The 72,089-nt window shown below is 39.0% G+C and overlaps 3 protein-coding genes across 3 annotated transcripts; all 3 read left to right on the top strand.

Moving 5' to 3' along the window:
- Nucleotides 1-19,303: 19,303 nt before the first annotated feature.
- Nucleotides 19,304-20,996, top strand: LOC133778938 (uncharacterized). The gene is made up of 3 exons (XM_062218949.1): nt 19,304-19,716; nt 19,879-20,365; nt 20,538-20,996. The coding sequence occupies exons 1-3, from the start codon at nt 19,304-19,306 to the stop codon at nt 20,994-20,996; spliced, it is 1,359 nt and encodes a 452-aa protein (XP_062074933.1).
- Nucleotides 20,997-51,265: 30,269 nt separating this feature from the next.
- LOC133834597 (ubiquitin-conjugating enzyme E2-17 kDa-like) lies at nt 51,266-53,881 on the top strand. The gene is made up of 5 exons (XM_062264262.1): nt 51,266-51,422; nt 51,536-51,615; nt 52,173-52,300; nt 52,931-53,035; nt 53,523-53,881. The coding sequence occupies exons 2-5, from the start codon at nt 51,546-51,548 to the stop codon at nt 53,664-53,666; spliced, it is 447 nt and encodes a 148-aa protein (XP_062120246.1). The 5' UTR covers nt 51,266-51,422; nt 51,536-51,545; the 3' UTR covers nt 53,667-53,881.
- A 2,060-nt stretch (nt 53,882-55,941) lies between these two features.
- On the top strand, nt 55,942-60,171 carry LOC133834596 (ubiquitin-conjugating enzyme E2 10). Its single transcript, XM_062264261.1, has 5 exons — nt 55,942-56,103; nt 56,201-56,280; nt 58,586-58,713; nt 59,184-59,288; nt 59,729-60,171. Exons 2-5 carry the CDS (start codon nt 56,211-56,213, stop codon nt 59,870-59,872), a joined length of 447 nt encoding a protein of 148 aa, XP_062120245.1. The 5' UTR covers nt 55,942-56,103; nt 56,201-56,210; the 3' UTR covers nt 59,873-60,171.
- The last annotated feature ends 11,918 nt before the right edge of the window (nt 60,172-72,089 follow it).

Raw genomic sequence — 72,089 nt, 5'->3', positions numbered from 1 at the left:
CTAGCTTCATGTATTTGACGGCTCGGTCCAGGAACTTCTGCAAGGTGTTGATAGGGTTCCTGTGTATACTATCCCACAAGAGACTACGATAGATTATTCCTGCCGAGATGGCAACGAACTTCCCTTCATCTCCCACCATGGACGCTCAGTTTGCCTCTCTCATGTATCTTTGAATGTAGTCTTTCAGGGATTCATCTTTCCCTTGCTTGATGTCAGCTAATTGATTGGCATAAACTGGTTGAATCTGCCTGGCATTAACGACCTTGTAGAATTCCTTCCTAAACTACTCCCGGGAAGTGATGGCTCTAGGTTTGAATTTCTAATACCATTCTTGAGCTGAGTCAGAGAGAGTGGTAGGGAATACCATGCACCTATAATCATGCTCCACATCGAGTAACTCCATCTGATCCTCAAACTTCCCAATGTGTCGTACTAAGTCCTCCTTCCCAGTGTATGTAGGAAGTTTTGAGGTCTTGTATTTCAGTGGTGGTTGGGCACCTGGGATCTCGGCACTAAAAGGACTCCCACTTCTATGAGCCAACTCGATCTCTGAAGGTTTCTTTGTTAGACCCTAAATATCCATAACGAGTGCATCTATTTAAGCATGCACTACTGGTGGGATCACTGCTCCAGGTGGGGTAGATGTCCCTGGTACCCCCTCCTGAGCACTGGTCCTCCTGTTGATGACCTCCCTCAAATCCTAAGGTTGCACATCTTTCCCCAGCCTATCGGACACAGTATTGGTGTTATTCATCGGTTCCTTTCCCTTGCAAGATTGAGGGTGTAGGGGTGGTAGGTCCACCTTGCCCCTGTCGGTGTGACCCTGCCCCCGAGCCTATCCTCCTACAAGACTTTGAGACTTTGAGCGGCCATTTCCATTCTTGTCATGCCTCTCAGATGTTTGACCCTCATCTCCTACATTGTTTCGTCTGTCCCCTTGGGAGGAGGCCTTCGGGTTGGTAATACTCCTACTCCGAGATGAAGTGTTATTCTTCTTAGTCATGGAGGAGGCAATCTTGGATTGTGTCTCTTCATCCTGTCTCTGGGAAAGTGGTTATGAGAGTGTCCTTGGGGTCCTACTCCTCCCCTGGGACTCTCTGTTATTGTTGTCTCGCATTCCTGCTCCTTTGGCCTGAGCCTCCCTCACTGCCTGAGCAGCAGCTTCAGCGTTATCTCATGCTAACTGAGTAGTCGCCTCCAAGGCCATAGCAGCCTCCTGGTGCCTCCGGTCAGCTTCCTGCTCCCTCTGGATCATCCTCTGGACTTGTTCATCTATCTCCCATCGTTGTCATTCCATAGTCGCCCACTGGAGGGAAATTTCTGCAGCAAAGGCCTCTGACCTTGCCAGAAACTGCGCCATCTCCTCCTAGTGAGCATCCTATGGATCTTCTGCATCAGGTTGGTCTCCAACCTCTACCTAAGGTTCGTTAACGGGATCGATGGGATCCTGAGTGTTGGAATCCTTGGGAGTCATCTTCTTGCCTGGTTGGATTTTGGAGGCATCGTAAAAATGATGAAAGTGTGTTTCTTGATTTTGTACTCTCAATGAAAGCACCAAAATGTTGACCTATGAAATTGGCCAACGGTCGTATGTACAGTATACGACACCTTTTGAACAAAATAAATAAAATAAACGACAGAGTACGATTATCTTAAGTAAACACACATAAATTTTATAATGGTTCAGCCCTGTTCTAATGAACAATATTAACCTAATCCACTTAGCTTTTAGTATTGAATCACTCGAAAATTACACTGATGAACAAAAGTATTCACTCATTTCTTATTTGCCCAGAGTTTCTCCCCAAATTTTCTTCAGATCTCAAAAATTCCAGAAAAACTGATCCTTTGAAATGAAGCCCTGGGTCCTTTATTTATAGTACCCAGGGGCTATTACACGATCAGTAATACTGGGATCGTGGTTTGGTACACGATTATCAGGTAGTGGAGATACGTGTCCACCTCCCCGTGATTATGAGATTGTGGGTTTCTCGTTGTTTCTCTAGATCGTGGTAGATAATGCACGGTTGAAACCTCTGAGAAAATGTTAAGTCTTGGTAGGTCTATGAGACCTGGGTGCTAGGCCCGATGACCCTCTAGGAGCTGGACCTGTTAATCCTCTGGGTGCTAGACCTGCGATCTTCTAGGTGCTGGACCTGTTTGATCTCAGTTTGAATGAGTGCGAGTATTTCTCAATGAATTGTACTTGGGGGTTTAGGTCGACCACCCTATGAAGAATAGGGTGGGCCCACCACCCAGGTGGTTCTTGAGCATGTCAGGGCGACCACCCTAGGGGTTGGGGTCAGGCCGACTACCCCTAGGGGTCCTTGGGCATACTGGGGCCGACCACCCCTGGGGTAGGGGTCAAGCCGACCACTCCTAGGGGCTCTTGGACACACTAAGGCCGACCACCCCTAGGGCTCTTGAGCCTGCTTAGGTCGACCACCGCTAGGGGTAGGGGTCAGGCCGACCACCACTTGAGGGTTTAGGCTTGGTCGACTTCCCTATAGGTCTTGGACGTATCTTTTTTGCCCATCGGTCTTTTCTTAATACTTTGTCGTTTTTCCTTGATTTATGATGTCACGTGTCGCATTCTCATTTGCCATGTCATCCTCATATTTTTTAGGGATAACAATATGAAGATCGTTGATTTTACCAAAAGATTCAAGGACACTTGATAGGCTACGAGAGGTAATCTCTATTCCTTTTATGTGTTATTTAATATATCTATATATGTATGATCCTGACTCATATTAAAGATTTTTTAGAATCCCTTTTCTACACAATTATGTTGCGTATTTATATTTTTCCTTATTTAATACCAACAATTGGTACCATTGCAGTCTACATATATGTGTGGGTTTCTTGCATTTTTTTTATATGTATGGTAATATGTATATTGAATGGATGTATATATTTTTTGAATGTATGGTTGAATGATGGATCGTTAATTATATGATGCTATTAGGTTAGGATTTTATTTTTCTTAGATCTTGTGTAAGCCATATAAGGCATAAAAATTTTTGTAATTTTATTTTTGAAATGGTATTGTAAAATTTTTTATTACATAAGAAGAGAGAAAGGAGAAAGAGACCTGAGCCACCAGTCACAAGCCAGCGGCCCAAGCCCCAGCTTGCGCGCCCCTATGCCAGGTGCTACTGCACCCATGCATAAGGCGCCATTGCGCCTACCCCTGGCTGTATGTGCCCCTGATCCCGAGCCCCACCGCTTGCGTCTGCAATAGCAACCCGAGCCCCTTGGGCTTGCTCTTCCATGCATCGACCATGGTTGTTGCACCATTCTTGGTGTACAACCACAAGATCCCATTTTTGTGCTAAAATATCTTTTATTTAAGTAATTTTACATTGTTTGAATTTAAAATGATAATTATCTTATTTTATTTTTATTATTAAAATAAAATATCATTTAGTTGGTTAAGATCTTATCTTAAGTTTAAATAATTATTTGAATTTGATTCATTTTAATTATTTAAATTCAACTAAATTAAAAAGATGACAAAAATTGTTATTTAATTAAAAGTTAGTTTTAATTAAATAAATTAATTAGAAAATTAGTTTCTAGTTAATTATTTGGGCCTAATAAATTCCTAAGAATTATAAACAATGGCCAATATGAGATAAGCAGTCTTGGAGTCTTGCAAACTACTGAAGGTCATTTTATAACTTTATTTCTATTTTTTCAAAGGGTCGTAAATTTAGAAATACCCAATAGTACTCGGTTCATCATTTATTGTATTTATTTAAATAAATATTCATTAATGTTTTATTGATAACATGATCATGTATTAGTCTATTACATATCATTTATGAAACCCCACACAATTTTGATTAATCATGCATATTTTAAAAACATGATTATCTAAGATTTTCCTAAGTGTTTATATGAATTATTTTGGTGAAATCAATTGCAAGTAAACTGCTAAGTCTTAAATTAGTTAAAACTTGATAAATCACACCATAATAAAGACAATAATTTATGTAGGCCTTTAAGATAACTAACTTTATGTAAAAAAAAAATTTAGTAAAGTTAACTTAATGTAATGGGTAATTATTTAGATCACATTAATTGTGGAAATAAGATATTTTATAATTATATGTATTTTGTAATTAATTACATTCATAGGATTATTAATGAACTAGTAATTAGTTTAGAATTAATTGATTAGTTTAATAAACACATTTATTCTAAAATAGTAAGTGGGAGAAGGTTAATATCTCAATGGGCCTATGGTCTCCATTATTAGTACAACACCATGAAATATGAATAGAGCCTCGAGGAGGCTTTGTTTTCGTCCCCCTAAGGAAGGTTTCTAGACATGTTAATATAAAGGTTGCCATCTTACGAAGATAGGAAAGAGTGGTGTATTTTAGGCTTGACCGACCCTAAGGCAACACTCTCTAAGTTAAGTCATGAATTCTGAAATAATGGGTTACACTTACAAATATACAGTTAAGCTTTTGTAGTGTGTAATTGTATGTTGACCAAACTAGCGGTACTTTATTTTTAAAAGAGAACATTTGAGTTATTTTAAGTTTTAAATAATAAAGTTAAGATTGTCTTATAGACAATCTGAATTTAATTTGACCAACCCTAAGGCGGCACTTTATTTGTTGGGTGGTTGTATCGTGGAATATTAAATGTTAAGATTATGTGTTTTAATTTTTGCATTCACACATCATATTTGCTTTCCATATTATTGATATTTTTAAAATTATAATATTCTTGTATTTTGTTTCTTTCAATTAAAATTTATCAAAATGATTGCAATGTTGTGATTGAACTTAATGATGAAAATATAGTATTTTGGAGACATGATGTTGAAATATTATTACTAAGAGAGAATTCAATGGAAGCTGTTAAAATACCACCCATGTAAGAACAATCATTAGAGGCTTTAGTGAATGATTAATTTGAGTATGTCAAGTGGTTAGGGATAAACCACATGGCAATGTATTATGTACTCCAAACAATGAATAATGAAACCAAAAGTACTCTTGAATGCCTTAAATTTGCATACGATATATGGGAGGCCATCCATGAAACTTATGGAAATATATATGATAAGTGGTTTTATGATAATGAAATCCTATCAATCAAGTATGAAACAATCGCTGAAATTATGAAGAATAAGAAAGGTAAATATGATTTATTCATTCTTATAACTAAGTGGAAAATGATCTGTCATCCTGGATACTATACTCAGGGTCCACTAACAATGTCTATTATTATATGTAGATAGTTGAATATTATGATTCAAGGAAGGTTGCTAGTGAAGTTCATGAAGACGAAGATGGAGAGAGCGCTTAATTCAAGAAAGCATTGAAGACAGTCTGTTTATGTTTCAGTATTTTAAAAGAAAAATATTTTTTGTTTGCAACAAATGATTTTAGTTTATTTCGTTTAGTATTTTAATTTGTTTTAATTGCATGTATTGACTTTAGAATATTTATATATAATGTGATTATTCTTAATGTTTCTTTAGACATGCAATTAAACGTTCAGGCTGTAAACAATTTCACTAAATGAACATCCGCTAAATAACTCGAAATTATTTAAAGTGGCTAAACCTAAAGGTACAAAAGACAAAAGGCTTCAAATGAGGATGACACATATCTTTGACATCTTAGACTAGGTCATATTGGTCTAGACAGAATAAACTGGTTAACAAAAGATGGACCATTGAAAGAACTAATTGTTGGAACTCTTCCGGTTGTGAATCTTGTCTAGAAGGGAAAATTATCAAACGTCATTTCTCAACAAAATGCAATAGAGCTAAATAGCCATTAGAACTTGTACACAACGATGTTTGTGGTCCAATCAATGTACATGCTAGAGGAGGTTATGAGTATTTTGTCACTTTCATTGACGACTATTCAAGATATGGTCTTACTTACCTAATGCTTAGGAAGTCAGAATCCTTTCGTAAGTTTCAAGACTTCAAAGCTAAGGTTGAGAAGTAGTTAGGTAAGACTCTTAAAACACTTCGATCAAATTGAGGTGGTGATTATTCGGATTTAGAATTCAAAGATTTCATGCTAGAGCATGGTATTCTTTCCCAACTCACAACACCTGGAACGCCACAGAAAAATGGTGTTTCACAAAGAAGAAACAAGACCTTGCTGGACATGATCAGGTCTATGTTAAGCTACTCTTCACTTCCTCTCTCATTCTGGGGATAAGCACTTCAAACAATGACTTACTTTTTTAATGTAGTCCCATCTAAGACCATAACCAAAATGCCACTGCAACTGTGGAATGGTAACAAACCTAGTTTGCGCCATTTCCGCATTTGGGGTTGTCTTGCTCATGTTCTTAGACCTAAATCAGGGAAACTTGATCTGTGGTCTATGTTCCAGAGACAAGAGGTGGTTACTTCTATAGTCCCAAGGACCAAAAGGTATTTGTTTCCACAAATGCGATCTTCCTTAAATACGACTATATGAATAACTATAAACCTTAGAGCAAGGTAGTTTTGGGAACTCACAGCTGATAATATTCCATCACCTTCATCATCATCATTAAATGATAAACGACAAACAGAGGTAACTACGATTCCTGGAAAGGAAATCACAGTGCAACGTCATAGTGGGAGGATTGTGAGACAACTTGTTCGCTATGAACATGAGGCACATGTCCTTGTTTCTAATACAGACAAGGATGACCTGTTGACCTTCAAAGAAGCAATGGATGATACTAAAAAGAGGAAATGGGAAGAAGCCATGAACCAAGAAATGAAATCCAAGTATTCCAATTATGTCTGGGAACTTATAGACTCAATTGAAGATGTCGAGCCCATTGGGTGTAAATGGATATACAAGAAGAAAATAGGTGTAGATGGAAAAGTGGAGAATTTCAAAGCAGGGCCAGTAGCCAAAGGTTACACTAAGAGAGAAGGTGATGATTATGAAGAAACATTTTCTCCTGTGACCATGCTGAAATCCATTCGCATCCTCTTATCCATAGCTGTCACGTATGATTATGAGATATGACAGATAGACGTCAAGACGACCTTCCTTAATAGATATTTTGATGAAAGTATCTATATGGTACAACCAGAAGAGTTCATCAAGAATGGGGAAGATCAAAAGGTGTGTAAGTTGCTGAAATCCATTTATGGATTAAAGTAAGCATCTACATCTTGGAATATCACCTTTGATGAAACAATTAAAATATATGGCTTCGAACAGAATGTCTACGAAGCATGTGTTTATAACTATATCAAAGGAAAAGTGGTGGTTTTCCTAGTTCTTGATGTGGATGACATTCTCCTCATTGGTAACAATGTAGAGACACTGTCAAACGTAAAGAAGTGGTTAGCCAAAAAGTTCCAATGAAGGATTTGGGTGAGGCGAGCTATGTTTTGGGAATCCAAATCCTAAGGGATAAGAAGAACAAGCTCTTGGCACTTTCACAGGCTAATTATATAGATAAGGTGCTTGAAAGGTTCTCTATGGATAATTCCAAGAAAGGTCAGTCACCGACCAAACATGAAATTACTCTTTCCAAAGAGAAATGTCAAAAGACACCCCAGGAAGAAGAGGATATGAAAAAGTATCCCTATGCTTCAGCAGTTGGGAGTATAATGTATGATATGTTGTGTACTATGCACGACATATGCTATGTAGTGGGGATAGCAAGTCGTTATCAGTCAAATCCTGGTTTGGAACACTAGATTGCAGTAAAGCACATTCTCAATTATTTTAGGAGAATGAGAGATTATATGCTTGTATTAAAGGGGTGAGATAAACCATATTGGATACACTGATTCTGATTTCCAATCAGACAAAGGCAGTCGTAAGTCGATGTATGGGTCTGTGTTCACTCTTGGTGGAGGAGCTGTAGTCTGGAGAAGTATTAAACAATCTAGTATTGCATATTCAGCCATGAAAGCTGAGTATATAACGACTTGTGAAGCAGCTAAGGAAGCGATTTGGCTTAGGAAGTTCTACACTGATTTGGAAGTAATTCCAGATATGGAGAAGCCATTAATCATGTACTGTGACAACAATGGAGCACTAGCTAACTCTAAGGAACCCAAAAGCCACAAGAGAGGAAATCATATAGAAATGAAATACCATCTGGTTAGAAAGATTGTGCACTGAGGTGATGTGACTGCTATGAAGATAGCGTCGGAACAAACCCTGGTAGACCCGTTTATCAAGGCACTTCCTACAAAGTCGTTTATGGGTCATATACTCAACATGGGATTAAGGGAGATGCCTCACTTGCTTTGAGGACAAGTGGGATATTGTTAGGGTTTATGCCCTAAAAGTATGTAGAAATTTTTTTTATTAATTTAAATAAAAGTACGTTTTTATTATATTTGAATGTTATAATTATTATTTGAATAATTTTTATAAATATCAAGAAAATTTCATATTCATTTATGAGGATTTGATCTTGTGTTAGTATGAGAGAATTAAGATCATATACAATGAATAAAATAGCCAGTAACGTATTAAAGTAATGAATCTTTAGTGACTTCTTACTAGTATGGTTTACTAAGCATATGGGATGCAAGTAGTCTAGATTCAAATTACTGATGTGGATAAACATCTTGGTAAATGTGTTGTATATAATAGTGATTATATATGACATGATCAATTTGAATTAACTATCTTTATAAACTTACCATTTGCCATAAAGATTTAATTTTTATCATAATAGATGATCATTTGTAGATTAGTCTAAATCCCGAGTAGTCATGCAATCTTGTTTATGTTTATTGGATCTTTTGATTCATTCGTTAATGTCTCTTAATATGATGAGGCTAGTGACTTTGTTTTGGAGATTCAATATCATGAATGGCTGGAAACATGATTTTACAATAATGGAATCCATGCTTTCCTAACAGATCGAATATTGGTTCCCTTAAGAGTTAATTCTGGAACTGAATAATTATTGAGCTCAAATCTATAATTTAATCATAGATTAATTATTCGCTAGTGAATTAGTGGTATTTAAAGAACAAGAGGTAATTAGAAGAGTAAAACGGTAATTTTGACTAGCTCTAATTAATGAACCAATAAATGAATGACATAACTACATTTATTGATTATATCAATGGACTACAAGAGAAAACTCTGTAAATATAATTCTATAAATACTTAGAGTGTAATTTCATATTTATAGTGTCGTAATCATGGCATTAATAAATAAGATTATTGAATTAAAGAGTTTCATTAATAATCTAGTTTATTGGAGCTTCGTATTATAGGTCCATGGTCCATGGGTCGCCTCTGTCCTGCATTGTCAAGTGTAAGGATGTCACAAGGAAGATTTATAGAGAGAATGACTAAATATCAAATGAATTAATTTTCCAGGGCAAGGAAATAATTATGTGATAAATATGGACAATTGATTAATTGTGAATTAATTAATTATTTAACTATATAATTTTTATTTTGAAAAAAAATTATATTAAAATAAATATTAATCATGTTTGGATTAATATTTGGGAGAGTTTAAATATTATCTTATTGTAATAAGATATTTATAATAATATATTTATTTATTTAAAACTGATATCTTTAAGATAAAGTTAATTTTTAATTAACTGATATTTATTTTGCGATAAATATATTATCTTGAATATTAATTAAACAAACAAATGAGAAAATCAAGGATAGCCACATAGTGACGCCACTTTAAGGATTTCCATATCTTTGGGATTTGATTTTTAAATTTCAAGTTAAATTTTTATATTATTTTTCTTTTTAAATATGAATTAAATTAAATAATTAAAATAGGTTATAACTGATCAGTTTTATTTAAATAAAATAAAGATTAATTAAATTAGTTAATTATCTTTATAAATCTGAAAATAAACGATACTTTTCAAAAAGTTTAATTAAGCAGTTGTTATTAGACTCTCTTTAAGAAAAAAAATGATAGAATTTCCTAAACTTGAAATTCTAGAAATTTCTATAGCATCACTCTTCTCATACCTCTCTAGAGATCTCATGTGATAAGTATCTCTTGAGAGCCTAAAATGAACATGTGAATTCTACGTGCCCACACACGCTCTTGTGTGTTAGATGAACGGCTTGGAAGGCTAAGGTGTGAGATTTCATAAGGATAGGAAGATCGTTGATTTTACGAAAAGATTCAAGGACACTTGATAGACTACGAGAGGTAATTTCTATTCCTTTTATGTGTTATTTAATATATCTATATATGTATGATCTTGACTGGTGTTAATGATTTTTTAAAATCTTTTTTTCTACACAATTCTGTTGCGTATTTATATTTTTCCTTATTTAATACCAACACACCCATACTCAAAGTGACAAAAATATTGAAAGACCAACTCTACCGAGTGCATTAACTTTATATACACTATTAAATTTATATTAAAAAAATGTATGAAATAAACAAGCATAAACATAATAAAAATTTATAATATCAAGATAATCGAGATAATATAGTTATTTATAAAACAACAATGTAGGTAGGAATATTTTTTTTAATGAAACATTAATTTAATTTATAAAAATATTAAATATTTTTTAAAATGCCATGAAAATATTATTTTTTTCTCATGTCATATTTGTTATTGTCATAAATTAAATGTCAAAATATTTTAAGAATGATTCACCAGTTATTTTGCATTTTTTATGTATTTTAAAAGAAATAAAAATAATATTTAGGAACTTAAATGATACGATTTGAAAATATTGGGATCTAACTGATACAAAATCAACTTTTGGGACATAAGTGTTACAAAATGTAAAGAACGAGGTAGGGGTGTTCGTGGTGCGGTTTTTCGCTAATTTTTTTAACCAAACCGCACTAAAAAAATGCGGTGTGGTTTGGGCTGTTTATACCCATCGTCAATTTTTTTTATGATTATTAGAATAAAATTTTCAACAAACAATCTAATGAAGTTTTATACAACAAACTTATAAATTTTCAACAACATCATAAAAACATAACAAACTAATAATGTTGCAGCAAATAATAATAACACAATAAACTAAAAAAGCTTTTAGAAAGATAATAAAATACAACAAACTAATAAAGTTTAGACAAACAATAATATATGATATAACAACTCCAACTTTCAGCTCCATCTTTTTAGCAACCTATTCAAGGTCCACAATTTCAGATGTACTTGTTGAGTTATCTACAAAATGAAGAGAAAATATACATTAGATAGTAATGATTTGAAGAAAAAAAATTTACAAGTTAACAATAGTAAATATATTTACCTGAATCAAAACATTGATATGCTTCTATCTCCTCTAATATTGAACTCAAATCTAATGGCATAGAAGAAGATCTCAACCAATTCTGACAAGATATCACAGCTTGTACCATGGTAGGACTCAAAGAACTTCTAAAGGAATCAAGCACCCTCCCTCCAGTGCTAAAAGCAGATTCAGAAGCTACTGTTGAAACTTGAATGGCAAGAACATCACGAGCCATCTCTGCCAAGATAGGATATTGTGATGAATTCATTTTCCACCATACCAAGATATCAAAGTCCTTGTTTTTTCTATCCTCATTGCGTTCTATAAAGTACCTATCAAGCTCATTTTTCGTATCTCAAGCATCATCTTCATCATACTCTTTATCAAAATCATTTTCAAACATGTTAACATAATCATCATCATCTGAATCCACCATTGAGACTTTTTCTTGAATGGATGACCCACTTTGATTATTACTAACTTTTGGATTTTTCAATTTGAGTTCATTGGAATAATGGCTAACTAGCTTTGACAGACAACTTTTCACAGACATAATGATAGTTTTAACTTCATCCTCACTACATAGTTTCTTCAAACAACATGTTACAAATTTTAGCTTGTACCTAGGATCAAGAACAACAGCCACATAAAGAAGCAGATTTTGTTTTTCAATATTACCCCAATACTTGTCAAATTTGATCTTCACCCTAGTAGCCATATCCTTCAACATTGATTTTTCACTTGAACACTATTTCATTAGCTTCCCACGTATTAAACACACTTCGTGAAAATATGAATTAGAAGTAACAAACAAAAAAGCAGTAAATTTTAGGGTGGCTTTATAAAATACTTTCAAAAACCTCAAAAAGTCACACAATTGTCCAAATATTTAGAATTTGATGGCCCACTAATTTCCTCCCATTCCTATCTTCGTCACTAAAATACTGCATATAAAAACCATCTTCTTCTTCTAACAATTTGAAAACATCAACATACTTTAATGCACGATCCAACATCATAAAGGTAGAGTTCCACCTTGTTGGCACATCCAAGCAAACAAGAGCCTTCTCCTCTTTAGAAGTATTTTTCACACAACTTTGAAATCTTGCCAACCTAGAGGGAGAAGCTCTAACATACCTAGCTACATTATGAACAGCTACAATAGATTCATCCAAATCTTTCAATCCGTCACCCACAATTTAATTAAGAATATGAGCCGAACACCTCATATGCAAAAATTCTCCATCACAAACAACACTCTTCCAAATTTGCAATTTTTCTTAATGTGAATAATAGCTACATTATTAGAGGATGCATTATCAACTGTGATTGCAAACACCCTACCAATATCCCAATCTTTTAAACATGTCTTAATTGCTTTGGCTATTGTCTCTCCTTTGTGATTAGCAGTTTGACAAATTTAAAATCCACTTTTGCATTTTCCACTCATGATCTATAAAGTGTGATGTCAACACCATATAACAAACATTTTGAAGGGAAGTCCATGTGTCAGTGGTTAAGGAAACTCTTTGTGACTTTTTAACAAAGTAATCCCTCAATTTTTTCTTCTCATCATTATACAACTTCATAATATCCCTAGCAATTGTAATGCATGAAGGAGGAACAAACTTAGGGCATGCAACACTATAAAATAACTTAAAACCTTCTTGCTCCACAAACCTAAAAGATAATTCATCAATGATAATCATTTTTGTACACAAAAGCCTACAAGAAGATTGACTGAATCCCACAACCACCAAATTACTACCTCCCACCCTTTCAGACCCATTACAAATTTTCTTTTGAAAACACAAAGTCTTTTGCTTTTTATCCTCCAATCTAAATGGATATTTTGGACATTGATTCATCAAATGACTCCTAAGGGTACTAGTTCCATATTTTCTATGACCACCAGCATAACCTTGTCACAGTAATTACAGATAGCTCTAGGATCATTTGGGTCATTTTCATTTACAGTAAAATGGTCCTAAACATCAGAGGTTTGCCTAGCAGTTTTCTTAGAATTGGACTTAGTAGGCAAATGAGGTTTAGAAGCATTACTAGAATCAGGAGTATGGGACTGATTTTCTCTTGTGTGGGTGATTGGAGTACCAACATATTGTGAACTTTGTTCCATCTAAAAAAACAAAATAGAATATAACATTTAAATTTCAAATAAACCTAATCCAATTTAATTACATATAGAATTCACTAATATTGGTACATAAATCATGAGGTTCTTATTTATAATTAAATTTCAAATAAATCTAATCCAATTTAATTACATATAGAATTCACTAATATTGGTACATAAATCATGAGGTTCTTATTTAATTATATATACTAGAAAATGACCAAAATGATCATAGAGCTATCTAATTTAGCAACAAATGTTAAAAAAAATAATTAGTAGAATTTAATTGTCTATTATGAGGAACTACATTGTATGAAATATGCTTAAAAAATTATATAACAAAGAATATAAAAAGAAAAAACCAAAAACTAAAACATATCCGTTGTCATCTATGTATAAACTAACTTTATACCCCACTTTTATATCTATATATATATATATTTATGTACATTTATTAATCTTGCCTTCATCACTACAATTTTAAACCAATTATTCATGTTTTGTTCCTTCACTGCATAGACCTCATAAATAAAATACAAATTTTTTATTATTAATTAGGTACAACAAAACTATGTATATTAATCTAAAAATAAAAAATATTAAAGTTTATTACGAAGTTATTTTATTTTCTTTATTCTATCTAAATATTTATTATTATTTATGATTTTAAACATTACCTACCCGAAATTTGAATATTTCAATTATGCCTCTATAGACAATTTTTATATTCATCCTTCATCATCTAATATTAATGATTTTCAACAAAAGAATCTACTGATCTAGTTAGATTTGATGAATATATATAGAACATTTTCCTGATAAAGACATATGTACAATATTAATTTATTCTCCAAAATTTACCACTAAGAAAAATGTTGTTTTGACCTCAAATTGAAGAGTACAAAAGTTGTCAACCCAAACAATACTATTATTAATTTCGTCCCAAAGTAGTTCTTCAATATATCAATCATTATTTATTTCCAAGTATCTACATATACATTTATATATATAACCAATTTCAAACTTACTTATTGTATCTTTCTTCAAACAAGAATGGAGAAATGCATGAAATAAGTATAACATGTGGCTGAGACTCACCTGAAGAATGGGGATTGTTGCCTCTCACGAATAGTCATTGCCTCCAACAAATGGGTTGTAAGAGTTGTGATGACTGCCTTCAAGTAGATGACTCCTTTTGACACAAACAGGGAGAATAAGAGTGAGAGTACGAGCTGTGAAGATCAATGATGAAGATGGAGAATGTGATAGAGCAATAGCATAGTTGTGTCTTGTGTGTGTGATTGTGTGAGAGAGATTGTCGGCTAAAAGTTTGAGGGAGAAAGAGAGATATGTGATAAACATGTTTGCCATAATCAAAGCCTAATCAAACATTATTGGGTTGGGCTTTGTATTCATTGTGGGCTACATAGCCTACATTAAATTTGAATTAAATTGTAAAATTAAAAAGGATAGAAATTTTTTGATATATTTATGGTAAAACTAAAAAAAATATATTTAATATATATAATTTTAACAATGTGATGTGGTGCAGTTTGAACCGCAATTATAAAATTTTAAACCGCACACCACACCACACCGCACGGTTTGGGAAAAATACAACCCACACCACACCATGAAAAGATTAAAACCACATGGTTTGGTGTGGGTTGGTGCGGTGTGGGCCGTTTGTGCGGGTTGGGCGGTTTGATGAACACCCCTAGAACGAGGATTGCAACTAAAAAAACTCATTCCAAAAATATGATTTAGCCGGTAAACATTTTATTTGTCTTGAAAATGTAACTAACACTTCCATTTTTAGAAACATAGGATAAAATAAAATTTATTTTTGATATTGAATAGTCAAGAATATTGAGTTGGTAGACCAACCTGAGAAGATTTTTCTTAAGTTTGCTAAGACTAATTGGGTTTTATATTTCCTTGCTTGCTTTATTTTCGGTATGCTTTCGTTTTTGTTATTCATTATGTTTTCCTTATTTAATTTTATGTTTCTTAGAAGCAATATCATATCTTTTTGCATGAGCTCATTCTCTAGGTGTTTTTTTTTCATGCTTTTTATGTATATACATTTGTACAATGAGGATATTGGGGTTGGTGAGCATATTCATGCATGTTCATTAAGTTTTATCATATTCATATTTTCATGGTCAAATTTTTCAAAAAATACTTAATTATTCTTGCAAAATGTTATTTTTGAGTCAAATTTTGTTATCTTTATTACCAAAAAAAATTCTATACTTATATAATGCACATTCCAAACTTTGTGGTAAGATGGTTGTTATCACATATTTGCTTTGGAAGTTGTTTGCTTTAGAGATAATTCTTTTTCCATAGACAAATATTCTGAAAGAGCCTATGTTGTTATTTTTCTTATGTAAAAAAATAAAATAAAAAACAAAACAAAAAGAAAGTAAAGAACACAAGAGCAACACCTCTACAATAGTACAATTTATGTTGTCTATTGTTTCAAAATTAAAAAATTTATTTACATGTTGTATCCATTTTTTACTCTTATAATAAATAAAAAGATTGTCTATTTGTTTTCTTAATAAATCCCAGAAAACTTGTTCGAGGTATTCTTATGGCGGTTTGTCCAAATAGTTTATTACCTATCTTTTTTCAATGATTATTTAAATGTTTGTCTTAAAAATGACGTATCTATTTGAGGTGCTCATTGATTTATTTTCAACTCCATGAGTGAAATCATTTTACCTTAAATATTTTATGTTGAGGTTAATGGAGTTGAGACGTTTACTTGGTTAAACTTTTGAAAACTTTTATGTATTATGCTATATAGTAAGAAGGTTTTTGTTTGGTGCACATACTCACAACTGTAGATTTATTCAAAGTAATTTTTTATAATCCTTATTGTCTTATTATTAACATTTTGTACTTAGATATTTTTAAGAATTTTTTACCTAAAAATATTTAGTTGACAATATTATTCTTTCGCTTAAATATTTAGCAATAAGTGTTAGGATTAGTGAAAATACAAAATTCAAGTGTTCATACATAAGCTAGGTGCAAAACACTAAATGGTTTCATATGGTGAAGATGTCAAATTTGAGTTTTTGTTGTAGGCATTTAAAATTGTTTTTCGGTCCAAAGTGATACATTGAGGTATCTAAGGATACCCAAAAAGTTTGAGAGCATTTGGAGGTGTTTAAGGTCAATTTTGACCTGCCTAGGTGGCATTGCGCCACCTTGGAGGCGTTACATCGCCTAAAATCTTAGGGTTTTGGAAATGCCGAATAGACGATGCATTGCCTATAGATAGGCGACGCGTCGCTTGACGTGTCCGTATAGACAAGTGTTTTAAGCTCCAAATGATGTGTTTAAAAGTTTTAATCCTATTGGTTAGACTTTATGATGGTGCCTACACTATAAAATGGTTCTTTTAGAGTTTTGATTGACTTGATCACTCTCTCTAACCTCTCTCTCTCTAGCTCTCAAGATCATAAGTTTTCTCTAAGAAATTCATAAAGAAAGTGCTTGTCTGTGTGAATTTTAAGAATTGTTCAATCTCACTTCCCTTTCCTACTAGAGAAAGCCTTAAGCATCCATTAAGAGCTAGGAAATATAGAATTTAGACATGGATACTCCTCGTGTATGAGCCTTGTTTTTTATTTTTATCAAAGAAGAAGAAGTTTCAAGTGGTATTCTAATTAGGATTTGAAGCTTGCAAGAAGATCCAAGAGTTTGTTCTATAATTAGGGTTTGCATTTCTCTATCTCAATCTTTTATTGGACTCTAACAAGGATAATTTTGTGTAGATTTTTATTATTGTGGTGGTGTACCCTCACTCTCTCCCAACAATAAGTTGGTTAAAGGTTGTGATTAATGCATATAATTACATATTTCTAAGTATTATTTGGGTGAATGATTAGTATTAAATTATTTATTTTCATGATTATAGATGCAAAAATGATTTAAGTTGATTAAATTATTGTATAATTTTGTAGGTTTAAAACACAAATGATAAAAGCGAGTGTAAAAGAAAAAGGAATTTTTTCATAAATATGGCTTTTTAGCCATTAATGTGCAAAAATATGGTAATTAAACTTTTCTTAATTTGTATGGACAAATTTAATTAAAAAAAATCAGATTATGGGAAAAATTATCCCATATTGGAACTAAAAAATAAACAAAAACACATCATCTAAAGGAAGGGTACTATGGTAATTAAAGTTGCAAATACTCATTTGCTGAAATTTGAGTCGATCAAAAACATCTCCAACATAAATTTTTCTTCAGCAACGACACTCATCTCCAGCAACACCTTTCACCTCTGGCAACAACTTCAAATCCTTGAAGAGATCCTCAAGATCCAATCAAAATCAACAATCAAAATCAATTCCAGCAACAATCGGCAACCTCCAGCTAACTCCGATCGACAAACCTCCAGCAACAATCGACAACCTCTTATCGGTTCTGCTGCACTCTTCGACATCTCTGGCAATGTTCATCTCCGACGACTTGCTTCTCCAACGTCCAAAGCATCCAAGAAACAAAGGTTTGTAAAATCTTCCTCTGTCGATACCTATTTTACTCTAATTTTCTTCAACTTCAAATATATTAAATTCCTAATTCTTCTACATATTCTGGAACCATTAATTTCATAATTATTTCATAGCTATTTTATTGATTATAATGATAATGATGAAGTTCATGGTGTGCATTTTCAAAAAAAAAAAAAACCAATTTATTAACTTGAAATTTGAAAAAAAAAATTATTTAAACCTACTAATATGCTTACATTCATGGACCAAAAATAGACAAAAAACAAGAACTATGAAAATTTTAGATTCTAATTTGTCTTTTCAATAAAAAAAATCATTTAATATTGGTCTGAATTCTAAATGACAAAACATTCAGTAACAACAAAGTAACCAGTTACCTTGAAAAACTGTCCTTTTTTTCAATTAAGTTTTTTAGTATGGTATGTAATTGAAGACTAAGGTAAACCAATTACCTTCACCAGTTACAACCAATTAACTCCTTAAAAATTTGCAAAATTTTACAGGTATGGAAAATACAACTTCTTTGGTTCAATTTGAAGGCAAGTGGAATGAAAAAAACGAGTACGAAAGGTACACAATGACTAGGATATTGATTCCACCAAATTGTTCTCTTGACAACTTGGTGAATTTGATAAAAGATGAGATAAAGGAAACAAGAGCAACTATTGAAGTTTATTATCAAGTAGCCAAAGGAACTCCACCAATGAAGGTTGAAATAGACAATTCAGTGTTGTTCTACATGGAAATAAAGAAAAAAAATTGCTGCAAAAATAACAGACTTACCATTGTGTGTCACTATAGTTCAAGAATCAAGTGATGAAAATAACCTTCTTCAACTAGCAAATCAGAAAGCTGCAACACAAGAAATGGAGGTGGGAACATTATTAATGCAAGCAAACAAAGCTTCCATCAATGAACAAATGTTACTTGAAGAAGGAATGTCAAGCACAACAAATGAGGGCATCAATGTGGCATATATACCTCATCTTGCTGAAGAAGTAGCTGATTTTATAATTGAAGACAATACAAAAAGAAAAAAGAAATTGGAGGAAATCCAAATAGTAATATCTGATTACAGAGTGAACAAAAGAGAGAAAGGACAAATTTACAAGGACAAGAACACAATCAAATCAGCTCTTAGCTACTATGCCATGCTACATAACTTCTAGTTCAAAACAAAAAGATCAGAACTAAGAGAGTACTTGGTTACCTGCGCAGATGACACATGCAGCTGGTTTGTGAGAGCATCTAAATACAGAAATCAAGATTTATTCAAGATACGAAAATGCATTCCAAATCACACTTGCTTTGTTGGAATTGTTATGGAAGACCATAGGCAAGCAAAAAGCGTCATAATTGGGGAATTAATAAAGAATAAGTACAAGTCAATCAAAAGAAATTATACTCCAAATGACATCATGAATGACATGAATGATGACTTTGGAGTAGCCATGGGATACACAAAAGCATGGAGATCAAGAGAAAAAGCTTTGCTTCTAGTAAGAGGGAACCCCGATGATTCATATCAAAAGTTGTCAATGTATCTTTACATGTTGAAGCAAGCAAATCCAAGAACAATAACACACCTACTCACAGACAATGAAGATAGATTCAAATACCTATACATAAATTTATCTAACTCAATCGAATGTTGGAGATACTTGAGGTCTATAATTGTTGTTGATGGAACTTTCTTAAAAAATGCACATGGCGACACCCTATTTTCAGCATCAACGTTATATTCAAACAACAACATTTTTGTCTTGGCTTTTGGAATAGACTCTGAAAATGATAATTCTTGGCTTTGGTTCTTCTCCAAACTGAGAGACACGTATGGAGAACCCAAAGGTATGATAGCTTCAATTATATATTCTGGTTTACATAGAAAAAAGAACTGATTACCCAAACCCAATACACAAATACATGATATTTCTTTTAGTATCTTATAAAAGTAACTAGTTACCTTCACATGATTGGCTATTGTTTCTGACAGACACAAGAGCATAGACAATGCAGTACATATAGTGTACCCAAATGCTTTCCATGGAGCTTGCATGTATCACTTGCTCAATAATTTGAAAAGCAAGTATGGAAACCATGGAGAAGAGCTACAAATGAATTTCATTGCAGCAGCAAAAGCATACACAAAAACAAAATGTGAATACTACATGAGAGGCCTTGATAGACTTGACAGACCCATTAGACCCTATTTAGAGAAAGCCAAGTATGAAACTTGGGCAAGATCATACTCACCAACAAAAAGATACACCATGATGACATCCAACATCGCAGAATCGCTCAACGCTGCACTAAAAGCTGCAAGAAATCTCCTTATTGGTATCTTGGTTGAATGTCTTAGAAGTTTGGTTCAAAAGTGGGTTTGGAACAACTCAAATAATGCAAACGGAACATTCACAAAAGTGTCTACAGCAATAGAAAATGAGTTAAGACATGAAATTGTTTCAAAAATGAAGTATGAGGTATGCAACTAAACTTATTCTTTAATTTGTCAGTGGATGGTAACCTGTTACCTTGCGTAACAGCAAAAAAAAAAAACAATAAACTACACAGAGGGGGAATAGGATACCTTCAACATTAATTGTACATAAATGTTTATTATTTTATTCTAATTCATGACAAAAGTATTTTCAGGTCTTGTCTTTCAACCCAATAGAATATCAAGTTCGTGATGAAAAGGAGACCAATTTTACAGTAAATATATACAATAGAACATGTACTTGTAATAGGTTTCAAGAAGATGAAATTCCTTGTGGGCATGCAGTCGCTATAATTGCAAAGAGAAACTTGGGAGTGTATGATTACTGTGCAAGGTTTTACAAAACAGAAACTTTGAAAGCATTGTATGAAGAAAATGTTCATCCTTTGCCCCATAAAAATGAATGGAATCTCCCACAACACTTAGACATGGTGGTGCTCCCTCCAAAGGCGTCAATTCATGTAGGAAGACCAAGAAAGAAAAGAATAAGATCAAGAGGGGAACTAAAAGTAATAATCACCTGTGGAAAATGTGGCCAACCAGGACATAACAGGAAGACTTGCAGGAATCCACCAATTGACAAGGCAAACAAGCAGAAAAAGCAAAAGTCATAGCTTGATATATTACAGCAAAACAATCCTATCATAGCTTCATTCAATAAATGAGTGACTTTCATATTCATAAATTATCATTGAGTATTATAATAACTCTGTTACAAATTCAAATACATTGAATGATTACACAAAGCATATAAAATTCTTTATAGAATAAATTGTTGGTTTTTTCGTTGTCTGTTAAATATTTATGCAACCAACACCAGAAAAACATGGTTTTTAAAAATTAAACATAACATTCTCAATAAGTGGTTACCAAAGGTAACCAGTTACCACTTTGTATATAACATGATGACCCAGCTGGGTACCTGGTTATTATAGCCCAATTGCTTTGAATATCCCAGTTGCTTTTAAAAAGTTGTATATTTATTATATATAATTATTAAACATGAAATACATAAAAATAAATAAATAAGAAACTAGGTACTTTGCTCTAACATTTGCCACAAAAAATAGCAAAATTATCAAGCACCAAAAGTAACCAGATACCCTTTGTATATAAGATGAAGACCAAACTAAGTACCTGGTTACCATTAAAATATCTCAGTTGTTTTAAAATTAGAATATGTATAAAATATAATTTTAAAACGTGAAATAAAAAAAAAACAAACAAGAAACTGGATACTTTGCCCTAACATTTGTCACAAAAAAAAAAACCAAGAACATCAAACACCAAAGGCAACCAGCTACCCTTTTGTGTATAAGATGTAGACCAAACAAAGTATCTGGTTACCATTAAAATATCCCTGAAAAATTAACTAAATATATACAAATAAATAACACAAAAAAGATCAAAAGATATATAAATTATTCTTAAGTAACCAAGGTCTTACAATAGTAGCAATTTAACATATACAAGAATCCAACTAACTATTGGTCATCATTTCCAAAAGTCAAATATCCTTTCCAAAAGCTCATCTGGTCTAGAGTATAGACAAAATAAAAAAAATCTAATATCCTTTCCTAAAGCTTCCTAAATAACCTATGCATCAGTCTTAAGTAAACCTATGCAGCAGTCTTCCTCCTCTTATGCCTCCTATCCAAAAGTTTTTCACAAAACTCATCGTTAGTCAAATATCCATCTTCTTGTTTCTTCTTCCCATGAAAATACAAGCTAACGGCAATGTCTTGGCGAAGCAACTGAGCAACAAGTTCTTTTGGCATCTCTTTTTCCTTTCCAAGAATTAATTGCTTAGCAAAATAAGTTGTAAAGATTCCACAATCGCTGCAATATTGCAAAAACAAACAAAAACTAAGAACATAAAAACAAAATCACAAACAAACAAGATAAACAAACTTTAAAAAAAATTACCACTTAACTTGTTGAGGAACGCCTTTAGCAATAGTCAATTGCAAAGCATCATTCTCAGCGACGTCATAAGGACTAAGATCAATATTTATATCAGGACGATCATAACAACCAATATTTTCCAATAGAAGAGGAATCATTACAGCAAATGCTTCAATTACAGGTAAACTCAAATTCGCATGCCTTGCCCCCGACATAGAATCATAAATAATGAGCAACCTCATCTTTATGTCAAAATGCAACAAAAGCCAGTGAGAAAGATCCTTCACATTAACAGGAATAAGAACATGATCAAGTAGATTCCAGTGAGTGCTGCAAAACAATGACTCGCCCCTAATAATCTTCAAAGGAACAAACTGTCATCAATGTTAAATGTACCACTGCCTAATTTCATAAACTTCTCAAACATGAACACAATATTTTGGCCAAAACAACTATTAGTAGTAGAGACTCTCCTCTTCAAACCTTTGCATAAATTAACCTTTCTCCTCAAATAATACATCATGACATCAATATGCTACATTTTAACAAATAAATGCTTATAAGACCACTATGAAGAAACTTGTTACCACTTACAACATAACATATTTGAAAAACAAAGGGTAACCAGTTCCAATCAGCTACACAACAAAATATAATGTTTGGGTAACAAGTTACCATCAGCTAAACATCAAAATTATACATTTGGGTAACTAGTAACGCAGAGCATTGCAACGCAAAAAATGACTGTGGTAACTAGTTACCCCAGCTAAACTACTAGATTATACATTTGGGTAACCAGTTACACATATTGTTGAAACACAAAAAATGACTGTGGGAACTAGTTACCCCATCAAAACTCAGTAATATAGAATTGAAGCACATCAATGAATTTTAAAAAAAAATGATAAACACAACATAAGAAGAAAGAAACTCACAGATAAATCAACAAACTGCCCATGATAATACAACAGTAGAACCAAGTCTTCTCGTCAATAAAAATGAAAGTGAAATCGATCGATGACTTAACCTTGTTATCATCATATTTCTTAAACCTAAAAAACAAAAAAACCAAACAATTTTTAGAAAATGAAACAAACAATTTCACACAAAACCAAAATTTAAAAAAAAAAATTGTACATACTTGTTATTGTGCTTGACTTTAGTTTCAATCTAACTATGAAACTCATAAGCTTGTTCTTCAGTGTGATTATGACCAAGATCATTAGAAAAATGACATATATTATCCAATACAGCATTCTTTCTTTTCTGTTTACCTTCATCTTCAGAAGACCCAAACTTTGTCATGAAAAGAGACTTAACCACAACACTCAACTTTGCCTCTCTTTTCTTAGGCAAAATAGCCATAGGATTAGCCACCCTTAAAGAATCATAAACAACAATCAACCAATTGCTCTTATCCTCCATATTACTGCTATCTTTTAATGGTCTCTCAGTAGACTCATTTATAACCTTCCACATTTCATTTGACACATGAAATGTAGGAGTTGAAGGAGTCGAGCATAGCAATGAGGCTTCATTAGATTGACTATGCAAAAACAAAAGAGAAAAAACATATAATTTATAACAAATATAAAAAACAAACTACTTCCTTAGACAATATATGATTAAAATAATATACCTTAACAGGAGTAACAAAATCTGAAGCAATCTTCACAGAATGCTCCAAATTAGCCCCCAACTTTTCACCAACTTCAACATCTTGGTACCACCCCCCCCCCCCCCCCCCCCAAAACATCATCAATATAATCCTGGAGAAAATAATGAAATATTTAATCAAGATATACAACAAATAATATACGAAAAGACAATTACACAAGAAACTGGTTACCTGAGAAACATGGTCAAAGTCCATTTGATTTTGCGAATCTAAATCTCCACCATCAGTTTTGACAGACACAACTGACTTAATGTCTACGAGCAAACCAATCGCTGTAGCAAAATTAGCTTCAAAACTTTTCTTCAAAGAACCAAGTTCACCAATAATCAACTTTTGGGAAGCTTGAACTTCAGTCAGCTTTACATGTAACTCCTTGATTTGATCTTGGAACCCCTTGTTATATTGATCCTACATACAATTAAACAAGAAGAAAAAAACATTAAAACATAATCACATATACAAAGGGTTTTAAAAAAAATGAAAAAAAAAAAAACAAACCTCCAAACGCTTCTTTGGCAGAAAAAGTCCAAGCCTCAACAAAGGCATCTCCGATAGTGGAATGTCATCACCTATAGGTGGTGGTGTTGGACAGAATACACTTTCAAATGATAAATTTTTCAAGATACCCAATTTCTTTTCCTCCGCATTAGGAACAACAATATTGACATCAAACTGCATTAAATTAAAAAAAAGAATCAAATAAAAAGAACATAAATAGCAACAAAAAGCTTCAATAATTAAATATGAAATTAAAAAAAAACTATAAAAATGAGAAGTAACCAGTTACTTACAAATATAAAACAAATATAATAGATACAAAAAATACAACACAGAACAAAAGAGGAAAAAAATTACCTTCTCATCTATAAAGACCTTCTCAAGAACTTCTTGATAACTCACACTATCCTTGTTATGCCAATTCAATATCCTTGGAAATGAAGAACCAATCCTCCCACATAAAAACGATGAAAAAATTGGAAGTGTCTTGTAAATCCATATAAGGATGCAAGAGGAAAACCAAAACACTTGTAACTCCAATTATCAAGAGACCCATATGCTTTTCTAGGAATCTTCATGTAAAGAGCATTCCTCTCTTTTAAAGTAGAGCGCATATAACACCTAGTTCTTTGCCACAAAAGTTTGCCAAATGCAAACTTTTTCAATATGGAAAGCTCACAATCAACCATACCAAAAAACTTGTTGTCTACCCTTGTCTCATTCTAGGTCCCAAACAAAAAACCAGCCAAAAAGTGAACAATCCCCAACTTCACAACAAGGTCATCCCCCATAGCATTAAAATTCCTTGAATTAAAAAGATTACTAACTTCATTTTTGCTAACTTTGTCATTCGCTTTAACACCAAGGAAAAATTCTTTCCTAAGACCTTTTTTACCATCAGGAAACATACTTAAATCAACACTACCAGCACATTCTAGTCCAGTAATTAATTCATACTCACTAATAGAAAACCTCACTACCTTATCACCAAGCTTAAACAAAAACTCAAATTCTTCTTTTTCCTGATGAATTTCCCTCATCAAAACATTATGTACAAGCTGTGATTGCCATGCAGTACTTGGCAAAACTAAAAAATGACCAAAAGGAGTTCTTCTAAACATAGCCTTCTGCTTCTTGGTGAAGACTTTTTTCAAATCAGCTATAACACTCTGTTTATTCCATTGTTGAACCTTACTTCCGAACCGAAACTTTGGTTTGATCATATAATGTGTTGACTCTTGATTTGGCCAATGACACGGAGTCAAATAAACAACAAAGAACGAAAAAGAAATCAAGAAGAGAATCAAATGGGAAGAAAGTGACACAAGCGATTTATAGTGGTTTGGCCCAACAAGGTGGTAATGACCTACGTCCACTTAGTATTCTCATTGATATTGAATCCCAAATTGTGATCAAAGAACTAGGGTTCTTGAGTTTCACAAGCCTTGGGAGTAATACAACTTTCGGTGGATAATCACAGTATGCCTTTTCTCTTTGAATACAAAGATTAAAAGTCTAAGAGTCAAAAGTCCCTTCCTTGAGCCCTCTCATTCTTATTTATAGGCTCAATGGGGTTACATGGGCCAATGGGCCTTAATTACAATTAAGATCAGCGTATCAAGGTAATAAAAGGAAATATAATGAATATAATTATTACAAGATTGTGTATCTCAAAGGAAGTAAATAGAACCATGCGACCAGACTGGTCGCACCTAAATGCAAGATCTGATGAAGCAATAATCATCTGGTCAATAGGCGAACATCATCCCTTCACTTCAGAACTGTCAAGTGCCAACCACGTGCAAGAAATTTTTACCACGTCATCAGGAGCCATTTTTGGGTAAACATTTGCCCCTCAAGTTTATTTTACTGCGACCAGCATAAAGTAAACTTAAGAGACCGACTTTTCGCATGCCCCACTAAATCTGTCAGAGTCGTCCATGCCTTCTCGAAAAAAGGAACTAATCATGTCCTTTCAGTTTCCCCAAAAGTTGTCTGACGACGGTTGCGTTTCCCCATGTCTTGAAAATTCACTCCCATCATTACCTCTTTTACAGTGCCGCGATCAATATAAATAACACATTCTTTTCACTTTTCACTTTTTACCAGTCCTCTTTTCCTCAAGAACTCTGAAGAGCAAAGCAAAACAGACTCAGGAAAATTCTTTGATCCAAGGTGCGTCTACCCAATCGTTTGAATCAACGCTCGAATCTTCACTCCAATCTTTCAGCCAAGTAAGTTTTCTGATCGATTCCTTTCTGCTATGCTGTGCTGTGCAATACCTGTTTTCCCTTTATTTTAGGTTCTGAGTTCTTGAACATTTCTGTTTGTTCTTGCAAAATTGTTTCGGGGTAAATGGGTACGTTGATCTGCACTAAATATGGTAGGAAAATAACACTTTGCTGGGGTTAGGAATCAGTTTGGTAGTTAGGATAGTTAACTTAGGGCGTAAAATTGAAGTAGAAATTCAATTTTTAAGCCTGTAGAAAAACTGGATTTTTCCCGCCCCTTCAGAGTCGAAAAAGTTTTTCTTAGGTCTGAGCATTGGTCGGTTTGGGCGGTTTTTTCATATTATTAAATCCAGAATTTGGTTTTTGGTCTGAATTGGTGCAATCCAAAAACCGACCGACCAAACCAATTAAAGAAAAAAACCGACCGTTTTGGACCGCGGTTTGGTCGGTTAAACCAACCAAACCGAAGTTAAATTTTTTTTTTAAAAAAAATCCATAATTTTTTAGAAAGTTTTATTTAAAAAAAACTAAAATTTTTGGATTGTTGGAATCCATTTTGGTGCTTTTTTAAAACATAAATACATAAAACATAGTTACATTTACAAATTTAAAAGTTTGAAAACATAATTAACAGTCCATATGCATAACATAACCTATACATATTTATAAGTTCGGTCGGTTTCAGTTCAAACCGGTCGGTCCACACGGATTTTTCAAACCGACCGAACAGTGGAGTTTTACGCCGTTAATGGTCTTTTCGGTGTTCGATTTAATTGGTTTTGGTTTTTTCGGTGTTCAGAAGGTCGGTGTACTTGGTTTTTTTTTTTCAGTTTTTCAGATTTTATGCTCAGCCCTAGTTTTTCTTAAAAAAGACTTTTCACTTCTGCTTTTTGATCCATTTTCCAAACTGTTCGTATAGAATTTAGTGTTTTGGTCAGAATGTTGTTGGTCGTATAAAAGCTTAACTTTTATACACGAGCAACATTATTCCAACTCTTAACACCCTTTAGTTTTTTGGGTCATAGATTCTCATCTCCCCCTTCTCTGTTCGCAGATTTTCATGCAAGATCCGTGGGGAGGTGAGGGGCCAATCGACGACGACCTACTCGCCCAGCTTCTCGTGAATGAAGAATAACCGTCTTTACTTATACCGGAGATCCCTTTTTCCCGGGCCCCATCCAACAGACCTCCGACTAGTCCATCAAACATGGGTGGAGTAAAATCCACCGCCTAGAAAAAGAAACCAACCAACCCTCAAACAACTCAACCTGCTTCTCGGGTGAAATCCCTTCGACCAGCAGTCAAGATGAAAATACCGATCCCGAAATCCAAACATAGGCCTAACCCTGGGACGTCCTTCGACCAGACGTCGAATGGTACGTTGTTCCCCCTAGCCAAATCACTGCTAGGATGCTAACCAATTGCCCCAGGAAGTACGGACTTTCTAGGGTAACTTTATTCAAACCTACCAACGACCAACGGGCAAACCTGCCTGGCTGCGCCTGGTCGAGGTATCATATTGAGGCAGGAGCAATCTTGCCTCTTCATCCTTTTTTCTAGGGAGTGGCCAATTATTTCAGGGTCGTTGCTTTTCAAATCACTCCGAATGGGTATAAAATACTCTTCGCACTCTATATCCTATATAGTCATAAAAAATAGTCTGTCCCCACACCGCATGAGGTCAACTACTTGTTTGATCTTAAATCCAACCCCAACCAGGACAACACGGGGTTTTTTCATCTCTGCCACATGGAATCGACCTGCATCTTCCTGAGTGAGACTACCTACAAGTCCAATGTAGGAAAGTACTTCCAGGAGTACTTTTTAACTACCGATCTGGCTGCCAACAACCTATCCTTCACCCAAGAAGATAACTTCTTTATTCTCTGGTCATTATATTTCCTTTTATTTTATCTGCATTCTCCTTAGAAAATTAGCACTCTTCAGGTCCATGGCAACGACCAACTCCTACTCTAGAAATGGAGATTCAAGCAGCATCACTAGCCAGCAAGACTGACGTAGAAAAAAGCGTCAAACAGCTAGTCACCGAAGCCAACCTAAGGTTGGTCGGTCTTCTGGCACCTCACCAGGATGTGAGGTAGTCAACGGCGGGGAGTGTCATTGGCGGAGAAGTTCGACAACTGGGGTGACAATCAGGGAACCCTCCAGCACCCCGTGAGCAGATGCTCACCCTGCCCCTATGGGAACGGGAAAAAAGAAAGTATTCGAACCCCCTGCACCCGTCGAAGAGTTTTCAGACGAGAACGATACTGTCTTCTCACTTTTAGACAGTTTGTCCATTCCCTATCATTGATTTGATGGGGACGACAACTTTAAGTACACTCAAAATTTAAATTCAGATTTATTCCAGGAAGTGAGTGAGTGTAGCAGTAGTTTAGTAAGTAACGTAGCGACCGATAGTTATAGCTCGAGTACTTAACTTATAATTTCCTTGTTCTCATTTTTAACTCCATCTATACATATCATCTAACTGCTCACAATGCTTCCTTACTTGCAGATATGTCATCTGGAGATATGTTCAATCGCTACACCGCACCTGCTGCTCCCTCGAGCAGGAAGAAAGAGAGCAAGCAACACTGCGGAGAAAGCAGCAAGGCCCCTTCAACCAAGAAGGCCCGGACTGAGGATCTTCCAGCTGCTGCTCCCTCAAAAGAAACAATGCCCCCTCTGACACCACTCAACCAGCAGTCTCCCTGCATCAGCCGACTAGAACTCTACTCCTCCAGCGCCTGCCGACCAGACACCTCACGATCAACTTGGAGACGCCCTGACCAGTACCGTGGTTGGCTCGGCCAAAGAGAGAATATACAAACTCTCAAAACACAAACGCAGCCGAGAGGCCATTGTCAGCACTAACTCCATGGAGGCCGATCAGATAATAAACCGAGGGCTGAACGAGATAGCCAGTGTAAGTTGCTTTCTATCGCTGAGTTATTTTACTTTGTCATTTTCTGCCATCATCTTATCTCTTTACCTGATCACAGGGATTGCTGACTATAACTGCTGGTTAGCGCCGCACAGGGGCTTTGGTCACCAGAACCAAAGACTCTGATTCCAAGCATACTGGGGAGATGAAGGCGCTCGAGGGGAAAAATGCTGAATTGCTTGAGAAAAACACAGAACTGCTCGGAAAGAACACTAAACTTCTTGAGCAAAACTCCAAGCTGGCTGAAGAGCTTCAGGAGTTTCAGACTGCCCTGGCCAAAGCCAATGAAGACAAAGAGAAGTTTAGGGAGTGGGCTAAACTTAACTACTGTTGAACTTTGATTTGGTCAACTGACACGGAGTCAAATGCTTGATGTGAATGAAGGTGTTGAAATAGATCTAATGGAAAAAATAGTAAATGACACAATAAATTATAGTGGTTCGGCCCCACGAATTGGTAATGACCTACGTCCACTTAAGCTATTATTGATATTAATTCTCAAAGGAGTGATCAAAGAACTAGGGTTCTCCGAGTTTCACATGCCTTAGAGAGATGAATCATACAATCGTAAGATAATAGCTCTAATTCTCTTGTAAAGTATACACTTAAATCATCCAAAAAAGGTCCCTTCCTTGAGCTATTTCTCTCTATTTATAGGCTCAAGGAGGATTACACGAATTAGTTACAGATATTCTTTCCTAAATAATTGGATCATCATGGATCATGGGAGACAATCTCGGATATGATTACAATTGTACAAGATTATCTCAAAATATATGGAGTATACGACCAGGCTGGTCGTATATAAAATCCAAATGTTTTGTCAGGGGAATCCCACTGGTCGATGGTCGAATAGAACTTCTGCCAGGTGTCAGCCACGTGTTAAAAACGCTTGCCACGTCACCCATGCCTGCTTTTTGGATAACATTTGCCCCCCAAGTTTATTTATTACGACCAGCAATAAATGAACTTTAAGGAAAACGACTCTTCGATTACTCCACCAAATATGTCAGAGTAGTTCGTGCCTTCTTGGAAAAAGTGACCTACTCCTGTCTAATCATGCCTTTTCGGTTCCCAAGCAATCCATTGACGGCTATCACTCTTCCCCATGCTTTGAAAAGAGGAAACTTATGATTACCTCTTTTTTCATGTCGTAGACGAAATATATAGCCTCCAAAACTTCCTTTTTCTTTTTACGCAAGCTATTTTTCTATCAAGAAACCCTAAGTCAGAACCCCTACGCTCGGAATTTCTTCAAAGCTTCATAATCTTCGCTCTGGTAAGCTTCAGAACTTTTTCACTCTTTATTTTTGTTGTGCATGCCGATGTAAGTTAACCGTTTAGGTTCTGATATTGTCTACGTTTTTGGGTAGAAATGCATGAAAATAGGGCATTTATCGAGTGATGCTAGATAGGATGGTGTATCTTTGCCATTTAGGAGTTATGAATCAGTTTGATAGTCGAGATCATAAATTTAGGACGTAAAATCGAAGTAAAAATTCGATTTTTATGCTAGTTGAAAAACTGAGTTTTTCCCGCCCTTACTAAAGTTGAAAAAGCTTTTTTAGAAAAAACTTTTTACTTTCACTTTTTAATCTGTTTTTCAAACTTGTTCGCATGGAAAAGTTAGTTTTTTGCTAGAATGTTGTTGTATAAAAGTTTGACTTTTATACACGACTAGCGTTATTCTAACCAACTTTCTAGAGTCTCTATACTCACCTCCCCATTTTTCTGTCCACTGATTTTAATGCCAGATTTGTGGGGAAGTGAGAGGCCGATCGAAGACGATCTTCTTGCGCAACTGCTTGAAGGCGAAGAACAGCCTGCCCAGCGCATTCACGAGATTCCTTTCTCCAGACTCTCTCCTTCCAGACCTCAACCATCTTTAGCCAGAATGGGTCGTGTCAAATCCACTGCCCAAAAGAAAAAGCCTGAACACACTTCAAACCCTCCAGCTCAGCCTAATTCGTAGGCTGGGGTTCCCTCGACCAGTGGTCGAGAAAACATTGTCCCAGACCCTCTCATCCAGGTTAGAGCTCGCCCTCGGCATTCAATTCTTCGTGATGTCGAGGGGTATCTTTCTCCACTTAGCCAAGTAATCCCCAGGATGCTTGCTAATTACCTCACTGGGGTAACTCTCAAAATCCCCACTGCGGATGAGAGGGCTAATTTGCTTGGAGGCGTTTACAGCGCCTGGTCGAGGTAACACATAGAGGCTGGGGCTATCCTTCCTCTTCATCCATTCTTCCAAGGGGTGGCGAACTATTTTGGTGTCGCCCCCTTCCAAATTACACCCAACGGATATAGGATGCTTGCTGCACTCTATATCCTTTATAAACATAAAAATTGGCCAGAGCCTACCCCCCATGAGGCCAACTATCTCTTTGACCTTAAATCCAACCCCCAATAGTCTAGTACGGGGTTCTTTCATTTTTGTCACCAGGAGACCACCTGAACCTTCCTGAGTGACACCACCCACATCTCCAACATGGGGAAATACAATCAGGAGTATTTCCTCATGCCTGACATGGTTGTGAATCACCTGGCCTTCACTCGAGGAGGTAAATGCCTTTTTCCACTAGTCGCTATTTTTACTCAGCAAATTTCCTTGTATTTTTCTTAAATATCTTGTGCTTTTCAGGCCCATGGTTACGACCAGACCCAACACCAAACATGGTGTTGAGGTCTGCCATGTTGGCCAGAATGACAGATGCTGAGAAGAGCGTCAAGTCTCTGGTCACCGAGGCTAACTTGAGGCTGTTTGGCCTCCTGGCCCCTCACCAGGATATGAGGGAACCCGCGGCGGTAAGTGCCACTATCGAGGGAAATCCCGAGCAACAACCACCAGCGTCTCCTCCTCGATGAAGACCGACTGGGGTTACGATCAGGGAACCTACTGGCACTCCCTCCGCAGAAAGGTCTTCTGCTCCTCAAGGGAAGGGAAAACAAAAGGCAGTCGAGACTGTCATAGATTTAGACGAGTCTTCCGACGAAAACGGTATTGTTATTTCACTCTTAGATAACTTGCCAATTCCCTGTCATTTATTTGACGGGGACGACAATTTTACATATACTCCAAATCTAGGGCCAGACTTCTTCATGCCAGAGAGTGAGTGTATTACTAATAGAGTCAATAGTGTAGCGACCAGTAGTAATAGCTCAGGTATTGGACTTTGTAATTTTCTTTATCTTTTTTCTAATGTGCCATAACTTGTCACCTATTTTTGGCTTACTGTCTGCATATTTGTTTATTTTTCAGACATGGCCTCTGCAAACGTTTTCGACTTATACATCACTCAGGAGGAAGAAGTAGTTGCTTTGGTCCGAAGGAGGAAATCGGCCAGGAAACACGACGGTGAGTCCAGCCAAGTACCTCCAGCCAAGAAGAATCGAGCAACCAATCCTTCAAAGGACAGACCCTTTGGCCAACCATCTGCCCAAACTCCTGCTTCTACTAAGAAGGAAATCCCTCCTCCTCATGCTCCCACGAATCCTTCACCTATGGCTCCTACCGAACAGGCCCAGCAAGCTGAGGGTGCTTTCCCTAGGGCCAGACTATCGGGTCACTCCCTAAGGTCAGCCAAGGATCGCCTCACCCACATCCTTAAGCATGACTGTTGCAGAGAGGCCATGGCTGAAGCTGAAACCATGGGGGTCGACCAGATCCTCAATAGGGCCCTTAATGAAATGGCCAGTGTAAGCACTCTTTCTCCTCTTTTGTGATCATGGTCTTGACTTTTCCTTTTTTGAAGTTGGTCTAACTCTTATTCTTTGATTGCAGGCCATGTTGACCATGACTGCTGCTCGTGCCCGCGCGGGTGCAAGCATCGACCAAACCCGAGCGAAGCTAACAGAGGAGCTTCAAGCCGTGGAGGCTAGGCACGCGGGGGAGCTAAAGATGGTGACCCAGCAGAAGGATTCCTTGGTTGCAGAGCTGGCAGAAAAGCAAGCCTCTCTGGAAAATGCCAGAAAATAGAGAAATGAATACCAAGATGCTAGCTGAACCCACTGGCGTGAAGTCAAAAGACTTCAGGAGGAGAATCTTGCTAAGGACAGGAGCATTGCTGTCCTTAAGAGCCAGGTGGAGCAGCTCAGGCTTACAAATGCCAAGGACCTGGAAAGGTACAAGAACATGACACTTCGGTGTTTCTACGACTTCTGGAAACACAATCAAAGTGCCAACTTCAGCTACCTTCCAGAGGATGCCAAGAAGGCTGAGCTGGCTCGCTGCACTGCTCGATTGGCTGCTGAAGAAAGGGCCAGAGTTCCTGCCTCCCCAGAGATTTCGCTGGCCACGGGGATGTAAGGAGGGGAAGCTGCAGAAGACGTAGTCGACCAGAATGCTCCCCAGGATCCTCCTGCTGCTTCTTAGCCTATTTTCTTTTTACTTATTTTATTTTCTTTTCCATACATGGCCACGGGTCATAATGTTAAGAAATTTTTTTCTTTTTTATTGATGCATGGGCAGCTTTACTTTTTATTTTAACATTATTGCTGCATGGGCAGCTTTACCTTTTATTTTAACATTTACATCTGAGCAATACTGCTCGCGGTGTAAAAGGATTCCTATGACATTATAATATTTCTATAATATCTGTCCGCATGACCGAACTTAGCATAGTACTTTGGCTTGATTTAACAAAACATAAATTTTGAAAAATACTCTAAGTACTGTAGCATGCTTTCACTTATTTTGTTCATGTGTTTACATACCTCTTGATATGCTTTGCTTTCTATGTGCCTTATATGCCCCCCAAGTGAGTGAGGAGCTTTAGGTCCTTGGTCACTTTCCTTGACCACAACCTGTACGAACATTACTGCTCGGTATCAAATACAAATCTTATAATACAGCAAAACAACACACGTAATGAACAAGTACTTGTAAAAAATTACAAAGTTTGGCAAGAATGACTGGCTGTGCACAGTCCCTTATAAATCTCATATTTAAATGGACTAAACATGTCTTTACAAGTGATCTTTGATAGATCTTACACTTATAAGCAATCAATCATATAACATGACTAACCCTTTTTCAAAACTTGTAAAAAGTAAAAATTAATACAAGCCAGTCCTTTAAGAAGGACTGTTTATTGATAATACTTGCGCAAGTGTTCTCCATTCCAATAGCGCGGAACGAGATCTCCATTTAAGCGTGCAAGTTTGTATGTGCCTGGATAAAGGACTTCTTCAATCTGGTAAGGTCCTTCCCAGTTTGGTCCGAGTACTCCAGCAGTCGGGTCGCGGGTGTTTAAGAAAACTCTTCGAAGTACTAAATCTCCGACATTGAATTTTCTCTCTTTTACTTTGGAGTTAAAATATCGAGCGACTTTTTGCTGGTACGCAGCTACTCAGAGTTGGGCTTTCTCTCGTTTCTCCTCAATCAAGTCTAGGGACTCCATCAACAGTTGGCTATTCTGGTCTTGGTCGTATGTGATTCTTTGATGTGAGGGCGGATCTAACTCGATTGGCAACATAGCTTCATACCCGTATGCTAAGGAAAACGTGGTATGACTTGTTGTTGTTCGATGAGAAGTTCTATACGTCCAGAGCACTTCGGGCAGCTGTTCTGGCCATGCTCCTTTAGCTTTTCAACTTCTTCTTTTAAGGCTTTCGATCTATCTTTATCGAGCAGCCTTATTTTCTGTTGCACAGGTGGAAAGCTTTTGTCGACATTCAGGACATGGCTGATGACTACAGGATCTATCCCAGCCATGTCTTTATGTGACTAGGCGAAAACTTCCTGGTTTTTCCATAAAAATTCCACCAGTGCGTGCTTGGTTGTTGCTTCCAAATTTTTGCTGACCTTTACAACTCTGGCCAGAAACTTTTCGTCAAGCTGGACCTCCTCAAGGTCCTCGACAAGTCCAACATCTTCCTCAAAATCCCCAAAGCGAGGATCTAAGTCTCTATCCTCACTTTGGGCAACACCCTATTTGGTGACTTCATTACCTGATTGGGCTTGTGTATCAATGGCCATCTGCAACCTTTCTGGGGGAGCACTCCTTGACATTCCCTTCTTGGCCTTAGTAATTGAGGCATTATAGCACTCCCTTGCTTCCCTCTGATTTCCCAACACGCGTCCTACCCCTGCGTCTGTTGGAAATTTCATGGCCAGGTGCCATATTGAGGTGACGACCCGAAGGTCAACCAGTATGGGTCTTCTAATTACAGCATTGTAAGCCGAAGGACAATCGACCACTATGAAAGTAGTGAGTAATGTCCTGGTAGCGGGCACTGTACCTGCTGTTACCGGAAGTCTAATTGACCCTGTTGGAGTGAGTCCCTCACCAGAGAAATTGTAAATTGTTTGGTTGCAGGGCTCCAAGTCCTTGACGGACAACTTCATTCGTTCTGGTGAAGACTTATACAAGATGTTAACTGATCTTCCTGTATCAACCATCACTCTTTTTACCATCATGTTGGCAATTTGAACATCCACGACCAGCGGATCGGAATGTGGGAATCGGACATGCTGGGCGTCGCAATCAGAGAAGGTTATTTCACCGTCCTCTGACCGAGCCTTCTTTGATGCCCGGTCCTCCACAGTCATCATCTCAATGTCCTAGTCGTGGCGTAGGGTCCGAGCATATTGTTCCCTTGCCTTTCCGTTGTTTCCCGCAAGGTGCGGGCCTCCGCAGATGGTAAGTAAAGTGCCAGCCACGGGATCAGGCTGCAAAGGTGGCGAGCGTTGGCGTGCAGGCGCCTGCTCGTTGCCACCTGGAGCCTCTCATTGGGAAGCCCCCGAGGCCCGTACGTATCTCCTCAAGTGTCCTTGTCTAATAAGGAACTCGATTTCATCTTTTAGCAGGTTGCACTCGTTCGTATCGTGTCCGTAGTCGTTATGAAAACGATAGAACTTGGTGGTATCCCTTTTCAAAATATCCTTTCGAATGGCAGCAGGTCTTTTGTAAGGCACACTGGAACTTGTGGCCTGATATACCTCTGCTCGAGACTCGACGAGGGCAGTGTAGTTAGTGAACCGTGGCTCATAACGGTTGCCCTTAGCGCGCTTACTCTTGGAGGTAGAAGGTTCGTTATGGGGTCTCTTCCCCCCATTTTTGCCATTGCCGTTCCCGTTGCCTTTACCGTTGCTGTTGGGTTTTGACCCATTAGTGGCTTTGGTGGGGTCTTCAGTCCCCTTGTCTTTGCTTGGGGTCTTTCCCTTGCTGGCAATGGCATCCTCGAGCTTGATGTATCAATCATCTCGATCCAAGAATTCTTGGGTAGTCTTAACCCCATGTTTCCTGAGGCTACTCTAAAGAGGTGTACGACGCCTAACTCCTGCAGTTAGGGCCATCATTTTGCCTTCATCCCCCACTGTTTTGGCTCCAATAGCTGCTCGCATAAAGCGCTGGACGTAATCTTTAAGTGGTTCTCCTTCTTGCTGGCGTATCTCAACCAGTTGGTTTGCTTCAGTTGGGTGCACACGACCCGCATAGAATTGTCCGTAAAACTCCTTTACGAACATCTCCCAAGATACAATACTTGCAGGAGGGAATTTAAAAAACCACTCCTGTTCAGCATCAGACAGTGTTGCAGGGAAGATCCTGCACCGAGCGTCTTCGGACACCTTCTGAATGTCCATCTGTATCTCAAACTTGTTGACATGAGATACCAGGTCACCATACCCGTCAAAGTTTGGAAGTGTGGGCATTTTAAACTTGCTGGGAGTTTCTGCCACAGCTATCCTCTGAACGAAAGGAGTGCCCCTTCTCCTGTCGTACTTGATGTGAGACGTTCTTCCCCCGACCAGTTGTTGCATTGCCTGGTTCAGGGCATCTATCTGGGCTTGCACAGCTTCGGGAATCACCGGGGCCTCTGCTGCTGGGGGAATGTACTCGTCGTGTCATTCCCGGTGGTCATTGAGTACATCCCTTAAGTATTCGTCTCTTCGTCGTTGCTCGCTTGCTCCGAGCCGGTTAAAGACGTTGTTTTGTTTGGGCTGCCCCCCAGCGTTACGTCTCGCTTGTTGGTCTTCTCTAGGTGGTGGGCTTCTGCCTCCACCTCTCTCTTCATTCCTCCGACCGGCATTCCCTCTGCCTGAGTCGGCCTCATTATAGCCATGGCCATCTCTGAACCTCGATTGTCTATGGTGGGACCGACTGTCCCCTCGGTTGCCTCCTCGGGCTGGAACTTCCAAAGCGTTAGGGAGAGGCCTGCGCTGGTCAGTAGGTCCCCGTGCATTATCATGCCGTGGGGGGCCCCTGACCGCAAAGCTTATCTCCGAGTTCCTTCTGTTGCCAGAAGGACGCTGCCCCCTGCTCGATGGGTTCGGCTCTTCACCCCCTTGGCGTCTAGGACTGCGAGGCTGCTGCCCAGCCCTATTCTGCCTTGGCTGTGGGGGATTTCCTTGACCAGCCTGGGATGGAGGCTGCATTTCAGGATCCCTTGGTGGGACATCATCCTGAGGCATTGGTGGCTGCTCCGGCCTTTGAGGGCTTGTTGGCTGGATTAGAGGGCTAGGATTGGGACCCCTTTGAGGTGGCCCATTCGAAGGTTGATCGGGCTGTGAGGCAGGTGCAGCCTGATTCCTAGCCAATTGCAGGGCTACTTCGAGGGCTGCCATGGCCTCCCTCTGACGATGGTCCATCTCCACCTGTCTTTCACTCAGCTCTTGGCGTTGGCGCTCTATTTCTTGCTGCTGTTGCGCTATAATCTCCGCAGCACTTTCTTGACTGACCCTCAGATTGGCCAATTCATCTTGCAATACCCCCAAGGTATTTCTCAGCGTTTCAGAGTCTAGTTCCTCCTCATCAAATTCCAAGTGTGGCTCATTTTCAACCATATTCGGAGGAGGAAGTTGAGATGGTGCAGCGCCAGCCGCCTGCCCAGTCTTCTTTGTTGTTTTTGCCATTAGTGCTTCAACAATCTCGTCTCAAGCTCTCAATGAAAGCACCAGAATGTTGACCCTCGATTTGGTCAACTGACACGGAGTCAAATACTTGATGTGAATGAAGGTGTTGAAATAAATCTAATGGAAAAAACAGTAAACGACACAACAAATTATAGTGGTTCGGCCCCACGAATTGGTAATGACCTGCGTCCACTTAAGCTATTATTGATATTAATTCTCAAAGGAGTGATCAAAGAACTAGGGTTCTCCGAGTTTCACATGCCTTAGAGAGATGAATCATACAATCGTAAGATAATAGCTCTAATTCTCTTGTAAAGTATACACTTAAATCAGCCAAAAAAGGTCCATTCCTTGAGCTATTTCTCTCTATTTATAGGCTCAAGGAGGATTACACGAATTAGTTACAGATATTCTTTCCTAAATAATTGGATCATCGTGGATCACGGGAGATAATCTCGGATATGATTACAATTGTACAAGATTATCTCAAAATATATGGAGTATACAACCAGGCTGGTCGTATATAAAATCCAAATGTTATGTGAGGGGAATCTCATTGGTCGATGGTCGAACAGAACTTCGGCCAGGTGTCAGCCACGTGTTAAAAACGCTTGCCACGTCACCCATGCCTTCTTTTTGGATAACAACTACCAAGAGTCCAAATAGCTTAAGGCCGATCTGATCGCGAGCAGAAAGGAGACTGAGGAGCTGGAGGGGCATGTCAAAAGTTGCCCTAGCATCGGGGATTGATGGCGCGGAAAATGAAGCTAGAACCACTGTCGACCAGGACATTCCTCAAGACCCTCCTGCCTCATAGTACTTTTATTTTTCTTTAACTTTATCTTGTAGATACACGACCTACGAGTCGTGATGTAAAGACAATTTCTATCTTTATTGTTGTATGGGCAACTTTTTTCCTTTTAACAAACAAATACATCTGAGCAGTGAATGCTCGAGGTGTAAAGGGGTTCCTTTTTTGATATTATAAAACTTGCATTTTATTATAACATTTGTTCGTATGATCGAACTTAGCATAGTACTTTGGTTTGATTTAACAAAATAACAAAGTTTTGAAAAATACTATAATTACCCTGGCATGCTTTCACTTATTTTGCTCGTGTGTTTACATACCTTTTGATATGCTTTGCTTACTAGGTACCTTATATGCCCCCCCAAGTGATTGATGAGCTTTAGGTTCTTAGTCACTTGCCTTGACTAGGACCTGTTCGAACATTTCTGCTCGGAATAAATACTTGTAAAAATGAAAATATAGCAAAACAACACACGTATTGAGCAAATACTTGTAATAAATACAATAGTTTGGCAAGATTGACTGGCTGCGCACAATCCCTTTTATTTCTCATAATAAATGGACAAATCGTGTCTATACGAGTTATCAATAAAATGACCTTACACTTATAAGCAATCAATCATAAAAATGACTACCCCTTGTTCATAAACTTGTAAAAAGTAAAATTAATACAAGCCAATTCTTTAAGAAGAATTGTTTATTGATAGTACTTGTGCAGGTGTTCTCCATTCCAATAGTGAGGAATGAGATCTCCATTCAAGCGAGCAAGTTTATAAGTGTCTAGATAGAGGACTTCTTCGATTTGGTACGGTCCTTCCCAGTTAGGTCCGAGTACTCCAGCGACTTGGTCACGGGTGTTAAGGAAAACTCTTCGTAGCACAAGATCTCCCACATTAAATTTTCTTTCACATACTTTGGAATTGAAATACCGGGCGGCCTTTCGCTGGTAAGCTACCACTCAGAGCTGGGCTTGCTCGCACTTCTCATCGACCAAATCCAGAGATTCCATCAATAACTGGCTATTAGAGCCTTGATCGTACGTCATCCTCCGATGTGATGGCAAATCTAACTCAACAGGCAACATAGCCTCATATCCATAAGCCAAGGAAAATAGAGTATGGCATGTTGCTGTTTGATGGGATGTTCTGTACGACCAGAGGACTTCAAGCAATTATTCTAGCCATGCCCCATTTGCTTCCTTAAGCCTTTTCTTTAGAGTATCCTTTAGCGTTTTATTGACTTCAAGCAATTATTCTAGCCATGCCCCGATTTGTCTGTTTGCTTGAGGGTGAGCAACTGAAGAAAAGCTTTTGATAATTCCATGCCGCTCGCAAAAATTCGTGAATAGATCACTATCGAACTGTGTGCCGTTGTCTGAGACAATTTTTCTTGGCAATCCATAGCGACACACAATGTTCTTGGCCACGAAATACAGTACTTTCTTGGTCGTTATGGTTGCAAGTGGCTCAACTTCGGCCCACTTTGCGAAGTAATCAACGGCGACCACAGCGTACTTGACGCCGCCTTTCCCTGTGGGCAAAGATCCGATTAGGTCTATACCCCATACTGCGAATGGCCATAGACTTTGCATCTGTTTTAGTTCATTAGGGGCTGCTCACGAAATCTTGGAGAATCTCTGGCACTTGTCACAGCTTCGCACAAATTCCATCGAATCTTCATTCATTGTTGGCCAGAAGTATCCTTGCCTTAGGATCTTTTTTGATAAACTCTGCCCCCTAGCATGGTCCCCACAAAAGCCTTCATGGACCTCTCTCATCAATTCTTTGGCCTTCTCTTTTGAAATACACCTGAGGAGTGGCATTGAGTAGCCCCTTCGGTATAGGATTCCATCGACCAGGATATACCTAGCAGCTTGTCGTTGGAGAGTCCTGGCTTTGTTTCTGTCCGTCGGCAACACACCATGTGTTAGGTACCCTATGTAAGGTGCCATCCAAGTATCTGCCGCCTGAATCACCAGAGAGGTTTCTTTTACTTGGATGCTCGGTGCGGACAACCGCTCAACAGGTACTATATTCAGGATGTCAGCATCTTTCGCACTTGCTAGTTTGGCCAAAGCATCAACGTTTGAATTCTAGTCGCGAGGTACTTGCTGGAGGGTATACTTCTCAAACTGGGCCAACAAATCTTTTGCTTTATTTAAGTATGCAACCATCTTTAGACCTCGAGCCTGATATTATCCAATGATCTGATTAACCACCAACTGGGAATCACTGTAGACTTCTAGTGACTTTATGTTCATGTCTCTGGCTAATCGTAACCCGGCGAGCAGCGCTTCATACTCCGCTTCCCTGTTGGACACCGAGAAGTTGAATCTGATTGCGCAGTGGAATCGATGCCCTTCAGGCATTATCAAAATCACTCCAGCTCCAGCGTGGTGCTCATTAGAAGAACCATCTGTAAACAACTTCCAAGAAGGAGTTTGGATTTGAGGTTCAGGCTCTTTCGTCCCTTCTGGCTGCTCGCTATCTGGAAGACCAGTGAGCTCTGCAATGAAGTCAGCCAGAGCTTGTCCTTTTACTGCTGCTCATGGCAAGTAAGAGATATCAAACTGCCCAAGTTTAACCGCCCATTTCATAATCGGTCCGCGGCTTCTAGCTTCTGCAGAACTTGCTGTAGAGGTTGGTCGGTCAAAATTGTGATTGGGTGAGCTTGGAAGTATGGCCGCAACTTTCTGGATGCTAAGATCAGGAAATAGGCTAATTTTTCAATAGGAGGATATCGCAGTTCTGCTCTTATTAGCCTTTTGCTTACATAATAAACGACCTTCTACATGCCCTCTTCCTCTTTTACTAGAACAGCACTAGCAACATATTCCGTGATCGCCAAGTAGATGAACAAAGTTTCTTTAACAAACGGCTTCGATAGAATCGGTGGCTGCGACATATGAGTCTTTAAAGCTTGGAAAGCCCGCTCGCACTCCTCCGTCCATTCGAACTTCTTGCTGCCTCTAAGTAGATTAAAAAATGGGACGCATTTGTCCATCGATTTGGAAATAAATCTACTGAGAGCAGCAATTCTTCCAGTTAAGTTTTGAACATCCTTGATTTTTGTTGGCGATTTCATATCGATCGGGGCTTTGATCTTCTCGGGATTGGCCTCAATTCCTCGTGAGTTTACTATGAATCCCAAGAATTTCCCTGATCCAACTCCAAAGGAACACTTAAGGGGATTCAGCTTCATCTGATATTTATTCAAGACGTTGAAACACTCTTGCAAGTCCCCTACATGTCCTTCTTACCTTTTCGACTTAACCAGCATGCCATCAACATATACTTCCATGTTTGTACCAATCATCTCCTTGAACATGCGATTGACTAGTCGCTGGTAAGTTGCACCAGCGTTTTTCAAATCGAAGGGCATTACTTTGTAACAGTGAAGCCCTGTATCAGTCTGAAAGCTAGTGTGATCCTCATCAGGTGGATGCATACTGATCTGATTTTTACCCGGAGTATGCATCCATGAATGAGAGGATCTCGTGCCCTGCAGTGGCATCCACCAGCTGGTCGATTCTAGGGAGTGGGAAACAATCTTTAGGGCAAGCTTTATTAAGGTCTGTGAAATCCACGCACGTTCTCCACTTTCCATTTGACTTGGGAACTAGTACGGGATTAGAGACCCACGATGGATAAAACGCTACCCTGATGAATCCATTATCCTTTAGCTTCTCGACTTCTTCCTTTAGAGCTTTTGATCTATCTTTGTCGAGCAGCCTCCTTTTTTGTTGTACTGGTGGAAAACTCTTGTCTATGTTCAGGACATGGCTAATGTCTGCAGGGTCTATTCCAATCATGTCTTTATGCGACCAGGCAAAGACTTCCCAGTTTTTCCTTAAAAATTCCACCAGTTCTTGTTTCGTTGTTGTCTCTAAGTTTTTACCGACTTTCACAACCCTGGTCGGATCTATTTCATCGAGTTGGACCTCTTCAAGGCCCTCGATGGGTCCTACTTCTTCATCAAAATCCCCAAAGCAAGGATCCAAATCCTTGTCCTCACTTTGGGCAACGCCTTATTTGGTGACACAATCACCTGATTGGGCTTGTACATTACTAGCCATTTGCAACTCCTTCCCGGCAGTTTCCCTCGATCCACCTTTCTTCGCCTTAGATATTGAGGTGCTGTAGCACTCCCTCACTTCTCATTGGTTTCCCAATATGCATCCTACCCTTGCGTCAGTTGGGAATTTCATGGCAAGGTGCCAAACCGAGGTAACAGCTCGCAGGTCGACCAAAATTGGCCTCCCAATTATAGCATTATATGCTGAAGGGCAATCAACTACTATGAAAGTAGTGAGTAATGTCCTATTTGCAGGCACAATTCCTGCTATAACTAGGAGCCTAATCGACCTTGTCGGCGTGAGCCCTCCGCCAGAAAAACCATATATGGTTTGGTTGCACGGCTCCAAGTCCTTGACGGACAACTTCATCCTTTCCAGTGAAGACTTATACAAGATGTTGACTGAGCTTCCTGTGTCAACCAACACCCTCTTAACCATCATGTTGGCAATTTGGACGTCAATGACTAGCAGATCAGAGTGTGGGAATCGGACGTGCTGAGCATCGTCTTCAAAGAAGGTTATCAACTCCTCCTCTGTTCGAGCTTTCTTCGGTGCTCGATCCTCCACACTCATCATCTCGATGTCCTGGTCATGGCGTAAGGTTCGAGCGTATCGCTCCCTTGCCTTCCCACTATCCCCTGCAAGGTGTGGGCCGCCACAGATGGTGAGTAACGTACCTGCCACAGGAGCTGGCTGTAAAGGTGGTGGGCGTTGGCGTGCAAGCGCCTGATCGTTGCCACCTTGAGCCTCTCGCTGAGACCCTCATGCGGCTCATACATATCTCCTTAGGTGTCCCTGTCTGATTAGGAACTCAATCTCGTCCTTCAACTAGTTACACTCATTGGTGTCATGAACATAGTCGTTGTGAAAACAACATAATTTTGTTGTATCTCTCTTGGAGATATCCTTCCTTATAGGTGTGGGTCGCTTATATGGGACATTAGAGTTGGTCGCCTGGTAGACCTCTGCTTTACTCTCGACAAGGTCCGTATAGTTGGTGAATCTCAGCTCATATCTATTGCCTTTGGGGCGTTTATTTTCAGATGTTGACGGCTCATTGCCCGCCCTTTTTCCACCATTTTTGCCATTTCCGTTCCCGTTGCCTTTGCCATTGCCGTTGGGTTTATCTAACCCATTGGCGGCTTTGGCGGGATCTTCCTTAGGTCCCTTGTCCTTCGTAGGCGACTTCCGCACGTTGGCGATCGCATCCTTGAGCTTGATGTATCGATCAGCTCGATCCAGGAACTTTTGGGTACTCTTTACCCCATTCTTTCTTAGGCTATTCTAGAGGGGAGAATGGCGTCTAACCCCAGCAGTTAGGGCCATCATCTTTCCCTTGTCGCCCACTATTTTGGCTCCAACCGCTGCTCTCATGAAACGCTGGACGTATTCCTTTAAGGGCTCTCCTTCCTTTTGGCGTATCTCGACCAGTTGGTTTGCCTCAGTGGGGTGTACGCGACCCGCGTAGAATTGTCTGTAAAATTCCTTTACGAACATTTCACATGATACTATACTAGCAGGAGGGAACTTGAAGAACCACTCATGGGCAGTGTCAGATAGGGTGGCGGGGAAGATCCTGCAGTGGGCATCGTCCGACACCTTCTGAATATCCATTTGTATCTCAAACTTGTTCACTTGAGATACTGGGTCCCTGTACCCGTTAAAGTTCGACAGTACTAGCATTTTGAACTTGCTGGGGTTTCTGCCACAACAATCCTCTGCACAAACGGAGTGCTCTCCTCCGGCCGTACTCTATGTGGGACGTCTGACTCCAGACCAGCTGCTGTACTGCCTGATTCAGAGCATCAATTTGAGCCTGAACCGTGTCTGGGATTGTTGGGACGACTGGTGCCGGAGGTAGGGCTGAGCATAAAATCCAAAAAACCAAAAAAACTTAGTACACCGACCTTCCGAACACCGAAAAAACCAAAACTAATTAAACCGAACACCGAAAAAACCGTTAACGACGTAAACCGCCACTGTTCGGTCGGTTTGAAAAATATGTGTGGACTGACCGGTTTGAAACGAAATCGACCAAAATTATAAATATATGTAGGTTATGTTATGCTTATGGACTTTTAATTATGTTTTCAAACTTTTAAATTTGTGAATGTAACTATGTTCTATGTATTTGTGTTTTGAAAAAAGCATAAAAATGGATTCCAACAATCTAAATTTTTTAGTTTTTTTTTTAACTAAAACTTTTTCAAAAATTATGGAATTTAAAAAAAAAAAAAAACTTTGATTTGGTCGGTTTAACCGACCAAACCGCGATCCAAAACGGTCGGTCGGTTTTTAGATTGCACCAATCCGGACCGAAAACCGAATTCTGGATTTAATAATATGAAAAAACTGCCCAAATCGACCGATGCTTAGCCCTAGCCGGAGGAGCGTACTCATTGTGCCTCTCGCGCCTGTCGTTGAGCACGTCCCTCAGATCATCGTCTCTGCGCCTTTGTTCGCTAGCGCCCAGCCGATCAAAGACGTTATGCTGTCGGGGCTGCCCCCCAGCGTCATGGCCCGCATGTCTATTTTCTCTCGGTGGAGGGTTTCCATATCCACCTCTTTCCTCACACCCTCGACCAGCATTCCCCCTGCCAGAATCAACCTTATTATAGTCATGGTCATCCCTAAATTGCGGTCGACTATGGCGCGACCGGCTGGTCACGATGTTTCCTCCTCTGGCTGGCATCTCCTGAGCGTCAGGGACACGCCTGCGTTGGTTGGTGGGTCCCCGTGCATTATTATGCAGTGGGGGGCCTTGACTGCAGAGCCTGACTTGTTGTGTCTTCTGTTAGCAGAAGTCCCCCTGCTCGGAGGATTTGGCTCATCGCCCTCTGGGCGTCTAGGGCTTCGGGGAGGCTACCCGACCCTATTCTGCCTTTGGCGCTGGGGATTGCCGTGACCAGCTTGAGAAGGTGGTTGTTGTTCAGGGTCCTGAATTGGGACATCTTCCTGAGCAACAGGCAGTTGCTCCGGCCTTTGAGGGCTCGCTGGCTGAATTGGAGGACTCAGATTTTGGGCCCGTTGTGGTGGTGCATTTGGTGGCTGATCCGGTTGAGAGGCTGGCGTAGCTTGTCCTCGGGCCAACTGAATGGTTGATTCAAGAGCGGCCATGGCATCTCTCTGCCGACGGTCCATGTCCGCCTGCCGCTCATTTAGTTCCTAACGCTGGTGCTCAATCTCCCTCTGCTGCAGCGCCAATGTCTCTCCTACATTATCCTGATTGGCCAACTCTTCCTGCAACACCCCCAATGTTGCCATCAGCGTCTCAGAACCCATTTCCTCCTCTTCAAAATTCAAGTGTGGTTCATTTTCAGCCACATTTGGAGGAGGAGGTTGAGATGACGCAGTGCCAGCAGTCTGTCCAGCTCTCTTGGATGTCTTCGCCATTTGATATTCTTAAAGCTTTTTTATTTATCTCTCAATGAAAGCACCAAAATGTTGACTCTTGATTTGGACAACGACACAGAGTCAAATAAATGACAAAGAACGAAAAAAGAAATCAAGAAGATAATCAAATGGGGAGAAAGTGACACAAGCGATTTATAGTGGTTCGGCCCCAATAAGGTGGTAATGACCTACGTCCACTTAGTATTCTTATTGATATTGAATCTCAAATTGTGATCAAAGAACTAGGGTTCTTGAGTTTCACAAACCTTGGGAGTAATACAACTTTCGGTGGATAATCACAGTATGCCTTTTCTCTTTGAATACAAAGATTAAAAGTCTAAGAGTCAAAAGTCGCTTCCTTGAGCCCTCTCATTCTTATTTATAGGCTCAAGGGGGTTACATGGGCCAATGGGCCTTAATTACAATTAAGATCAACATATCAAGGTAATAAAAGGAAATATACTGAATATAATTATTACAAGATTGCGTATCTCAAAGGAAGTAAATAGAAGCATGCGACCAGACTGGTCGCACCTAAATGCAAGATCTGATGAAGCAATAATCATCTGGTCGATAGGCAAACAACATCCCTTCACTTCAGAACTGCCACGTGCAAGAAATTCTTGCCACGTCATCAGGAGCCATTTTTGGGTAAACATAATGCACAGCCTGAATAAAATAGAACACAATTACCACTAAAAGGAAAATTAAAATAAATAATAACTACAACTTAAAAAAAACCATACACATCTAAGGAAATCAGTTACTTTAAAAGTTAACTAGCTACTTCACAACATTACAACATATACAATAAAAAAATCAAAATTAAAACAAGAACAATAAAAAATCACAAATAAAAATGATTATGTAGCAGAATTAGAAACAACTAATCACAAAAAAAAACCAGATACATCCAAAAAGTAACCAGTTACCTTGAACATTAAACAACACATGAAAAAGCATACACTGGTGGGGTAACCAGTTACATGTAGACTTATCAAGCTACATTACACCCTATACAAGGCAAAAAAAAAAAAAAACTATAAAACAGTAACACAAAAAATCAAGCTTAAAAATGATTACTGACAATCATTATAAACAAAAACTCACAAAAGAAAGCGATTACATACCAAAAGTAACCAGTTACCTATAAAATTACACAACACATGAAAAAAGCATACAACCTATACAAACCAAAAACATATCGAATATAGAAACAAGAACAGTTAAAAATCACAATAAATGATCACTTAGAATCATTAAAAACAGACAATGTAAAAAATGAACAAATTATTTGTCAAAGCAACCGGTTACCTTAACAATTAAACAACACAGTTAAAATATCAATAACCTCAAATGAACCAATTACCTATAACAAAAAGAGATATAAATAAATCACAATAAACAAAAAATATAGTAACCGATTACTGAGCATATAAAAATTTGTTCACAATAAACAAACTAAACAACCTACTAAGAAAAAACAACAACATTGAAACATGAAAATAAGAAACTAAAATACCTGATTGTTTGTCTCATCGATAATCACAGGTCCACAAGGCTTCAATCCTCCCCCAGGACTTCGAGGAGAATGTCGCACTTTTACTGACGATCCAACCTGATCAGAGGACTTAGAAGAGCCAGCATCCCCTCCCTTTTGAACCATTTCTACACAAACACAAACACAAAAAAAAAAAAAAATCTCAATCATTGAAGTGAAATAAAAACATACTACATAGGTATAACATGTCAAACCTATTATCCTTATTCTAAATCCCAGATAATGTAGCAGACAAGATTTAACAAAGAAATTGAAATTGTTGATTAAGAGTTAAAAAGAAAAGACAGGAATACGTGATATTGACATTTACCTCAAATAGCGTGTACAATGAACTTATCAGGTATCTACATGACAAGAAGCAAGGTCCTCAAATTAGAAGTAAATAATCTCACACTGAATATCAACCAAACGTTTGTGCTTAATTCATGCAATGCAACATATCTGTAGATGGCATTTTTCACAGCAAAAATAGTTGACACTAGCAAAGCTACATAAATATCTTTAGCTCAGTTCAATTCATAACAAATTACTAATTCAATCTCAAACACATCAATTAAGATTATCAATTAAGAATATCACATACTAGGACAGAACAAACAAATGTCACATATTCGTTTAACAAAATTGGACTACGAAACAAAGAAAGAACACTTTTATGAAAATCGTATATAAAAATGCTTGGTTGTTAAACTTTTGTCTTTTAGTTATTTATTTATATATGTCAAGATTTTTTTTTTTCTAAATTAGAAAGCAATATTTTGTGGTCCCTAATTGATGATAGTGGAGACTCGAAACAGCTCGATCAAGAGACTACCTTTCTTTTACGAAAGAGACAAAAATTGAAATGGTGGTTGTTAAAAATTGGGGTGTTTCAAATTAATATACAAATGCATGTACATATATATATTCATACATAGAAAATGTCAACATAAAATGTAATTAACACACTATTAATAAGAAAGAACACTGTTATGAAAATCATATACATATACTTTACTCATTATGCAAAATCAACCGATCATTTGAAAATACTAACTACACAAAATGACAACCACCGCACATACCTCCGTCCGCCTCCGTTCGCAAAGCTGCTGCAAAGATCAGGACACACCACAGTTCGACGACCTTGACATTGCACCGTTTGCCTGCGACGACTGCTGTTCGCCAAGCTGCTGCAATACCGTTCGCCCACCGTTGGAGAAGAAGAAAGGTCCAAACCCTTTCGGTGAAATTGGAAAAAGGGTAAGTGAAAAAAGTAAAAAGTAAAGTTGTAAATAGTAAAATTAATATAAAATTAAATTAAAAATAGATAAATAAAAAAAATCCCAAAAGTTAATTTTTGCCACATAATAAAATAAGTTAAAATAGGTGAAATAAATGAATACGAAATTTCATAATTACCTTTCTATAATTATAGATATAATTATAAATTAAAATATGGCATAATAATAATTTTTTACAAAAATATAGAAAAAAAATCCCATAGAAGAAAATAAAAGTTATAAAACGTCATAAAATAATACTTATAAAAAAAAACCATATTTGTTAAAACTTTATTAAAAAATCCATATAAAATATAATTTTCACATAGAAAAATGAGTAAAAGTCCCAACACAATAAGGTTAAAGTTCAGCTCCCTTTCTTATTCTCTCTCCAATCAAACTATCCAAAGTTTATCATTTTTAATTTTCTCAGAAAAAAAAAATTATCATTTTTATTTCTTTTCAAATCTATCAATTTTATCTTTTTAATTATTTTTATACATACGGATATGATTTTTATTTGTATTTTGCCTCCATGTAGATACAATAATCCTGTTTTATCATTGTGATCGCTGGTGAGTTGTTGGGCAACATTAATTTTTGGTATCTTGCCAGGGAGATGCTACAACTAAAAATTAGTATAATAAAGTTATTCATTTATTTCGAATTTTGAATAGGAGAATTAGGGTTAATTTACATATACTTCCAAAATATTATATATATATATATACAGTAGGATAAATTATCAATTTTTATATGGGTTTAGATGTACTATTACAAAATATATAGTTTGAACTATTAGTTCTCAGAGCCTCGTCTTGGACTCAGGCGTGTCAGAACGACGCCTATGACTCATTTAGCTCAAGAAGCCCCAATTTATAATTTTTTTTATTAAAATAAATATAATTAAAAATTAAAATTATATAATTTTGTTGACTCCTAGATCTAATTTTTATTAGGGTCCAATGATCTCAAGGTCGGCCTTATTAGTTACAAGAGAATATATTGAAACTAATATCAACATAAATAATAATAATAATAATAATAATAATAATAATACGACTCTAACCAGACTTAAATAATGGGATTTAATACGGTCAATATCAATAATTTTATTAATAAGAGGAATAAAAAACCGAGAAAGATATTGATTTGAGCCTAGAGACTTTCATGGTCTTGCTTGAGGCTACGAGAGTATTACGAAGGTGGGTGGCATATCGTCGGAGGTTGTACGAGGACGATTTTGCCATTCAAAACCGAGAAGAAAGAAACTAGGAGAGAAGAAGAGAGGAGAATGAGAATAATAAGGAGGAGAGTTTATGTATGTCCTTAATTGATTGTTTTTGATACTCACCAACCCAATTAACCAACCACTTCAGCCTCAATTGGTTGTTAATTTTAATTATATTTTAAATTCAATTAAAAAAAACCAGTATATCAAAATAATAGTACGAAATAAATAATTTAAAATTGTACAATGTTTTATCAAATTTGCGTCAGAGTTATGTGATGTAATAACTGGACCAGCCAACCTCCAAAACCGAAACGGAAAGTTACCAAAATTTGGTGGAAAAAAATCAGTAGAAGTAAAGATAGAAAAGGTGGGACCCAGGATCAGAATAAGCCAATGAGAAGGCCGAATTCGCATTGAAGGAGGCGGGCGCAGGTAGTGTCGCCCACACTGAATCATTGACCCCTCTATTTCGTCTTCCTGTCATCATCCTCTTTCTCTTTCTCTTTCTCTCGTTCTATTCTTCGGTTTCAGGGCACCAAATAAGCTGAAAGGAGGATCTATCGCAACCTTGCCACTTGCTCTTTCTCTCAGGTACGTTCGGTCTCTTCTTCGATCCATTCCTCTTTATACCTGTGTATCTATGGTTTTTGGTTTTGACTTTTGATCTGCGATGACGTGATGTGATTTTGGATTTTGGGAATTAGGGTTTCGCAAATGGCTTCGAAGCGGATCTTGAAGGAACTGAAGGATTTGCAGAAGGATCCTCCTACTTCTTGCAGTGCAGGTATTTATTTCTAATTTATCTTGAAGCTATTCGCGTGTATATGTGTAGATACTGAAATGATTTTCAAGCTGATTATTTGGTTGATTTCGTTTTCTTTGTTGTTTCTCTTTTAGAACTAGGTTACACGGTTGTTGTGTCAAATTATTTGACCAATGGCTTTCTTTCTTTTTTGTTTGTTTGCTCTAAGATTTTTAATTGGTACGTGAAATAACTGTGGTGAAATTCTTGAGTTCATACAGGATCTGTAAAAGGATTCTCATAGGGACACCAATTCTTTGCACCGAAATCATGTGGCATGATTTTTAATCATCATTTTAGTCAGTATGGCCCACTTTGAGATAAGATTTACAATTTTGGTGCATTAAATCGGTGAGCGATACTCGATTCTTGAGTATTTTGATGATGTGTATGATGAATCTTGTTCTATGATGATGCCCTTCATGTGGTTCTTTGTGCTAGTTTAATGATTTTGACTACAATCATGTAAAAAGTAAAGTTCCTGTTGATCATCAAGCTTCTTGTTAATATTGTTTGTTGCCTTTGTAAATATATTACAGGTCCTGTTGCAGAAGATATGTTTCACTGGCAGGCAACAATTATGGGACCTCCAGATAGTCCTTATGCTGGAGGTGTTTTCCTGGTTACTATCCATTTTCCTCCAGATTATCCCTTTAAGCCTCCTAAGGTACCGTTTCTTGCTCCATTGTTTGCTATTTTTTGTATAATAATTTCACTGGTCTCTTCTCCATCGTTCTTAATTTCTTGCAACATTGATTTTTCATTTTTATTCTAAGTTTAAAATGTTTCTTGGGTTACCTCTCATTACATATCTTTGTTCATATTCTTGTGCATAAGCATTGTGGTCACCTTTCTTTATTGGAATACTGCAATCTCTCTCTTTGTGTGTGCCTTGGGGTGGTATTATTGTTCCAAGAATAACCAATATTGTTGTGCGGAAATTAACTTATAATATAATAGATGTGGGACCTGGGACTTCTTGCTTTAGTGTCGAGGCAACTGACAATGGCCATGATTATACCTGGTTTATTTTGTGTTTGCATAATTGCTTTTAACTTCATTCTACTTGTCCTTGAACACTCTTTTGACTCTTTTCAGTTATTGAATTCATTCACAACCTGTCTTAAGATTACATGATTGAGGTTAAATTTTTTATGGGCTATATTCTAGCATGCTAAGCTACTCTGCACCATGTTTTAATCATTTAAAACTGTTATTCTGGTGAAGCATTGCTATGGATTATAGAAGATCCAGTTCTCTCTCTCTCTCCCTTTCTGACATTGATGATCTTTTGCAGGTGGCATTTAGAACAAAGGTATTCCACCCGAATATAAACAGCAATGGTAGCATTTGCCTTGACATCTTGAAGGAGCAGTGGAGTCCAGCTCTAACCATCTCGAAGGTTTTTGTCTTATAACCCTGAAATTTCCAATCTAGAATAAAAGTCAAACTTTTTTTTTTGGTAGGGGATACAAGTGCATTATCTTCAATTTATAACTATTTCGCCACTATAGAATCGACACAGGGTCCTCTCTCTCTCTCTCTCTATATATATATATGTATATATATATATATATATATAAAAAGGTTCAGAAGATGGCCACCACCTACACCGCAGATGAGTGATGAAATATATATATATATATTCATTAGAATTTCTCCACTAGTCTCTCTCTGACTGCATTGGAGAGAATGGTGATTAGTTGATTGCCAAATATCATTAAACCTTGTTACTTAGACTAGTAAATAGTAATATGTTTCCTCTTAAATCATTCTTTGGTAGTGCACATGAAAAATGTGGTTCAATTAACTCTTTCAATGAAGTTAGTTCTTCAGATTGATCTGTTTATGTTAGAGAGAGTTATTGATCTTTGATTTTTTATGTTCAGGTGCTGCTTTCGATTTGCTCGCTGCTAACAGACCCGAATCCTGATGATCCACTGGTGCCGGAGATTGCTCACATGTACAAGACAGACAGGACCAAGTACGAGACAACTGCGAGGAGCTGGACCCAGAAGTATGCCATGGGCTAAAGGAAATATGGTATGTGCAATGGGAGGGCCCTATTATTGTAAGTGTTCGATCATTTGGCGTAAAGATGAATGTTCTTCTGTCTCTTGAAACCTGAAATGTACTAAGGAAGAGGTCCATAGCTAGCCTGTTGGTTGAAAAATGAAAAGAAACTCGTGTTATTTTCCAATTGTTTGTAATGTGATATTAAGAACAATGAGCTGTGTCCTTTCCTCCATTCTGGTGCATTACATTACATATCTTTTCATCTAAGATTTTACTCAGCTATGAAGAGTCCACTGTCCACTTAATAATGAATGGAAAATCTGAAACTGTTATGTAATTTCAGGTCAAAATAGCAAGTCAGTTAAACTATTATAGGAGGATAATGTGGATTAATTGGTAAATGCATGTTAGTCAAACTTTTCAGACCATTTTTTAGTGTACAATTTGCGTATATGTAGACTGATAATAAATACTCCATGCCTATTGCTTAAGATGGGCTCATATTTTTCTTCTTCTCTTTCTTTCATTTTCAAAATTCACCTTTGCTTAATCTTATCGCATCTTATGAAGCTTACTATTTTAGGTGTTTTCGTTTGATCATATTATCTTTCAAACTTTGATCAACATTACAAAAGGTGGCATGTTTTTTTTGGGCAATGTGACATTTTGTGCCTTGGGGTGCCTCGCAGCATTAATAATTTTATGGGACAATTTGCAAATGATTTTTTTTTAAGTGTGTTTCGTAAACACGTGTAAAAAGGAAATTTATATATAATAAACTATTCAACAACAAGCAACAAATTGTTTTGAGCATAAATTTTTGCGCTAATTTATTTGTTCAATGAGAATCTGACCCCTCACATTTTTTGTAAGGATGTATCCAACTACATGATAAAGCAACGTTAGGTTCATATTTGGTTGTACAAGTAAATATTTAATAGATTAAGAAAAAATAAGACATGTGAACGAATTTCTTATATTAATTCTCCACTCAATAAATAAGATCGTAAAACATTATTATTTTTTTCTAAGTAATACAAAAATATTTAGAAAATTAATTAGGTAAATTAATAATTTTTGTTTAATATCTTTTGTAATTATTGCATAGTAAAAATGATCAAAGATACTAAACATGTTCTCAGAAACTTAACCTAATCTTGAGTTATTCTCAAGACAGGTGGGTGTCCAATTTTCTCACAAGTATGAAAGCAACTTTCTTTCTTTTTCTTTTCTTTTTTTAGGGAAAATAATAATTATTATTATTTTTTGAATGCTCGAAAGTAACATTTTAGGTATAGAATAGTAAAGTCAAATGAGTACAACGTTACAAATTACAAAACAGCTAATTGATTTCAAGAGGTCAAAGGTAATTGTGCCAACAAAGTACCGTAGTATTAGGAAATTTAATAATTTGGTAATAAAGTATTATTTTTGTACCTTTTTTTCTAACAATGCTCATCTGATATTATTTTAAAATCATATATATTAATATTTTAGACACAGATTTGATAAATAAAATTTTGTCAATATAACTAAATTGTCATAAGTTATATGTAATTAAATCATTAAATTTAAAATCAAAATTCATATAATTGAAACCATATAAATTAAATTAGTAAAATTGTAATAGTTAATGTATATTTTTAAAATCTAAAATACTAAATATAGACAATTGTAAAATACAAAATAATAAATAAACATTATTGGAAACCCAAACTCCTAAAATTATACTTTACAAAAATATCAGATAACAAATAGTTACTTGTCTTTTTTTTTTTTTTTGTAATAACAAAAAGTAACGGCAGTAATGCATCCATGATTAAAAGCAAAATATAAATATGCAATCAACGTTGCGAAATGATTTTTTTTAATTATTTTTTGACATTAACATGTTGCGAAATGATTGTTGGTATAATAAATATATATATTTTTTATAAAAGGTTCTATGCTTTTATTAAACGTATTAGAAAATGTTAAAATATGTTCGGATTGTATTTAGAAGAATCAGAAATACTTGATTAATGGGTAATTAGAATAAAAATAAATAATAAAACTGTGGTGGCTTTTTTGGGGAAGGCACTTTCGGCGCCAAAAAGAAAGAATAAAATGAAAAATAATAACGTATAGAAAACGCTAAGAAAGAGTGGGTGGACCCTACCTGAAATAGAATCAGAAATTAGAATAACCCAACCAAGCCAAAGCAATGAGGAGACGAAAGGAAGTCTATTCGTTCCAGTGGGCGGGACCATTTCTTTCTTTCTTTTCTTTTTATTTATTTATTTATTTACAATAGTCATTCCCACACCAAATCCATTCCCCAACTCTCTCTCTCTCTCTCTCTCTTTCTATATCTTCTTCTTCTTCCTCCTCGGCTTTCCATTCACCAACTCATACGAGGCCATCTCCTCCTGCTCTGCTCTGCTCTGCTCAGACCTTCTTCTCTCTCTTTCTTGGGTATGTATTGTATGCTTACGAATGATTCCGTTTGTATAAACATATAGACTGTTTTTGTTGTTGATCTGTGAATGTTTTATGTGGATCTTGTTATTAGGGCTCTGCAGATGGCGTCCAAAAGGATCTTGAAGGAACTCAAGGATTTGCAGAAGGATCCTCCCACTTCTTGTAGTGCCGGTATATCATCTTTCTTTACATATGTATTCCTTATACATATGCATAGATATTCATGTGTGTCTGTATCTTTATTTATTTATTGTTATGATTTTTTGTTCTTCTTTGCCTCGATCATGTATGTTTCGATTGTCTTTTGTTTGTTAGAGAAGGTGAGTTTATTTGCTTTTATTGTATGTGCATGTATGATTTTAGGCTGTGTTAAAAACCGGTGCCCGTTCACTTTTGCTCAATTAGAAGTTAATTGAAAGGGGAAACTAATAAGTTAGAACGATCAAAGAATTTAACTTCAAGAAGTTTACGCCGTGCACATTCCTGAAATTAGTTGTTTTGTTTCTGTTTCCCCTATCCGTTTTTAAATTGGATATAACTACAAAGTAGAACATCTGGGTTCATTAGTGTATGTCAATGGTCTTGCTGTACCATGTATGGGAGAGGTGATCAGTTAGTAGGGGCACACGTAGCTCTTGATGAGATTCTGGAAATAAATGTAGTTTTGTTGGAGCTCAATGGTTGCTGGATATGCTCAAACTGCACCGGTATGATGATGTAATGGACAATTTGTAGAGACATGAAGTCAATGAGCCAGGTGTGACCAACACATCATCAAAGATCTTTATGAATATTGTTAAGAGAACCTTTTGCGGTAGTGATCTTTCAGCTCTGTTGCTAGAAAAGTGGCTTCGTTAGTGGAAAGAAATTTGCCCAATTTGTTATTGGAGAATACATTTACAAACCTCTTGTATGGAAGTTTAGAGAAAAAATGAAAGTGTTTTACACAGTATGGAGTAAAGGGATGTTCTATCATAGACATCACTGATTTCTGCATATGGTAGGAGTGGACAAGGTCGTGAGCTATGGAACTTTTTGTAAAAATGGACTTGGGGATTTGTCCGTAACTCCATATTCCATTGCTTTTATACCGTTTCTCTTAGCTTGTAGGCTGAAGTTGTGCCAGATTGTTGGAGAAGGGGAAGTACTACTGCCTTAGGTTTTGATGATCGAGGAGTAGGGTTCTATGGAAGATCTGTTAGGGTGGGTTAAGAGACTAGATGAGGCTTATAGTCTTTCAAAGATTGCCAAGTGTTGGAGTAATAGATGCTGATAAATTCTTTCAAGTTGTTCCGCATCAACTGTTTATTACTCTTATTATGAAAAATTTAATATTTGCAAAGCCTGAAAGATGTGACAGCAGTTAGATCATTGATGAAAAGCAGAGGAATCAAGATAACTTTCGAAGTCTGCAATAATAGAATTCATACTTTTTCTTGTGGGTGAAAGATCACGTGGAAGGGAGAATGAAGGAGTTGGGTTATGTCTTGGAATTGCTTTTGGAGGAGTACAAGGGGAAGCATCTTCCAGTTCTAGTGGCTATTGTATTTGCAATTGCGGATTCAAAACTGATACACCTGTTTGAATTACAAAGACTTCATTTTTTGGGAGTTTTGTCATGATGATGATTATTGATGGATCAAAAATGTATGTATGGAAAATCTAGGAATTGTGGCATTTTTCTATTGGAAGCCCATAATTGGGCAAAGGAGCTCAAAGGAACGGACATGTCTCAAAAAGTAATTTGATTGTTCAATTTTATTGAATATTTACTGAAAAAATAACATTTATTATTGTGTCAAATTTGGCAATATGCTCTATAATATAGTGTTAAATCTGGCGTAACTCTTAGATTATGTTAAATTTGGCCGAACACTTGGCTTTGATTTAGAGGATTTTTTTTCCTTCCTATTGTGCACAAATATAGAATGCAACACAATGCAAAGATCATATTTAAAGTGGCTAAAATTGGAATTATTGTTTGAGATGATTATTGTTTCACATTTTTCCCAAATGGTATACGCCCTTGTGGAGATTACTAGGTTCATGAATTAGTGCTGCATGAACTTGTAGATGTCAATCAGGCACTCCAGTGGATGTACATGTACTTGCTGTCTAAATTAGCCATATGTATTTATATATATATATTTATTTATAGACTAAATTAGCAGTTGCATGTACTTGTTGACACTTGATAATTATGTTTCTTGTACTGATATTGACAATCTTAGCAAGAGTTGTGCCACTGTCAGATATCTGACAGTAGCCACCCCAATGGAAGGTTGAGATTGGTTAGACTTGTCATTTTTGTTTGACCTTAGCAGTCAAGTAGTCTAGGGTTGTGATTGGCCACATCATCCCAGTTAAGGGTTGAGAATAGTAAGACATGTCAAACAGAACAATTATAATTGTTCTTATTTAAGAAAAGATGTATTGAGTTAATCTTTTCTCCATGTTGCCTTTGATAATTTTACAGGTCCAGTGGCTGAAGACATGTTTCACTGGCAAGCAACAATTATGGGTCCTCCAGACAGTCCATATGCCGGGGGTGTTTTTCTAGTTACCATCCATTTCCCTCCAGATTATCCCTTTAAGCCACCCAAGGTACTTTCTACTTAATCTATGTCAAAAAAGTTGTCACGTTCTCTGATATTCAATGTTAGTGTGATTTGGATTTGAATTGCTAAGTCTTATTATTAATTAATTAGATATTCTATTTGTCTAAATTAATATTGAAATTTGATGAGAACCTGTGGTTTTGTTCTGAGTTTGTACCGATGATTTATATATTTGTGTATGCATGTGTTGTTCATTTTTTTTCCATCTTTGAATGCCGCCTGCATTCCAAGTTTTCAGTAATCACACCAGCCAATTTGTGTATAAAGAATTTAGATTTTCTAGACAGGATTCAGAGCAAAGTTGTTTCTGCATACATAACTACTATACTAGTCTTTTGTTATTACTATCTTATGTCTGAGGGTCATTACAATTTGCCTTTTAACATTTTACATTTCATCTTTAAGGCTCCGTCTCTCTCTCTCTCATACTTAATGATATGGTGCTTTGCTTTGCAGGTTGCATTCAGAACAAAGGTGTTCCATCCTAATATAAACAGCAACGGCAGCATTTGCCTTGACATTTTGAAGGAACAGTGGAGCCCTGCTTTAACCATTTCGAAGGTTTGTTTGTTTGTGACTTGTAATCGTGAATTGAAAATGCGCCGTTTAGACCAGAGGGCACAAAAGAAAAAGAAATTATAGATATGCTATGCATCCAGCCAGCCTCTCTCCCATGTTTCTATATATATATATAACAGAAGATACTGGCAGACATGAAATGATTTTAGCAAATAGAGTAAACCTCACTAGCTGATAAGAAAATACGCTGTAAACCTTGTTAGGGATGCCTTTTCATAAGCTCTAAGAACAAAAAAAGCGGCGGCCAGTCTTTTCATAGAGTGATGTAATGTTAGTGACAAAAATTTACTCTAGCAATTACACTCTATTATGTGTCGTGTCATTTTTAGCCATATATAGTATGGTCACATTTCTGCCATTTTCATATGAAAACATTAGGTTGGAATCAATCAAGAGTGATGTTTAATTTTATTTATCAACAGGTATTGCTTTCAATCTGCTCTCTGTTGACGGACCCAAACCCCGATGATCCGTTGGTGCCGGAGATTGCTCACATGTACAAGACAGACAGGAACAAGTACGAGACGACTGCAAGGAGCTGGACCCAGAAGTATGCCATGGGGTAAAGTTAAAACCAAAAATGGTGGTAAGTCCAGAGAGGAAGGCTCCCTTTTCTATGTTTAGTAAAATTTGGTTTGTTAGGTTATGTATGAATGAATATGTTGGTGAATTGGACTAAAGAAGTGGTCCACTCCACTGTCTGGAAAAAAATGAAGGAAAACAAAAAGAAAGAAAGAAAGAACTATACACATGTTCCTTTATAAATGATGCTTGTATGAGTAGTTGCCTCCGGATTTGTCTTTTACCCTAATATTTATTTTACCAATGGCAATCAAAGCCAAAATATCTCCTAATTTATACATTATTCTGGGTGTTGTATTATTCACCTCTTCTGCTTAACACGTGGTGGGGTGAATTTCAAAATGAACGGTTTTCACAATTTCAAAAAAAGAGCAAATGTGATGTGAACCAATTCAAATCTTGTCCAATTTTGGTGTCTTGATTCATACGAATGACCTAAGAAAAGATGAAAGTAAAGAATTAACGAAACTAATAATATAACATGTATTGCAAGTTTGCAACAAGAATTGAGAGAGCAAGATTTGAATTGGCTCAGAGAATTTTTTTGCTGCATATGCAGAGTTTGGTCAAAACAAGAGGGTTATTAACATTTTAGTTCAATTTGCAACTATGTTTATTTTCATCTGATTGTTACAAAACATTTGAATTTTATGCATTTACTTTATACTTCTTATTTGGACGTTCGAATTATAATTTTTAGTTTGGTTGGTAATACTTGACAAGTATTTTACGTATCATTTCAATGTCATTTATTTCATAACTCAAATATGCAAGTATGACCCATAAAGCACAAATCGCATAAAACAGCATCCCACCAAATCGCTTAATGAGGTGATTTGAAGCGGTCAAGAGGTTATTTGTAATTGCATGTGCCATAGCTAAAAGAATTATTTGCCACACTTTCGCGATTTGATATATATTTTTTCTTCATCCAACACTGCTCTCAAAGAGTGAATCATTTATATTTAATAAAATAGATATGCGAGTGCACTAAATCAATTTTTTTTTGGAATATAACAATTGTACATATATAAAATAAAACATTAAAAAATAGATATAAAATAAAACACACATATTAATTACTTTGATACAATAAAACACATTATTTGGAGTCCCATATATATTAATTATAAATTTAAAAAAGATGTTTTTACAAGTTTTTAATAACAAATGATATGTTTCCTTAACTTTATTTCGTCATTAAAATAAGCATATAATTAGGAAAATTTAACGAATAATTATCATATGATAATATTCACTTCAGAGCTCTAATAACAATTTTTTTTAAAAAATAAAACATCACAATTTTATTTTTATTTTTACATAATACATTGGTTTCAAGAAATGAGGAAAAATTAGAGAGATAATAATTAAAAATATATAAGTTAAATTGGTTTAAAATCATAAGTGAAATTTTTGCTGTGAGTAGTGAATCAAAGACAGAAATAAATGCGTTAATAAATGACAGAGACATGTTTATAGTGATATGACCCTAAAAAGACGACCTACGCCCATTTTAGCTAGTAGTATTTATAATGAACTTTGAACCAGCAAGAACAGCCACAGTGAGTTTAATTATGTTCTTGAAGCAATAATGGAGAGGGAATGCTCTCTTGAAGATGAACAATTACTGACTTAATGACCAACTAGACAAACCCTTTTTACATTTTTTGAACAGTAACGGAGGCAAGTAGTTTCTTGATCCAGCTAATTTGTGTGGCAATCCAGCGTGTCTCTTGCATGAAGAGGTAAGCAGAGATGGTCACTGATGACTGGCAAGGGCCACCAGCAACTGGCTAGGGCCATGGGCGACGGGGGACTGACAAGGAGCCCCTTGTCCTTGTAATCGACGATGACCTGGTGTTAATGGCAGCAGGGCCTAGACGGCTGAGGGTCGATTGACTCGTACAATTGGAAAAGTAGACTCTTGTTGATGAAGTATGTTTCTGTTGGGTTTTATGCCCTTATAAAACCATGTCGGACATGTAACACAATTTTATATGGTCTATAAAAGTAGTAAAAATTATTTAGTTTGACAACTGTGTTTCTTGCTTGCTTGTTTTATTACATGATTATTGAAATAATACAAACATTTATAAAATCTCGAACATATGAATAATTACAATTATAGTGACTAGGTCACAGTGGATTATAATTGTAATTATATGTTCAAAAGAATGAGTCCTAAGATTAGATCAGTGCATTATATTTTCACTGAGTATGCAATCTACGATATGATCTACTTACACATTCGGGGTGTGATGTCTTGTCCAATGTGTTATCCCCGTTTCTCCCAATATGTACGGATCCACACTGTAAGTCCATGGGCCGCTTTCTTGGGAGTTAAGGCCCAGACCAGGCCCATTAGGCGAAGGGAAAACGGGTATTGGCAGCCCAAGTCTCAGCAAGGCCCAAAGGGCTACCGGGAGAATAAGCCGGGACCATCGTCAGGGCAGGTTGTATAAACCCGGGACCGCGTACCGGGATGTTCCCTGAGGTACAGTAAAGGAGGTCGCGGCTCCCAAATCCAAGATTGGGCCGAGATCTCCGTGGGTGAACTCAGGTCCTGGTAAATGAAGCGGGGCCCTGGTAAACGGACCTGGATGGGTTGTCCGAGTTTGCGTGATGAAGTGTCCAAGGTACTGACACCGTCCCATGAAGCGTGGGGTGTTGTCTCCACGCTTAACCTGCAGAAGAGACTACCTCGGGATTGCATGCCGTTGGTTCAGAACTGCGTTGCCACTACTCTGACCGATCTTGTCCCCCAAATCTTCCTCTTTGCCCCTAACACCCAGATTGAAACACCAGTCTGTCGCATGTCTTAAAGTAAGATAGTATTTGGGCTGGCCCAATGGACTTTGATTAATGTATATTTCATATTTCAAACCTTTGTATTGGGCTCCCATCAGAGAAACCTATGGTATTTACACCCTTATTTGGCTCGGGCCAGCCTGGCCCAAGCCCAGTGCACCCATGTGCCTATAAATACGAATACTGGTGCAATAAGGAGGGGATCCGAGATTTTGATTGTAAGCAGTTACTCTGCTAAAACTTGTAGAAAACTCCATTGTAGAAAGCTCTCTAAGCTCTAATACAACTGACTCGTGGACTAAGGCTCATTAACGCTCCAACCACGTAAAAAAACCTTGTTTACTTTTCTTAAATCCTTTCTTTTACGCTCTCTAATCTTTCATAATTCTAGTTTTCGAAAAACTCGGTAAACATTTTGGTGCTTTCATTGAGAGTTTGAGTGAGAAAGCTTGAGTTGATCTTGAACGTCTGCAACAATGGTGAACACGAGACACGCCACTGTCGACCCTACTAACCAAGAGCAAGGCGTAGGAGACACGCCATTTCCTAGCCAACCTCTTCCTCAGAGCCATCCTGAGGACACACCTCATCAGACGTCCCAACCTGACGAGTCGCAGAACGATGAAGGTGGGGAAGAGTATGAGGAAGATTACTATGAGGAAGAGGAGGGAAATGAGGGGGAATATCACAATCTCAAAGCTGAGGATCTCGCGATCCCAGAAGAAGTAGACCCTAACCAGGAGGACCCGGAGGTGACTAAACTAAGACAACAAGTCCTGGACCAAGAGGCCAGGATTTCCAAACAAAAGGAAGCTACTCGATAGATGCAAGAGTCCCTCCAAGCCCTGCAAGATTTCATAGCCGCCCAAGGTTTGGCGGCTAGTCCTCCAGTTGTTCCGCCTCCAGGAACACAACTGCCCGCTCCGCAGGCTAGGAATGGTGCGCCAGGAGATGCGAGGCCGATTCCTACCCCGGGTGAAGCTCCCGGACAGGGCTCGGATAACCCGGTCCAAGAGAAAGGGAAGGCCAAAGCAAACCCCCAGAGAGAAGTCGCTCCTATCCAGAAAACCGGGACCCGTCCCTGGCCGCTCCCTAGGAAAGAGAAGGTGCATCCCGTCCCAGGACAGGGCCACTCGATCAATCCGCGAGGGACGCGCCCGCAGGGTACGAGGCCCCGGCCCGCCCAAGGGCGGACTAGACGGGAGTGGTCTTTCCACCCAAGCGCTTCCGTGAACAAGGGCCACCGGGGCGCCAGCATAATGACGAGCCGAACGCCCTTAGCTCCAGGGATGATACTTCCCAGGTAGACCTGCGCGATGGGCTGAACGCTCGAAAGGAACGGGCCCGCAAGGAAAAGATCCGCCCCCGAGATGGCGATTTCAGAAACAATCTCAACGACAGGAGGAACGAGAGAGTTCCCCTGGAAGACGGGACAACCAAATAGTTCATGGAACAGCTGGCCACCTTAAAAAAAGTCAGGGACCGCCTGGTCTGCAAGCAGGAGGGCGCAGACACTGATTTCGATGAAGAAGAAAAAGAGCCATGCGCCAAGCACATCCTGGATGTGGTGCTCCCCAAAGGATTCAAAATGCCGAGTTTGCTCGCCTACACTGGGAACACCGACCCCAGAGATCATCTGTCGTGCTACAATCGGTTAATGACCGTAGCCCACGTCTGCGACAACGGAAAGTGCCTTTGTTTTTTGATTACTCTAGGCGGACTTGCAGAGGAATGGTGGAAGAGGCTCAAGCCGGGATCCATCCAATCCTGGTCTGGACTACAGTCGACTTTCCGCAAACAGTTCGTGACCGCCATGAGGATGGACATGCAGATCTGTGCCCTCGCCAACATCAAACAGCTCCCCACGGAGATGTTGAGGGTCTACATCCAGCGTTTCACAAAGGAAGCCTCCAAAACCAAGGTGGATGATGGGCAGCACCTGGTGGCCCTACAATCTAGAATCCGGGCTGAGTCTCCCCTCTGGGATGACATGCAGCGCAGCAAGGCAGCCACCCTTGAGGAATTCATAAGGAGGGCCCAAGGCGTTATCAACTGGGAGGAGGCCCAGATCCAGGCATTTGGGTGGCATCCGACACCTCAATCGAATGCCCAAACCTTTCCGGGATACGGGGCACAGTATCTCGGTAGGGCAAAGTATCCGGCCCAACAATACCTGACTCCCCCAGTAGCACCGGGAACGGCAGCCGCGCGTGGAATAACCTTTGCCACGCCCACGATCTATGGCCCTGCGTCTTCGGATATGCCCCAACCCAGACTACCCCTTTGGCTGGATAAAGAATGGCGCCAGTCGAGTACAGTGCTGCTCCTGACTGGGTCCAACTGTCCCAGATTGGGGTAACTGAAGAAAGTATGAATCCCTCCCAGGGAAAGAGATCCGGGAAGGGACCAAATCGGTCCGAACCATCTAAGAAGGGCAAGAGGGGCTACGAGCCCCAGTACTCGGAGTACACCAACCTAGTGGATACTAGGGAAAACATCTACCTGGCCACAGAGAGGACGGTTCATTACCGGAGACCAGCCCCCATGTTCAAAGGAGGAAAAAACCCAAGGGATTCCAATAAAAGGTGCATGTACCATAAGGAGGCGGGCCACACAACTGAAGAATGTCGGCAGCTAAAGGATGAGATCGAAAATTTGATCAAGCTGGGACACCTTCACCAGTGGATCAGGATGCCTGTGGGATTTCTGGGACTGTCAGCAGTCCCCAAACAGTCCACGATTCCGAGAGCACCTAGGGTGTACCTACCTCCCTAGGGAGGATACGTAAAGGCCCTGGGATCGCAGACCCCTCAGGGGACCCCCACCATGCAGGCACCTGGACCCGGAATGCCTTACCCGGCCGGGACCGTGCCCCCGCGAGTTGATGGTCATGTAGCCACCATCTCGGGCGGGCCCCATCTGGGAGGACCGTCTCGGAATGATCAAAAGCATTACCTTAGCGAGCTTGACAACGACCAAGAGGTATGCGCCCTGGTCCAAGCATCGGCTTAGTGCCCGAAGTTGATGAACCTCCCCATCACCTTCACGGAAGACGACGCCCGCAACGTCCATTTCTTGTATCATGATCCTCTGGTCATTGATGCCGAAATCGCCAACAAGATGGTATCCAGGGTGTTGGTGGACGACGGAAGTTCCATCAACATTTTGTTCAAGCCTGCCTTCGTCGTGATTGGCTTGGCCGAGGCGGATTTAGCCTCGTGCCCAACCCAGATCTACGGCTTCAATGGGGACTCAATACTCCCGATGGGAAAAATCCAGTTTCCCGTAACACTGGGGAACGAGATGCAAAGCTTGTTCAAATTTTGTACATTTGTGGTGGTGGACTGCCCCACCGCTTACAACATCATTTTCGGTCAGCCCGCATTGGTCGAATTCGGGGAAATCACCTCCATCTGCCACCTATGCATGAAATTCCCCTGCAATAACGGAGGAGTGGGAACAGTCTGGGGAGATCAGAAGAGCGCACAGAAATGTTACCACGTATCCGCCCATCCCGTTTACATGGTCCGCGAAGAACCTCTTGAGGAAATCGCCGATCTAGTCCCGCCCCCTCCATCGACAATACGGATTGTCTGAGAAGAGGACGAGTTGGACCCGAGGATAGGGGAGGACCGCGTATTGGAACCCATGGAGGAGATTGAAGAGGTGTGCATCAGTGACACTTACCCGACCAAGGTAATCTAAGTCAGGAAGAACCTGAAAGCAGAGGCCCAGGCCGCCATCATCGCTCGGGTGAAGGAGAATCAGGATGTCCTGGCCTGGTCTCATTCAGATATGACTGAGATTGACCGCAATATCATCTGCCATGCCTTGAATATCAACAAGGATGCGACCCCGGTCCGGCAGAAATGAAGACCCCTAGGGGCCGAAAGGGCGGAAGCCCTCAAGCTAGAAGTTGAAAAGTTATACTCGATCAACTTCATCCGAGAAGCTTTGTATCTCGTGTGGCTGGCCAACCCAGTACTGGTGCCTAAGCCGAACGGGACATGGAGGACCTGCATCGACTTCACGGATCTAAACAAAGCTTGCCTTAAAGATTGCTTCCCGCTCCCTCGGATCGATCAGATGGTGGACGCAACATCCGGGTATGAGATCTTGAGTTTCATGGAAAGCCTATTTAGGCTACAATCAGATCTCTATGCATGTAGCGAACCAGGAACATACCAGTTTCTAAACCGACAAGGGGGTGTACTTCTACATCGTCATGCCCTTCGAACTCAAGAATGCCGGAGCCACCTATTAGCGGCTAGTCAACAGAATGTTTTGGGCCCAGCTGGGACGAAACATGGAGGTATACATCGATGACATGATGGTCAAGTCCAAGACCTCCAGCGAACATTCTGACGACCTGGTCGAAGCCTTCGCGATCATTCGAAGGTATGGGATGAAGTTGAATCCCAAAAAATGCATCTTCGGCGTAGCATTCGGAAAGTTCTTGGGGTTCATAGTAAGCTTCCGGGGAATAGAAGCCAATCCGGACAAAATCAAGGCACTGGTTGAGATGCCCTCACCCAGGAAGCACAAAGATGTTTAGAGCCTGACTGGGCAAATAACCGCTTTGAGTCATTTTGTCTCGAAGGCCACGGACAAGTGCATCTCGTTCTTCAACGTCCTTCGGGGAAGCTAAAGGTTCGAATGGTCAGCTGAGTGCGAAGAGGATTTCCAAAGACTGAAAGAACATCTAGCCCAACCACCAATATTGGCAAAACCGGTGGAGGGAGAATTGTTGTACCTCTATTTGGCCGTGACCGAACACGCCATCAGCGACGCGCTAGTACGGGAAGACGAGAAAGCCCACCTCCCAGTCTATTACGTAAGAAAAAGATTATTGGGTGCAGAATCACGATATCTACTAATCGAAAAGTTAACGTTTCATCTACTAATCACGTCCCGGAAGCTTAGGCCTTATTTCCAGGCTCATGCCATAAGAGTTCTGACCAACCATCCTTTGCGGCAAGTGTTGCAAAAACTTGAATCATCGGGAAGACTTTTGAAGTGGGCCATGGAATTGAGTCAGTTCGACATTGCATACATCTCTAGAATCTCAATCAAGGGACAGGCATTAGCTGACTTCATCGTGGAATGCTTCCGGATCACTGAAGAGGACGATCCCGCGGATCCCGCAATGCCTGTGTGGAAGGTGTTCATAGATGGAGCCTCGGATGAAAATGGAGCAGGGGCCAGAATCATCCTAGTGTCGCCATAGGGGCACCAGTTACAAAATGACCTGCGTTTCCAGTTCATGCCTTCGAACAACGTGGCCGAGCACGTGGCCATGTTGGCCGGGTTGCTCCTGGCCCAGGAAGTAGGGGCCGCAAACTTGGAGATCTATAGCGATTCCCAGTTGGTCGTTTGACAGATCTCGAGAGAATACCAAACTAAAGGGGAAAAGATGGCAGCTTACGTGACTCAGACGCGAGAGATGCTCCAAACTTTCAAGAATCACTCTATTCGCCAGATCTCTAGGGATCGAAACGTGTTTGCAGACACGTTGGCAAAGCTGGCCATGAATGCTGAGGCAGAGCTTTTCAGGCTAGTCCCGATCAACCATCTCCCCGTACCAAGTATTCAAGCCCCCACGATTAACGCTATAGACTACTCCACATCCTGGATGGGACCCATCATCCAATACCTGACAACTGGGGAGTTGCCCACAGGGCAGCAGCCAGGAAACTTCAGTACGAGGCCCATAGATACGTCATGATGGAGGGAAAGCTCTATCATAGAGGATTATCCATGCCGTACCTTCGATGCGTGTCTGGGACCGAGATGAGCACAATCATGCACGAGGTTCACGAAGGCTTCTGCGGAGATTACACAGCCGGACTCAGCTTGTCCAAGAAAATCCTGCTTAAGGATATTTCTAGCCAAACATGAAAAAAGACTGTGTTGATTACGTCGGCCTCTCTTTGAGACATAGTCTCTTTGAGTTGAAACTTAGTTCGGGCCACCTCTTCCCGGTCCGCTTTGGCCTGAGCCACCTCCTAGGCCAGGGCTTCTTTAATGGATTCCAGCTAGTTCACGGCTGCCTCCAGCTCTAGTTGGCTCGTCTCCATTTTCATTGTAATCTCGGCCGCCAAGTCGGCATTCCGGTGAGCCAGTAGAGCATCCTGGAAGGAATTGAAGTTAAAAAAATCTGAAGAATTGAAAGTGTAGGAAGAAACAGGAAGTGTAAACGGATAACTTACAGCAGTGGCCTGGTGGCGGAGAGCCTGGGAAATGAATAGCAAGTCCTTGTTGGCTATGGTGGCGTATCGCTTCAACTGGAGGTTGGACATAGTAACCCCCACCTGATCCAGCAAGTCCGCGGCAAACGAAGTCGTATCTTGACCCTGTTTAGAACAGAACCCCGTCTCAGCGGCAAGCCGGTCCACGATCGGCTAGGAAGAGCTAAAAGCTGCCTGACGCTCTGAGAACTCGGCCTGACGATGAATCATTAGGGCTTGACAAAACTTTTCCCTCTTCTCTCGGCCATTCTCCCACGTCTGGGACACCAACTTGGATTGTTCCTCCTGCACAACCGCCTCTCCCTCTTTGGGCAAAGCCGGATGGACCGGAAGTGCAGGCGATTCTGGAAGTTCCTTGGTGGCGAGATGGCTCTCCCCGGAGGATTCCTCGGCTGAGCCAGCGCCTTTGGTCTTGGCCCTCTTGGCCCCCTTCGCGGCCTCACCCGCGCTTGAGTCTGAGATTCTCTTCCCGGAACTCTGACTCACCAGCGGGTCCCTCTCCAGGTGGATTACCAGAGGATGAGCAGAAGGAGCTGAGACAGTTTCAGGATTAACTGTCGTGATCGGGGCCACGGCTGGGGCCTCCCCGACTAAGTTGGGCTCTGGCACCGAACTCCCAAGAATCACGTCCGGAGCTTTTGGGTTGGGCGTTCCTTTAGCGGTCTTTTTTGCTGAAGCTCTAGCCTTGGCAAACCGGACCTCAAGGGCCTACTTAATCTTCTCCACGGGATTGGACATGTTAGAGTCTTCTGAAATGAACAAGCAAAAAGGGAATTAGCAAAATAAACAAGTCAGGATGAGTCAGCAAAAAGAAAAACAAGACTAAAAGTAATCCGGGAGGAACCCTGTCTAGACCTCAGACTCGACTCAATTATCCTAAGGTGAAGGAATGGATTCGATCTCCCATGTCATCCGGGTATAGGAAGTTCCCATACGGACAAGTACACGAGAGTTTCCGAATCAACAGTGATGGGAGGCCTCAATAAACTAGTCTATTCCTAACTAAGTTCCCAACTCGAGGAGCATAAGTTAAAAGCAAAGGTGAATTACCCGCCCTAATACACTAGCACCGGGAGTCCTCGTGTTTGGTTGGGCCTCGTCAAAGAGGGCTTCCAGCTCTTCAGAGGTGGCGCTCTCCGCTTGCCGAGTATGGTCCCGTTTTCTTTTGGCCGCGTCTGCCAGGGCTGCGGCCTCTACAACCCTGATGTGCTCAAGGGCCAGCTCCTCCCTCAATTCCGGGTCTTTCTCGAATTGTAACCCCCGGAGACTGGGGGCCTTGATCGTTTGATTGGCCGCCAGCATCCCAACCACCCGGAGGTTATCAGTGTTGACGTAGCCCCTACGTCCAAATCTTCTACGCTTAGCTCGGAGTAGAATTTCTTTTGGTCCAGGATGAACTGGGTGAAGGGAGTCTGGGCATAAGGTCCTGCCATCCAAGGCAATATGTTGAGAACGAGGAATAAAAAGCGAAAAAAAAGAAACTAGGGAACGGGAAGCCACTTACCCACTTGCTGAAAGTCCAGCGTCAGCATGGGGTTCTTTTCTAAAAGAAACTTGGACACCATGAACCAGTAATGTCCGACATCCGGGGGGTGCTTCCATGTGCTGGTAGGAGCAGCATAGTTGCCACGCAGTTTCAGCCTATAGAAGTCGTCCAGGGTCTTGTCCTTGACGTTGACCTGTGGCTCCAGCTTGTAGAAATACAACACCTCTGCCGGTGTTGGATCTGGGATCTACTTCGCTATACAAAAGATGCGCCATCCCGCAAGCGATCGGTACGGTTGAGGCAGGAGCTGGAACGACGCAATCCCCACGAACTTGAGGAATTGGGCGAAGTAGTCATGAAGCGGGAGAGTGGCTCCCGTACTGGTGTGGCCCATGCTTCAGGCCCTGAAATCGCCCACGCCGGTGTGAGATTTCTCCTCTTTCCTAGCCAGATGGTCATAGAATAGTCCGGGAGTAGACTCCATGCCCAAGTGCCTCTCTAGGGTGTACAACATCCGATAATTTCATAACAGGTTCTGCACCCCGTCCATCTCCCATCTGTTGTCATGAGGAGTCTTGGATCCTGATAAAGTGATAGGGGCCGCATTAACTTGTTCTTCCGAATGAAGGGTAACGCTTGAGGTCATGGTTGATGATCTGGGAGCAAAACAGAACAAAACAAACAACCAAGCAGTCAGCACCAAAACCCAAGAAGGTTGGTTAAGGTACGGGGGCTCTCCTACGAACTGCTTGGAGGAGTCCCCTCCGGATCAGGTCCAGGATCACTAAGAAGCCGTAGAACCCTGATCGGGAACAAAAAAAAGAAAGGATCTAGCTATTCTCCTAAGCCGGCCTATTGTCGCTTGTCCGGGAACCACCCAAACCCGAGGAGATACGAGACAGCTCGGACTAGTTTTCTTTTCCTAACCTATTCTAATGCACCCAGAGCCAATCTCAATGCATGCAAAATTTAACAGCCTAAACAGATAAATATGATGGTATGGAAAATGCAAGAAAGTAAAAGAAAAAGTCAGGAAAACTTACTGTAAAAGGCTGGTCGTGAAGAATGGTGGGTTTCCGGCGACAGTGACGGTAAAATCGCGGTTTTGAACAGGTGAAGGTGGCTCAAAAACTCGTCTATTGGACAGGCCGATGTCGTCTGCTCAGGCGAAGGTGCGGATATCAGGTGTGTTGGGAAGAAGCAACGGCGAAGACGAAGTGGACGATGGAGAATGTCGTCGACAAGCTCGGACATAAAAGGTCCTTTAAGTGCTTTTCTTTTTTGAGAATGTAAAGATATCAAATGAAAATCTGAGGTTATTTATAAGAACAAGAGGGCTGTTTCAATCTAACGGTTCGACGTGCTCACCCCCCATCGGACGGTCCTGGATCATGTAGGGACATTAATGGACCTACTCGAGTATTGGATCACGGTACCGCCGAGGGGCAATCCGCGCCGCCCCGATCCAACGACCCAGAAAAAGAGCACGTCAAAGGTCGTCCCATCCAACGATCCTCTTTGTCGCTGAGTTAATAGTGGGAACATTCGTGCGGATGCGATGCTTCATAAACCAAGCTGACATACTAGCCCCTAGCACAGTAACCAATAAAATGTCTGACCTTTCAAGACCAAGTTCCATCAATGCGCCAGTCACAA

This window comes from Humulus lupulus, chromosome 5 (assembly GCF_963169125.1).
Source record: "Humulus lupulus chromosome 5, drHumLupu1.1, whole genome shotgun sequence".
Taxonomy (NCBI): domain Eukaryota; kingdom Viridiplantae; phylum Streptophyta; class Magnoliopsida; order Rosales; family Cannabaceae; genus Humulus; species Humulus lupulus.
This window is presented reverse-complemented; position numbering and strand designations above follow the sequence as displayed.

Excerpts from the sequence above, each read along its gene's own strand:
- LOC133778938 (XM_062218949.1), top strand. The coding sequence starts at position 19,304 with ATGAATGACATGAATGATGACTTTGGAGTAGCCATGGGATACACAAAA. Across the intron at positions 19,717-19,878 it reads TTCTCCAAACTGAGAGACAC|ACACAAGAGCATAGACAATG; the intron begins GTATGGAGAACC and ends TGTTTCTGACAG. Across the intron at positions 20,366-20,537 it reads TTTCAAAAATGAAGTATGAG|GTCTTGTCTTTCAACCCAAT; the intron begins GTATGCAACTAA and ends AAGTATTTTCAG.
- LOC133834597 (XM_062264262.1), top strand. The coding sequence starts at position 51,546 with ATGGCTTCGAAGCGGATCTTGAAGGAACTGAAGGATTTGCAGAAGGAT. Across the intron at positions 51,616-52,172 it reads TCCTACTTCTTGCAGTGCAG|GTCCTGTTGCAGAAGATATG; the intron begins GTATTTATTTCT and ends AATATATTACAG. Across the intron at positions 53,036-53,522 it reads CAGCTCTAACCATCTCGAAG|GTGCTGCTTTCGATTTGCTC; the intron begins GTTTTTGTCTTA and ends TTTTATGTTCAG.
- LOC133834596 (XM_062264261.1), top strand. The coding sequence starts at position 56,211 with ATGGCGTCCAAAAGGATCTTGAAGGAACTCAAGGATTTGCAGAAGGAT. Across the intron at positions 56,281-58,585 it reads TCCCACTTCTTGTAGTGCCG|GTCCAGTGGCTGAAGACATG; the intron begins GTATATCATCTT and ends ATAATTTTACAG. Across the intron at positions 58,714-59,183 it reads ATCCCTTTAAGCCACCCAAG|GTTGCATTCAGAACAAAGGT; the intron begins GTACTTTCTACT and ends TTTGCTTTGCAG.